General features: G+C 48.0%; 1 long non-coding RNA gene across 7 annotated transcripts; it reads right to left on the reverse strand.

Annotated features, from left to right (window-relative positions):
* Window positions 1-7,654: 7,654 nt before the first annotated feature.
* On the reverse strand, window positions 7,655-53,699 carry LOC105469110 (uncharacterized). 7 transcript variants are annotated; one of them, XR_011616003.1, is made up of 12 exons: window positions 53,600-53,699; window positions 47,329-47,452; window positions 47,101-47,192; window positions 40,752-40,994; window positions 38,233-38,304; window positions 37,183-37,411; window positions 34,700-34,850; window positions 34,090-34,220; window positions 33,598-33,729; window positions 32,861-32,955; window positions 23,842-23,948; window positions 7,655-7,809 (listed from the first exon to the last, which is right to left on the reverse strand). It is a non-coding gene; the product is annotated as an uncharacterized lncRNA (long non-coding RNA). The 7 variants fall into 7 exon arrangements; XR_011616004.1 differs by having other exon boundaries at window positions 37,183-37,416; XR_011616006.1 differs by adding an exon at window positions 47,561-47,954 and having other exon boundaries at window positions 37,183-39,349.
* Between the last annotated feature and the right edge of the window lie 18,390 nt (window positions 53,700-72,089).

Here is a 72,089-nt window from a genome sequence, read left to right on the forward strand (position 1 = left end):
GCCCCTTCCTCATCTAGTGGAGGAGAACTCACACAGCAGCACAGCAGACCTTTTCCAACAGGGAACCCCTGGAATGCTGCAGGTGTACGGCAAGGAGGCCACCACCTGTTGCAGGTAAAGGGCATAAACTGTGACATGCCCTGAGAGCCCTGGGATTCAGAGGTCAGTTGGATCCGATGGTCCGAAGGTCGCCCAGGATGGCTGGCCCAAAGCAGCGCCTTAACACCATACCTGGCACATGGCGGGCATTGAGGAAGCGCTTTTGTCTGCTTAAATTGCTAGCCCTTCTTTGGGCTCTTTTGGGAAGACCCCTCATGTACTACGTGAGCTTCAAACACAGTGGCCTGAATGGCCCCTCCTGGTTACAGAGTGATCACGTGACATCATACACGTGCCCATGTGATTGAACTCTCACGGTGCTGCATTCCCCAGATCAGAGTGATGGGTTCAGAGATGGGCATGGAGCTCAAGCCAGCCAAGTAGTCTTGCCTGGGGCAAATCTACTGACTCTGTTGGAAAAAGGATGCTTTGGCAGGTTCACAGATGGCAACAAATGTACCACTAGGTGCCTGCATAGATAGGAGGGGAGGCTCTGAGTATGAGGGGGCAGGAGGTATACGAGAACCCATATTTTCCACTCAATTGTGCTGTGAACCTAAAACTCTCTAAGAAATAAAGTCTATTAAAAGCAAAAAGGTTAAGGTCTTTAAAGCAAGGGAAATAAAAAACAGAAAGATGCCAATATAGAAAAGAAAGAAAGACAGGCTGTGCATGGTGGCTCACACCTGTAATCCCAGAATTTTTGGAGGCCAAAGGGGTGGATAACTTGAGGTCAGGAGTTCAAGACCAGCCTGGCCAACATGGTTAAACCTCATCCCTATTAAAAATTCAAAAATTAGCTGGGCATGGTGGCACATGCCTGTAGTCTCAGCTACTCAGGAGTCTGAGGCAAGAGAACCACATGAAACCCAGGAGGTGAAGGTTGCAGTGAGTGGAGATCACACCACTGCACTCCAGCCTGAGTGACAGAGTGAGACTCTGCCTCAAAAAAAAAAAAAAAAAAAAAAGAAAGGAAGAAATAATATAATTTAATGTTAAAATATTTCTGTGTGTGAGGCAGAGGGGCTGGGAATTGTGCTTTGCAAACTAAGAGCTATTTCTATGAAATTGTGTATTTTAGGGGGGCATTTAGATACAGGAATTATTTAAATAGCTTAGCTTCTATTGAACTTCTTTTGTGTATGGGGTATGAGATGGTATGAAAGGCCATTTGTAACTACCTTTTAAAAAGTTATAAATGCAAACTAAGAGCTATTTCTATGAAATTATATATTTTGGGGGGGCACTTAGATACAGGAATTACTTAGATAGCTTAGCTTCTATTGAACTTCTTTTGTGTATGGGGTACGAGATGGTATGAAAGGCCATTTGTAACTATCTTTTAAAAAGTCATTTTTATTGAGTCTGAATATTATAATAATATTTTGCACTGCAGTTGCTAGTGCTGGGAGAATGAGAGCCTGCAGAGCCAGTGGTTATCCTGCCTGTGCTGTGCAGGACCCTGTCATGAGAATGAATCCAAATTGAAGTTCTAGGAGAAGAGAAACAGAAAGTCCTGATGACATTGTTTGGACCCCTGGAAACACTCATGCATAAAGTCAGCACAACTCTTGGACATTTCAGATACATGGGCCAATGAATTCCCTCATTCAAGTTGTGTTTCTGTTACTTGCAACAAAAAAGTCCCAATGAAATAAATAAATGGATAAATGAGCATATAACCCAAGACTTGAAAGACAAGAAAACAAACTTCAACTCCTGTTCCTGAGATTCAAAGTTAAAGAGGTTTATGTGGATAAAGCAAGGTAGACCAGCATGGCCATGCACAAAGCTTAATGGCTGAGAAAAACAATGAGAACTCTTTGCTTTATAAAACTACCACGTGAAAGGAAGAGTCCAGGCTGGTAACCCAGCTCAATGCAATGGCTTAAATGTTTGTGCAGAAGAGTAGATTTTACTAGAAGGTAAGGCTAATGTCAGAAGCTCCCCAGATCAAATCATCCTATCACTTGGTTGCACATTGAAAGTTGTTGGTCAAGCATGGAAATCTGAACTATAGGGGGCTGTGACCTCGATGCCCTTGGATAGCACTGCTGTACTCTGAGTTGGGATTGAGACCATGAAGAACCTGCCATTAATTAGTCAGTGTCATTCACTGAGCTCTGCAGGCCCAGTCTCCAACAGCGACATCAGGTGGTAGTGGGAAGTAATGGCAGTGATTGACCGATGAGACTCTAGTTGTTAAGTCTCTGATGGAATAGGGCTGTACCCCCTAGTGCAGAGTAAGTCCCTGAGATTCTTAGACAAATCCAGTGTGAGGGAGGCCACAGGAGGAGATCCTGGACATTATGAGTATTCTAGCAGACAACTGGAAAAAAATAAGAGCTGTAATATGTTTTCCTCCCAAACTGGAAGATCAAGTCATATGTTTTCCAAAAGATGTTTGAGGCTAGAAGGTCAAGAGCTTAGAAGTCTGACTCCAGCCTGTCATTATTCCAGTGTGTGACCTTGGGTGTGTCATGTTCACTTTTATTTCTTTATTAACATCCCCTCCTCCCACACTGGAGAAAGCGAATGAGAAGAGCCAGGACTCCCCTTCCAGCACACCCACAGATGACGTGGACAAAGCTCTCTGAAGGTCACACCTGCATCAGGTGGCAGTGGCTCCAGGCAAGTATCTCTCATACTACACAACAGCCTCCATGCCCTGTGGCTATAGGAAGCTTCCAGGACAGCAGAGCTAGAAGAAAGCATCCTCCTGGGGTGAGGAACGATGCACAATGTGGGATTTATATCAGGAGTGACCCTAGCATTGAGTTTAGGACAACCTCCTGCCAAGCAACTCTCACCACCCCAATCCCAGTCCCCCAGAGGCCAAAACACGGACCTGACACCCACTTCAGGGCCCTCTGCTCCTCTCCTGTGACACCTACCTCTCCCTGTGGAAAATGCAAGTAGGGGCCAGGTACAGTGGCTCACGCCTGTAATCCCAGCACTTTGGGAGGCCGAGGCAGGCAGATCACGAGGTCGAGATAGAGACCATCCTGGTCAACATAGTGAAACCCTGTCTCTACCAAAAATACAAAAATTAGCTGGGTGCGGTGGTGCATACCTGTAGTCCCAGCTACTCAGGAGGCGGAGGCAAGAGAATCGCCTCAGGTGGACGTTGTAGTGAGCCGAGATTGTGCCACTGCACTCCAGCCTGGGTGACAGAGCGAGATTCCGCCTCAAAAAAAAAGGAAAAAAAGAAAAGAAAAGGCAAGTAGGGCAGAAACACCTGTGGGCCCCAGGATGCTGGACCACAGCGTGCAGGCAGGAGAATCCTCTGTCAGAGTCAGAGAGTCTGGGCTAGAGGGAATCTCAGCAATGTTCTCTAAGTACTTCAGGTCACAGACAAGGAAACTGAGGCCCAGCAGGGGGAGTGAGTCTAGAAAGCCTCCCAAGGGGATCATCGGCTGGGCTGGCCAAGGCTGGGGCCCAGCTCACCTGTCTCCTAACCCCACACTCCCTTCCAGCATCCCCGTCTTCCCAGTGCCATATCATCTCACACAGGGGCTCTAGGTCTCTTAGCACAGCATGGCAAGCTCATGGCCACAGACGAGGATAGTGTGGGGCAGACAGTGGGCCTCTAAGCCCATCCCACCCCTGCCCTTCTGCCCGGGGCAGGGAGCTTCTGAGCCCACAGTAATCCCCTGAGCTTCCAAAGGCTGTGGAAGCTGCAGAAGCTCTGTCCGGAAGAGTGCAGACTTAAGGGGGATTTGGGTTGAGCAGGAAGAAAGGGAGTGGAGGGGGCTGAGGCCCAGAGATGTGCTCTGAGGGGATTGGCTGTGGATGCCAGGAGCACCATGTGTCAAAGCTAGATCCGAGCTCAGACATAAGCCCCCTTCCCCTCCTTAGAGGGGAAATACACAGGCTGCTTTCAATGAAGGCTTTAAACAGAACGTGTCCAGGCGTTTCAATGTTCTCTTCCCAGAATAGGCCCCTCAATTCCATCTTCTCTGAGCTGGCAACTAAGGAAGGACATCTCTAACTTTGCCTGAAAATTAGAAGTCTGCCCCTTGCAATTTGCTCTGTGAGAGACAGTGCAGTGCGGTGGATGGGCTGGAGACACCAGCTTCGATTTGGGGGTGAGGCTGCCTCGGACTGCAGCTCTGCCACTTACTGACTGGGTGAGCTCGGGAAACTACTTTATGTCTGTCTGTCTCTGAGCTCCAATTTCTTCACCTATAAAGTAGCAGGGTAGCATTGCCTACTATATTTGTTTTTCATTGCTGCTGTAACATGTTGTCGCAAATTTAATGGCTTGAAACAACACAAATTTATGATCTTACAATTCCATAGGTTAGAAGTCTGCCATGGGTCCCACGGGGCTAAAAGCAAGGCTTCAGCAGGGCTGCATTCCTTCCGGAGGCTTTGGGGAAAATTCTTTCCCCTGCTTTTTCCAGCTTCTAGAGGCTGCTCACATTCCTTGGCGCGTGGTCCCTTACGTCCGTCTGCCAAGCCAGGAGCATAGCATCTCTCTGACCATCCTGTCATCATATCTCCTTCTCTGAACCCCCTCTTCCACTTTAAAGGCACATCCAAGTTATAATAATAATAATAAACTCCCCAACCCCAAATCCTTAACTTAATTACATCTTCAAAGTCCCTTTTGCCATGTAGGGCTCCAGGGATTAGGATGTGCCTATCTTTTGGGGGAAGGGAGTATAATTCTGCCTACCACGTCTACCTTTTAGTGTTGCTGAGCAGGTTTAAGTCAAGGATTTAGCACAATGCCTGGTACGCAGAAACCACTCGATAAAGGGCAACTGTATTCATGGACATGGCCTCATTTTGTGATGTCTTCAAAGGGCAGCTCCACCTGCCTGTGACACACTGTGCCCCATCCCCTGCACACACATCACACCCAGGCCAGCAGGCATGTAGCACCCAGGGCATGTATGACAGGCCCGCTGCCCGCTGTCTCTCTGCACACAGCCTGCCTCTGGCACAGGTTCCAGATGCGGCTGTGCATTTTGCTTATGCGTAAGCATTTGCATCCTCTTGCAGTGCCACAGATGTTTGCACAGATGTTCATATACTGACAGACACATGTGCACATACATGATCTGCCACTCAGGATCAGCAAAGTACACACAGACACGCGCACACACACACACGTCCCATATATGCAGGTCCATATCTCCCCAGACCCCACTGACAGAGGCCCCTGTTCGGAGAGGACACTGCCACTTTTTCTGGCCCTGAGCAGACTGAGCTGCCTCCCTGTCCCCTGCAGCCTGCACTCAGCAGCCCCTTCCATGTCTTGTCCTGGGTGTCACCACCTCCCACTCCCGCTCCCAGAGCCCCAGCTCCATTGATTGGCCTTGCAGCTCAGCAGCCGGAGATGTGCCCCAGCTGGAGGAAAACACTTGTAATTTATGGAGTGTCTGATTTTTAATCAGTTTTTTGTTCCTGCGCTGTAATTGTCCTAATTAGATATACATATTTTGATGAAGGTTTTTCCAAAATAAAAATTGTAATCGAATCTTGCTTGACATTCTTTACACCCACTCGCTCGGATCCAAACTTCCACAGCAGCAGGCTCTGGAAATCGTGCATGCAGCTCGGGCATCTCCACATGCCTCCCCCGGACCACTGCAGGAGCTGTCCTGTGGCCCTCACAGGCTGGAAGGCAGGCGCCCACTAGGCAGGCCAATTTCCTTTGCCCTGGGCCTCCAAGCACCCCCATCAGAATGGGGCAGCCTTTTCCTGTGGATCTGGCCCCTCCAGGGCTTCTGGGCCAAGGCTTACCCCTGGGGGAGGGCTTAGGACTGTCTAGCACTGAGGTGCCCTCTCTCTGCCCATCCTTCTGCTCCCTGGGGCCCCTCCACCAACCATGGAGAATTGATGCCATCCCACAGGCCTCAAGGGCAAAGGCTGGCTTCCGTCATCCCCCACTCTTATAAATAATAACAATTCCTGCCCCTTATGGAGTATCTACCATGTGCCAGGCACAGCGTTTTATATACATTAGCCCTAATCTGCATGACAACCCTCCGAGGGGATTTTTCAGAGGAAGAAATCCAGACTTGGAGAGGGTAATTCATTTGCTCAAGGTCACATGGCAATAAATGAAAGGATTGCAGTCTTCTTTGCCGAAACACTGAGAGGCAATGGCTGCCTTCCTGGGAAGATCCAAAAGGAGCTAGTTCTCCAGCTCCTCCTCTTAGGCAGGGGATCCACAGGGCTGATCTTACCCCTGCACCCCAGCATCAATCTGCAGCTGACCCTGAATAGCTAATGATGCAAAATTCCTCCTTCTGAGCCTACAGTACAGACCACACATGAGAAGTCTGGTGTCTGTCTACATGAGTCTCTCTGGGACCTGGAAACCAAGGTTCAGGTATCAGAGCGTAACCAAGAAGTCAGCCTTGAGACTGGCTGGGAGGCTGCGGACAAGAGCTGGTTCCTAGGATCTTAGGTTCCAAGAAGGGCCCTCTCAGCAAACCTATCAGGAGATCCAAGCTAAGAACTTTCTGTGCTGGTTCTTAAACTGTTGACTGTTACTCCAAACCCTCCCAGTCATACTCCGCAAACCATGGTTGTGCTTTGCCTGATGCGCCCAGTTAGCTCCTGCCAGTAGGCAGCACTCGGGAGACACGAAGGCAAGAAGAGGGAGAAGGACTTGTTCCTTTCCCTTTGCTTCCTGTCCCTCTCAGGGTTGCCATGGCGATGAGTCTTCAATCTGGTGGTGGAGCTGTTTCCATTGTCAGTAGTTGGTCCTGGTTTGCAATGTGCTTGTCCCACACTTCAGAAGGTGCCTTATTGTGCCCTCTCAGAGATCCCAGCAGCAACTGGCACCTGCCCGGTCCCTGAAGAGCTCTGAGTTCCAGCTCCTAGTGGCCTCTCCACTAAGCTTCTAAATTTGAGTAATCCCAACCTCTTCCCTTGTTCCCTCAGCCCTAGGGATCGTGGCTGCTTCTTGCAGTTGCTACCTTTATGATTGCTTCGTAAGTATCACAGAACTTTTGCAGTTCTCCAATACTCCAAGTCCTTCTATTAAATTATCTTGTTTAAAATAACTGGTGTGGCTTCTGATGTTTTACTGTACTACACCCTGCATGGTGTCCAACTGTAAACTGGAAAAGGTGTGTTGAGAGGTGCCACAGCCACACCTGTGTTGGGGAGTGTGGCCCACTGGCCCACAGAGCTGGGCAAAAAATCCAGCAGAGAACTATGCCACCTCTAGTACTCAATTGGCACACTAGGCTGAACTAATAAAGGAATAAGTGAATGAATGGGCAAAAGAATTAATAAATACAATAAAAATGATCAACCATAGAGCAGTCTGTACCAGACCCAGACATGGCACCCCCCCTTCTTACAGAGCCCAGCACAGACTAAAATCACCAAGACAATCTGATTTGGTAATGGTTAAGATGAGAAGTTCAACTGTTCTCTGGGGTAATTTGACACAGAAAGGGGGAGTAGGAGCAACACTGAATGCCAGTTGAGCCTACTGAGTGTAGTAATTAGGGTAATTAATGCTAGCAACTGGCCCCAAAATCTTGGTGGTTTCATAAAACTGCTCAGTGGTTTATTTCTCACTCACATCAAGTTGAATGTAGATGTTGCTGATCAATTGGTTCTTCTAGGAGACTCTCCTCCAAGTGGTGACTCAGGGATCCAGGATCCTCCCTGAATCTTGAGGCTCTGCTGTCCCTAGGATATCCTGGAAGTCCTCTGTTAGGGATTCTCTATATTGAGCTGAAAGATGAGAAAAGAAAGAAAACATGGAGAATCTCCCACCCAATGCTCAACCACCTTGGCCTGGAAGTAATATGCATCATTTCCATCCAAATTCCATTGGTGAGAACTAATCATATGGACCTACCTAGATGCAAGAGGGGCTGGAAAATATAATCCATGACTGAGCAGCTATTTTCCAGAAATGGTGATACACCATGGATGTGGAACACATTTTTGTTGGTCAGCTAACTATTTCTCTTACCCTCAGGTACAGTATTAACTTGAGGCTATGACATCAAAAATATGTTAGACCTTGTCTTAGTCTATTTTGTGTGGCTATAACAGAATACCACAGACTGGGTAATTTATAAACAATATAAATTTATTTGACTTATGGTTCTGGAGGTTGGAAAGTCCAAGAGCACAGTGCTATCATCTGATGAGGGCTTTCTTGCCATGTCATCCCATGGCAGAAGGGGAAGGGCAAGAGAGTATGTGCGAATAAGAGCAAGAGAGAAAGGAACCTAACCTAGCCATTTTATCAGGAACCAAACCTAACCTAGCCATTTTATCGGGAACCCACTCCCACAATAATACCATTAACCCATTCAGAAGAGCAGAGCCCTCATGACCTAGTCACCTCGTAAAGGTCCTACCTCTCAACACTATTGTATTGGGGATTGTACTTCCAATACATGAATTTTGGGGGATGTGTTCAAATTACAACATTCCACTCCTGGCCCCCAAATGTATATCTTCACCCTGCAAAATACAGTCATCCCATTCTAATAGTCTCCAAAGTCTTAATTCATACTAGCATCAACTCAAACATCCAAAATCCAAAGTCTCACCTAAATTAGATGTGGGTGAGATGGAAGGCATGATTCATCCTAAAGCAAATTTCCTCCAGCTATGAGGTGTGAAATCAATACAAGTTATCTACTTCCAAAATACAATGGTGGGACAGGCGTAGGATACACACTCTCATTCCAAAAGGGAGAAATAGGCAAGATGAAATGAGTAATAGGCTCCAAGTAAGTCCAAAACCCAATGGGGAAAACAACATTAAGTCTTAAGTCTTCTGAATAACCTTTCTTGACTCCATGCCTTGCCTTCTGGAAACACTAGGACAAAGATTGGGCCCCACAACCATGGTTTTACTGGGCTCAGTTCACTCAGCAGCCCTCACGGGTTGGAGTCTCAGACCAGTAGCATTTTTTTTTTTTTTTTTGAGATGGAGTCTCATTCTGTTGCCCAGGCTCGAGTGCAGTGGCACAATCTCAGCTTACTGCAACCTCTGCCTCCAGGGTTCAAGTGATTCTCCTGCCTCAACCTCCCGAGCAGCTGGAACCACAGGTGCATACCACCACACCCAGATAATTTTTGCATTTTTAGTAGAGAGGGGTTTCGCCATATTGGTCAGGCTGGTCTTGAACTCCTGACCTCGTGATCTGTCCACCTCAGCTTCCCAAAGTGCTGGGACCACAGGCATGAGCCACCGCGCCTGGCCGCCAGCAGCTCTCTTAGTCCGATGCTGCAAGCTCAAGCTAGTAGCTCTATAGTTCTAGGGTCCTGGGAGTGGCCCCACTCTCATGGCTCCAATAGGCATTGCCCTAGGGGGGACTCTGTCATAGCTCTGACTTCACATTTCCACTTGGCATTGCCCTAGTAGGGGCTTTCTATAGTGGCTCTGCCTCTGGTGACAAGTCTGTGGCTGAAGCCCTGGACTGTCCACAACATCCTTTAAAATCTAGGTAGAGAAGGTCATGCCCTCATAGCTCTTGTATTCTGTGCATGTGCAAAATTAGCACCGTGTGAATGTTGTCAAGATTCACAGCCTGTATATTCAGGAGTAGTGAGTCAGGCCACATCTGGGCCTACTTAAGCCATGGCTGGGGTGGCTGAGGAGCTCTGCACCTGAATGTGGGGAACAGAAGCCCAGTGTGGCTCTGGGCCGCAAGCCCATGAAGGGTACCCCAGGCCCATCCCTCAAAATCATTCTGCCCTGCTAGAGTTCTCAGTCTGTGATGTGAGGAGTAGCCTCAAAGATCTCTGAAATGCCTTTGGAGTCTATTTTAGTCTGTTTTCTGCTACTGTAACAGAACACCACAGACTATGTAAATTATAAACAAAAGAAGTTTATTTGGTTCTGGAGGCTGGGAAGTCCAAAACCATGGCGCTGGCATCAGGGAATGATTATCCTGTGGTATATGGGTGGAACACAGAAGTTTGCACACAAGACAGAAAGAAATGGGCAAAACTTATCCCTTTATCAGGAACCCACTCTGACAATAACTAAACCACTGCTTCAATAATAGCATTAATCTATTCATGAGGAAAAAGCCCTCTTAATTACCTAAATACCTCTTAAAGTTCCTGCCACCCAATACTGTTATATTGACAATTAAATTTCAATGTGACTTTTGGAGGAGACATTCAAACCACAGTAGGTTCACTCTCCCATTGTCTTGGTGATTCCTTCTGTCAGTACTGATCTTCTTAGCAAATGGTCACTTAGCCACATCCTTAGTTTGCTCTCCTAAACATGTTTTTTCATTCTTCACATGATCAGGCTGAAAATTTTTAAGATCTTTTCATTCTTCTTTTCTTTTCTGCTAATTATAAATTCCATCTTCAAATCATTTATCTCCTCTTACTGTGTGTGGTTAAAAGTAGACAGCTTCTTCACTATTTCGCTTAAAAATTTTTTCTGCCACATATCCCAGTTCACCATTCTTAATTTTTGCCTTCCATAAGGCCTTCAGGCATGGACATAATTCAGCCAAGTTCTTTGCAACTTTATAACAAGGATAGCTTTTACTTCAGTTCCCAATACCTTCTTTCTCATTTCCATCTCAGACTTCATCAGAATGGCCTCTACCATCCATATTTCTACCAACATTCTGATCACAACCACTTAAGTAATTTCTAAGAAGTTTCAGACTTTACCCACATTTCTTCTCTTCTTCCGAGCCCTCTGCAGAATCACTGTTACTGCTCTATTCATGGCAATCTAGACCTTTTCTAACCAGCTTCTCTAGATGCTTCCAGCCTCTACTCATTACCCAGTTCCAAAGCTGCTTATATATTTTCAAGTATTTGTTATAAAAAATAGCACCACTTCTCACTACCAATTTTCTGTCTCAGTCCATTTTGTGTTGCTCTAACAGAAAACAACAGACTGAGAAATTTATAAACAATAGCAGTTTATTTGACTCATGATTCTGGAGGCCAAAAAGTTCAAGAGCATGAGGCTGGCATCTTGTGAGGACCTTCTTGCTGTATCATTCCATGGTAGTTGGTGGGAAAGCAAGAGAGTGCACATGAGCATAAGCAACAGAGAAACGGAGACAAACATATCCTTTTTATCAGGAGCCCACTCTTGTGATAATGCCATTAATTCATTCATGAGAGCAGAGTCTTCATGACCTAATTACCTCTTAAAGGTCCTGTTTCTCAACAATGTCACACCGGGGATTATGTTTCCAACACATGAATTTTGAGACACACACTCAAACCATAGCAGACCTAGGCCTTTCATGGGAGGGAACACAAACTAGAGAATGTAGGCAGACATAAAGCTGTGTCCATTAAAGAGGTGAAATATATTATTTGCATTCTATTTACTGGGTAACCAGCAACATACTGGACACTGAGTTTAAGAAGTATAAAAATTGTGTATCTTGTAATTCCAGGCTTTGAGCTGTTTTCAGTCTGACTGATGAGACAAGGTTTGTGCCAGTGAAAGTAGAGATTAATTCAAGACAGATGTGATCACCAGTCTCTGCAGGCATAAATCAAGTTTCGTAACTTACTGAACTAGTATTTGAACCAACATTTCTTCCTATTTTCATCCCAGTAGCATCATCCTAATCTGGTGACCTTAAGGTCTTTAAAACATCTGGTTATTACTGGAAGAATGTTGCCTCCATCTAAAAGTTGCAACAAAGCTTTCTTTCCCCGAGAAAAATCTAGCCAGCCCTTTGTGTAGGTTGACTATAGTGGGCATGTGCCCAGCATCATTTTCCTGATGGTTCATTCTCCCTCACCCAATGCTGAACCTTCTCCAATCTAAGGAAGTGGTAAGTCCATGAGCCGATAAAAATATGCCATCTACATGACACAGTGATCAGTTAAAGGAAGACTCAAGTTGGTCCAATAAAAATCCTTCCCTAGAATTAACTTAAAGATACTAAAAGACAAAATTTATTTTCCAATTGAGGTTGATAAGCTTGGAAAATATGAATTTGGGCTACTTGTGGCCATGTTTCTCACCACAGCAGAGATCATTTTCCAGAGTGAAGCCAAACAAAAGATGGCAGGCAGAGGAGCAAGAGATTTGGAGACTCAGTCTCATCCCTGAAGGCAAGTTCCTACTGCTGTCCCAGAATCCATCAGAGCTCCTGGACCAATACATTCCCCATTTGCTTAAGCTGATTAAGTTGATTTCCATCACTTGCAAATAAGTGAGTCCTGACTAATATGTTGGCTTCACAGTGCCATGCCCAGCACATCTTATCTACACATCTCTATTTTCCTGCAGAAAAACAACCATTGGACAGAATGGGCTATGAAGCTCTTCTTAAAAGCACACATTCCTGGGCTTAACCCCAGACTTACTGATCCAGAATCTCTGGGGATGGGACCCAGGTATTTGTGTAATGCTATCAGTGATTTTGTTGCACATGCAGTGCCAAGTTTGCAGCGTGGGATCACCACATCCCATTGGCTGATTCCTGGAGTCAAACTCCCCTGGAAAATTTTGCTCTAGCCAGGTATCACACTTTAAGATGAATACTAAAGGGTGTTACGGTTTTAATGTGTCCCCCAAAGTTTATGTGTTTGAAACTTAGTCCCTAATGCAACAGGGTTGGGAGGTGGGACATTTAAGAGTAGATTAGGTCATAAGGGCTCTGTCCTCACAAATGGATTAATGTTATTATCCCAGAAAAAGTTTAGTTATTGTGAGAGTGGACTTGTTATAAAAGTGAATTCAACTCCCGCTTGCCCTCTTGCTTCCTCACACTCTCTTGCCTTTTCACCTTCTGCCATGGGATGATGCAGCATAGAGGCTCTCACTAGATGCAGGCCCCATGACCTTGGACTCCCCAGCCTCCAGAACTGTAAGAAATAAATTTCTTTTCTTTCTAAATTACCCATCTGTGGTATTCTGTGATAGCAACACAAAATGGACTCAGACAGAGAGCATGACCAGGAGAAAACCAGGTCAGTGAGGGCACTCACGCTGTTCTTCCTCTGATGTGTTTTTTCAGAAATCAGGGTGTTTAACCAGGGAAACAGCAAATCCACGAGGGATGTTCTGTCTTCAACAGTGTGAAAACTGTCATGTGGAAGAATAACAGATTGACTTTGTGGTGTTCCAGAGGACAGGCCTTCAACCAAGGGCATCCTGGTGCCAGATTTCAGCTAAATAAAGGGAAGAACTTTCCAGCAATTAGAGCTGCCCCATGGTAGAAGGGCTGCCACAGAAAGTAGTGAGCTGCCCGGCTCGGCCGTGTGCAGACATCAGCGGCTCACCATCTGTCAGTTGCTCTGGCTGGGGCTGTTCCACTGGACAGAAGGCTGGACGAGCTGCCATTTTCTTGCCAGGATTCTACAATTCTAGAACGTGGTCTGGGGACAAAAGAGGCCAGGCTTACCAGAGGGGCCAAGTGGCCAGAAGGGGAGAGACGTACACAAGTTTGCTGGAAGGGCTCATGTGAGAAACCAAACTCAAGATAGGCCTTGCAGGGCACACAGGTAGCATTAATTATAGCACAGGCCAGCACTGAAGTCAGGAAATTTTCCACTTTTCGTAACTTGGTTTTATTTTACTATTATTATCATGAGTGTGAATTACTGTGATAAAGAGGGGGGAAATCCCAGATATTTCCATTTTGGAAAAATAAAATAAAATCAATAAACTGAAGCCTAATAATGAATATTCATGTCATTGAATATAAACAAGGAGAGTGAAGGAAGGGATATTGTGAATGAAGTAGCTTCCATGTCAAGAAAAGTAGAGCACTGGGGCCGGGCGCAATGGCTGTAACCCCAGCATTTTGGGAGGCCGAGGAGGGAGGATTGCTTGAGGCTGAGAATTCAAGACCAGCCTAGACAACACAGTAAGACCCCATCTCCACAAAAACAAATGAAAACAGAACACCATGGTGCAGGATGCCTGCTCCCTCGGTCCTCAAGGTCAGAGTACCCAGCAGAACCCAGCAGAACCTGAGTTGTGTCTTCACTCAGGGTTTCTCAACCTTTTTCATGCCCAGGCATTTGGAAACTTCTCCAAGTACACTACTATATTTCTGCAGCAGGGAGAAGATTGGAGACCAAGTAGGGAAACGGGGAGGGACAGAGACACTTGAAAGTGGACATCAGACTCTCATTTTGCAGGGGAAGGAGAGAAGAGCCCATGCACATAATGCCGCCCCCGCAGCAGAGTGATAAGGTTGCACAGTGGGACTGGGCACAACCCTGCGGAGGCTGATAAATCACTCAGAACTCTGGAATTTGCAAGTGACAGAAACTGAACTCAACTAGCTTAAGCAAAAGGGGGATTTATTGGCTCTTGTAGCTAAGAGGATTCTGGGACAGCTCACATAATTAAAGAAAAGACTGTGGGGACCAGGACTTTGGGACCAATTCTCTGTCTACAACTCCATCCATGACTCCATCCATCTGTCTCCTCTCCCACACACCCCTACCCAGTTTTCATCTGCGCTTGTCTCTGGTCGCAGACAGGCTCTCTTCCGCACTGATGAAGACGGCCACCAGACACCTCACATTCACACCTTCCCACTCCCGCATCCCTCGAGAAAAGCTCCTGCTGGCAGGATCCATGGCCCAATCTCAAAGGAAGGACTCTGATTGGCCCTGCTCTCATGCCCCGCACCCCCCTCGGACTGATCACTTTTGTACGGGGGATGGGCCCTGTGATTGGTCAGGTGTGGGTTCCATGCCTGTCCCTAGGGGCTCGGGAAGAGTGAGGGGCCTTAATAGCAACCTCTACTGGGGTCTGGGGTCAGCCCTGGGATGCATCAGGGGAGTGGGAAAGTGGTGAAGGAGGATCTTGGAGCAAAGAGGAAGGGCCACTCACCTCCCCCTGGGAAAGTCCTCGTGGGCTGATGGTCACTGTAGGACTCCCTCCCTCCCTCCCACCTGCTGACCCATGAGTCGGGCGGCTCTGCCTTCAGTGTGTGGAGGGATCCAGGCAGGACTGGCTGAGGGCAGCTCGCCCTGGCCCTCAGAGGATGATGCTTGGTGAGGTTCAGCCTCTGTACACACACACACACACTTGCATACTCACACGCATCCACACAGATGCACACTCACATACCCTCATACCCACCAGACACACCCTGACACACACAGAAATGCATACACATTCACACACACACTGACACACTCATACCATCACAAATGCACACTCACAGACACACTTGTATTTAGACACATTTGCACACACAGACACACATTGACATACTCACACTGACACTCATACACACACAGATGCACACACACACTCTCATGCTCACCATACTGACACACTCATAGACATGCTTACACATTCACACAGATACACATACACTGACACACGGACACATAGTCAGATGCACACTCACACTGACAAACACACACTCCCACAATTTACGCACACATTCATGCAGATGCACAATCACACATGTGACACTCACCTTCACAATTCACCCACACATACACTCAGACACATTCACTCATGCTCACATGCACTCACACACTGTCACAGTCACACACTCATAGACCACTCATACACACACTTTCACACATTCACACACTTTCACACATTCACACACTCTCACATTCACACATACATGCACACACATTCTCACACACATTCACACACACTAACACACACATTCAGACACACCCTGTCACATATGCTCACACTCACCCACACACTCAGACTCACACAATCACACTCACATATACTCTAATATATGCTCACACAGTCTCACATATCCACACACTTGATACACACACTCTCACATTTGCACACACACACGCACTCTCCCATATGGTCCCATTCACACATGCACTTGCACACACACTCACGCTCACACACATTTGCACACACATACATACTCACATTCTCACACTTTCTCACACACACTTACACACTCTCACACTCACACACACACTCCTCCATCCCGTAGTCCCTTTGAAAGTCAAGATGGTACCTCCCACTGCCTCCACACAGGCCTTACTGAGAGCACGTGGGGGGTTTGCTCCCCTGGCTCCACAGAGGACACGGGGCCACCTGGCTGCATCTCCCCCCTGGCTGGGAAGGTCTCACACTGTCCCCTCTACTCCCCTCCAGGCAGGATCACCTTAGCCTGAGCATCCCAGTGGGAAAGAGTCTGTCTTGTTTCTAAGGCCTCCAGAGGAAATGCTCATTCCCAGGGAAGGCAAGAAGAGAGAGAAGACGGTGCCTCTAAACTGCCTGGCAGCCAAGAGCACGTCCTCAGTGAAGGCGTCCAAGAGCACGACCTCAATGAAGGCATCCTTGTCCCACCGCCCTGCCTGAGAATTCCCAGACTGCGGTTGGAACTGTGCACCCCCAGACCATCTCTGCACCTTCTCTGAGTCCATTTCCCCACCTGCTTGGTGGAGGTCAACATGCCTGCCCCGAGGGCCACCCAGAGGACACCAGGAGAGATCAAGTGGCACCCAGCACAGAACTGCCCACTCAGGGACGGGTCGACAAGGTCGGCTCCCTTTCCCTCCTGCAGAGGTCACAGCTGGGAGACGGTGGACTCCCACGTGAAATCAGAGGAGAGTGATCCCTGGGCAGGGTCTGCCTTGTCAGCTGCATAATCTGTCCTGGCTGAGGCAGAGAACCTCAGATCTTCACCATCCTCAAAGCTCACTTCCCAAAGAGTCCAAACAGGAAAGCCACTCTAACTCCCCTGCGTGGTTTGGAAATCCAGACATCAAAGCCTCTCACTGCCTGTGGGCATTTTCTACCCGCTCCCTATGCTCTCTTCATCCACACTTCCCTCCCCCTACAGGCCCCTGGCCCTCCTCAGTGGACCCCTATGTCCTTCCTCTCCTCCGCTCAATCAACAAGACCTTTCCAACAGTGGTCTCTGCCATGAAGCCCCTGCAAGCCACAGCCTCTAAACCCTGGTTCCTAACCAGCTCCTCCGCATACCCCTGCCTGTCCCTTGCCTCCTAGCTGGATTTTGATTTAGGATCTAGCTCCAGGAGACCCAGGTCCTGGAGGGCACAGGTCTTGCGTAGTGGACACACTGCTACAGCCAGGCCTGGCTCAGTGGCAGGGCACATCCAGGGCCCCTTTGGATGGCACTAAAGAGGCCACGTGAACAGTTCCCTCATTCCCCCGGGAATTTGTCTGCTCTTGGTCTCCCTCCAAAACATCACTTCTCCTTTCAGAGGCCACCCCTTTTCTGTTAGTTGATATTTATGGGTAATAAGCCAAGCACATCGAAGCGGAGGTGAAATGCCTCTTGAAATAAATACTCTCCCCAGCAAACAGGTCAATCCATCCAGGCAGGATGGGCTTTGCTGGCAGCCAGGGAAGGGCAGGCAGGAGCCCTGGGAGCAGGAGGGAGAAAGGGCTTCCGGGGACTCTGAAGGATGAGATGGGATGGGTTGGGGGAGAGGTGGGCGCGTCACCGCATTTGACGCTGTCATCAAAAGTGGAAATGGAAGGCGCAGCTTCTCAGCCCCTCAGACTCCCATCACAGCAGAGATGAAGCAGGTCATTTTAAAGGCTGGCTCTGGAGTGGCAAAGACAGACCGTGCAGTGCAGAAGCCTCTCTAAGTGGGGAGGGTGAGGAGTCAAGGTCACTGAAAGTCAGCAAAGCCTCCGTCCATGAGTGCTGGGGCTCGGAAGGTCCTAGGACATGAGGGGAGCCTGGGCCAGGCTGCAGAGGTCCAGGACATGGATGGGGCTGTGCATGTGAGCTGGGGCTCATCGGAGGTCATTAAGCCCCCTGCCTCACCTCTTAGCAGGACCACCTCACTAAACCCATCCTCAGTTTACGGTAGCCTCTCCTGGTGTCAGTTTCTTCTCAGGGAAAGGGTCATTCAGTGGGGCAGGGCAGGGCACCACTGAGCTCCACACCTAAGGGATGGAAAAATAACTCCAGCTTCTAAATCTGTCCCCTCCCATGAGGACTGTAGCCTATTTCTACTTCCAGAGGTGACCTCTCCTCTGTTACAGATCCATAAGACCTGGTCCATGCAGAGAGCTTCACCCCAACACACATTCCCAGGCACAGCAGATAAAGATATTCCAGAAAGCACACACATACACACATGCACAGGCCTGTATGCACACTTACACATGTGCATATATACACATGCATGCACATATATACTACACACACATGCATGCACACATGCACACACTGTCAAACTGCTCATACAGATCCAAACTCCACTTGCACAGCCACACAAAGAAACAAAACAATCCCACACTTAGTTTCTACTCTTAACTGCCAGAAAAGCCGGGGGTGCCTTTCACATGCTAGGGACAAAACCAGGAAGACAGGCGAGGCTCTTCTTCACCCACCTAAATTCCTTCTGACCATTTCTCAAAGACCCACAGCCCAGCCTTCTCATGATACTGTCCTTCACTCTTGCAGGGGACACTCATGGAGCCTGAGACTGCCAACCTCGTACCCAAGGCCCACGAATAGAATATGGAAGGAAGGCTCTTAGACAAAGAGGTCAGGGTCAGCTTCTCCGTTTGATCTCCCCAGCTGCAAAGGGGCAGTTCAGAGCTCGCTGGGCCTGCCTGGCAGGGGAGAGGAGTGGAAGAGGGGAGAGAAGGGGTGAGAAGTGAAGCAGGCAGCCGGCGGTGGCCAGCATCCTCTGCAGCATGAACATCAGGTCATGAAATGCAATTAGGGCTGCTTGTGCCTAACCTCCCTTCCTCTGCAGCTCCCCGTGACTTGGCAGATTATTTGTAGGACGCTCCAAGCTCCATTAGTTTAGCATCGTTTGACCTTGAGGGTCTGCTACAGAGCATACATCCAACTGGCTGCCTTCCATCTGCACTGGGGCAAGTGGGGACCAGGCTTCGTCACTTTGCTGAAGACCAAGCTCTTGGCCGAACCAGTCTGAGTGTCTCCATCACCATCCCAGGATACAAGTGCCTCTTGTGTGTCGAGCTGGTGAGACCTCCTCTGCCCCCAAGCTCTATGGCACCAAGACGGCCTGCAAGCCACTGCTCTCCTCCCCTACAGAGTGGACTCCTCCATACGGGAAAGGGCTAAGCAGCTTCCAGCCTTTTGGGGAGTGGGTGTTTGATGAGAAGTATTGCATTTGTGGATGAACGAATAAATGCACAGCCCTGGAGAAGAAGCCCCTTCATGCTCATCTCCTTTATTTTCTTCTTTCCTTCTCCTCCTGAAAGTCATATCCTCTCCTGCCTGCGGGCTCAGGTGCTGTGTTCTACCAGCTTGCCACACTCCCCTCTGCTGAGCAGGCTCCCGCGGCTCTGGAGGACACACTCCAGTGTTTGTTCTTTGCTTTCTTCTCATGTCGTTCCCTTTTCCTCAGGTCCACTCTGGGGAGGTGCTGAGATCAGGATTGGTGGAGGGGCCCTGCTGGTCCTTCCTCCCCACACGCTCCTCACCTCACCCGCAGCTGGACAGAACAGAGCCTCAGGCTGGCCTTGCAGTGTTCCGCTGTCATCCGTGAGAGCCCCCAGGGCTGCTTCTTGCCCAGGATGCGAGGCTTTGCACGGGGACCTCTACCCCACCAACCCCCCTGCTTGCTTTCTGCACACCTATACCATCCTGGCTGAGTCTAAGAACTGGTTGCAATGAAATGCATGACAGAAGAGGAAAGAGCCTTCCCCAAATTGTCAGACTGAGCCCTAGCCCCAGGTACAGAGAAGGGGGTAAGAGAATTTCACTCCTGGGTCTTCTCAGTCAAAACCTTCTAGCACTGGAGGCAAGAGGAGGGGAAGACAAAGAGGAAGGGATCCTCTTCTTTTCTCCCAAAACCTCGTGCTGACTTGGGCTTCCGCAGCCCTGCCTCCCAGGACAGCATCTCACCTTTCAGACCTCTCTCCCTGCTACCACCTTCCTGCCCACTTAGAAACCTGCTCTAGGTTAACCCTGGAAAGCAGCGGATAAGTAATTCGTACTAGAGTGTGTATTACTAGAGTATGAATCACTCAACAAGAACTTGATACTCTCACCCCAGTGTGTCTTCCTGTGAGAGGGGCTGATGTTTTCGACCTGGGAAAGCAAGTGGCTTCCATCTCCCATGCCCAGTCTAGCTGGCCCCGGCTGCCTAGAGCACCCCAGGAAGACTAGGAAAGAGTCTTCTGAAGCCACCTCTGGGCTCAATGAGAAAGAGTGCTCTGATCAATTGGTGATGTCTGCCATGGACACAGGATGAGGAGAGTCCTAGTAGGTTCGCTCGGTATTTGACATTCCAGATTTAATTCCAAAGGACTTACGTAGTGAAATTTCAGAACTGTATGACATGAGCCCTGCTCTAATTAGGACAATGAGGTAAGCAAAGGCTGGCTTGGCCAATCCCAGCTGTTTCTCCCACTCCCCACCCGCCACAGTTGGCTAAACTGAAATCAGAGAGAAGGATGCACTGCTGCAGCCACTGGGCTCCCAAAACCCGTGCAAGGCACGCTGGAAAGATGGGGAACCATGGGTCAAGCAAGGCCGAACTCTCTCTGGGCCAGAAAAGTGGGTATGGATGAGTGGCCATGGAAGAACAACTCTTCCCTTCTCTGTTCAAGGTCAGGGGTGGGCGAGAAATGTTTCTGATTTGATTCCTCCAACTAGAACAGTGGTTCTCAGGTGTCGCTGCACATGGAATCACTTAGGAAGCTTTTTAAAAACACAGATGCCTGGACTTCAGTCCCAGAAATGCTGGCTTAATTGGTCTTGGGTGCAGCCTGGGCTTAGAGAAATGTTAAAATCTCCCCATGTGATTCTAATCTTTCATCCAAGGTCGAGGCCACTGGGCTGAAAGGATTTTTGAGAAATCATTTAGGCCAGTGTTTCTGAAACTGTAATATTCATTCAAATCATCTGGGATTGTGTTAAAATGAAAATTTTGATTAGACCGGGGTGAGGGCCCACGAGTCTTCATCTATACCAAGCTCCCCAGTGATGCTGATACTCCTGGTTCTAGGATCACACTTTCAGTAGGAAGGATTTAGGCCACTGGTTCTCAGAGTACAGTCCCCTGACCTGGCAACCTCAATATCACCTAGGAGCTCCTTAGAAATGCACCTTCTTGCATTCTATCCCAACCGACTGAATTGGGAACTTGGGGGCACACTCAAGTGTGGGAACCAATGGTCACTGAGAGGGGCCAGTCTCCTGCTTCCAGGACACACCTGTTCCCCAGGTCTGCAGGATTCCTTCAGAAGAGCCCTCTTGGATACAGCTCCCTTCCTGGTCCAGCCAGATGCGTGTTTTGGGGGGTGGTGAGAACAAGTGTGAAGGAATTAATGAGTCCATATGTCAATTTTTGGCAAGGAATAAATTCACACAGTAAATGCACAAATGTCTAGTTTTCCAACCCCGAGGGAGAAGGGAAAAAAAACACCTGAAAAACACCAGCAATGGAGAGATGAAATTCAATTCCAAACTAAAAATACACATAATTTATCATTATCTAGAAGGAGATTGGGTGAAGGCCATTAGCGGGTATTTTCTGGTTGGTGCTGTTCTCAATAGCATGAGCGGCGAGCCAGAAGGGTTACTGCCCTACATTTCCCTTTGTTGCAGTTAGCAGCAGCAACTCCACTGCACAGAAGGCCCCACGCTGCTTCCTCCCACCGGAAATGATTTCCCATTATCTAGTGGCTGCTGGGTAAAGGGCATCAGGGCTCCAAAGGTACCAGCCTCCTGAGGGGCAAAGCCACCTCTATTTCTCAGAAAAAGAACTTAAACCCAGCAGGGCTACTGCAGATAGACTACCCTGGGGGCAGGGGCCCAGGGCTGGTAGTGGGATGGAGTATTTTCCACAGCGGCGTGGCAGCTTGGGCTTGGTAGAGAGGAGGCAGGAGCCTCCAGGATGACTGTGGCTGTCCCCACCTGTTCACTTCCTGGGATGCAAGGAGGATTTGCAGAAGAATGTGGGTGCATTGCCCGGAAACCCATGTGGCCAGGCAGATCTGAATCGGAACTAACCTCAGACTACAGGGGAAGACCCCAGGAGAGGAGGTGGCCAGTTTTATGTACACCAACATCCTTGAGCACCTGCAGCGTGCCGGGCACTGGGGACACAGTAAGGAATGGGACAGAGTTCCTGCCCTCGCGTTGCACACAACCCAACAGCCACCTGGTCAAGCTGCCACAGACGTGTTCACTCATCAGTAAGGACCAGGATGCATCCTAGCTGTTGAGTGGTAAGGACACCTGTCTCCCGGAGCTGCCATGATCAAAAATGACCTTCATCTCAGTCTCCAGGATGCTGGCTGCATTTCTCTTCCTGTTCTTTCCTGCCAGTGTGGCTGCTCCCAGATCCCCATGAGGTTTCTGTCTTCATATTGCCTTGTCTGTCCATAAACCCCATTACATGAAATAGCCTGTGCAAGCCTCTGGGCCCGACAACCTAAAGAACCTCTTATCAGCTGTAGGTCAATCCCTTAAAATGCTGTTATGAAGACAAAATGAAAACCAGTGAACAAAAACGGAAGGGTTGAAGGCAGCAAGTAAATTCAGCAAATGGACCCTTTGGAGGACTGGCCATGGCGTGAATTGGATTTCAGGAAAATGACCTTTGGGAAATTGGGCTACCTCATCTCAGGCTCCATTGAGCCCCAGGTCGCTCTTGGCCTGGGGCAGGCTGCAGGGGATGCCTTGGGCAAAGTCTTTTCTGGGAAGCCAGGCAGGTGCTCTCTTCCTCACTCAGCCCCACACCCTGTGGCTTCCCAGAAAAGTCCTCATTCCAGCTGTAGATTATACCCAGCCTTGACTCACTGAAGAAGTTCAGAAAAGACTTTGGAGCCTTGAAGAATGGAAAGGGGAAGGAAGAGACGCCTGAAAGGGCAGACTGTGAATACTGTCCCCCAGCAGCTATTTAAGATAAGTGGTGGCACCTCCTTCCCGCAGCAGCAGCCCCTGGAGAAAGCTCCAGCTGTCCCAAGCCCTTCCTTTCCTGCCTGATCACGCAGAGCTGTCAGGGAGCTGGTTGGAGACGAGGGACACAAGCCAGGGTGTGCTCCCAGCCCACTAGCAAGGCATCCCTCTCTGTGCAATAACAACTCTTGTCCTATGAATTATGTTGTTTTTTAAAAATAGCTTTTGACAAATGGGGTACGTACACACCATGGAATACTATGCAGTCATAAAAAGGAATGAGATCATGTCCTTTGCAGGGACATGGTGGAAGCTGGAAGCGGTTATTCTCAGCAAACGAACGCAGGAACAGAAAACCAAATACTGCATATTCTCACTTACAAATGGGAGCTGAACAATGAGAACACATGGACACAGGACAGGGGGTTCTGTTGGGAGTTGGGATGGGAAAAGGGAGAGCATTAGGAAAAATAGTTTTTTAAAAAGTAGCTAATGCATGCTGGGCTTAATATCTAGGTGGTGGGTTGATAGGTGCAGCGAACCATCATGGCACACGTTTACCTATGTAACAAACCTGCACATCCTGCACAGGTACCCCACAACTAAAAATTAAAATTTAAAAATGAATAAATAAATGGCTTTTGACAACTGGTACTGCTCTTCACAATTAGTCCTGAGAGTCCCCAAACTCCAGCCAGCAGTGTCCCTAATTATTGGTGAATTATTGAACACCAGTAATTCACTCTGCTTTCCTAAGCTCAGTCTTTGAGGGCAGGAGATGGCAAAGGTCTAGGAAATGACTTAAGAATCCGGAAGAATACTCAATCTGACCCCCTGCCAAGCCCCCACCCAAGTCTATTGTGATCAAGGTCCTGCTCTCACCTCCTCCCTGGGGCTGCTTAGCCGAGGGTCGCCGCGGCCGCCTGCTGCTGAGTAGAACAGAACCTTCCAGCCCTTTGACCCCACTCACCTGCTCTAAAAGCGAGTGGACTCAGTGTTCTCTCTCCCTCCCTGCTTCTTGCGAGGTCACGTGCTCCCATTTCCACCCCTCTGGCTGCTCCCTCCTCGTTGTCTTTTCTTTAAAAGGAAAACAAAAAAAAAGGCAACCTTAATGAGGTATAACTTAAACATCGTAACATTCACCACTTTAAGTGAACAATTCAACAAATTTTAATGAATGTGTCATCAAAATCGCTCCAATTTGATGGTCCTCTTCCTCTGCCTCTGGATAAGTGCTGGTCTTCATGCCGCGCCGTCTGTGCCCGCGACGATACAGGTGCCCAGACCTTGCCGCTCAGTTCCAGGGACCTCAAATGTGGTATGTCACAAATTCCACTCATCAAACTGACTCCTCCTCTGCACTCTCTACCGTAGTGGATGGTACCGTCACCTACCCAGTGCCCAAGCAGACACCACCGAGCCACGGCCCACCATCCTTAACAGGCCTAGAGCCCATGCTCTGCTCTCGGGCCACGCTTGCCAAGGCCACCACCATCACTCTCAGCTGGGGTCCCGTAGCGCCGTCACCTGGTCTTCCTTCCTGCACTCCTAGCCACCCATCCCCATCTCCAGGTGGCCAGCAAAGGCATCTAAGACACATATGCCATCAGGCAGTGTCCTGCTTAACATCTTTTTTTTTTTTCTTTTGAGACAGGGTCTCACTCTGTTGCCGAGGCCAGAGTGCAGTGGTGCAATCACAGCTCACTGCAGCCTCGACCTTCTGGGCTCCAGCGATCTTCCTGCCTCAGCCTCCCAGGTAGCTAGGACCACAGGCATGCACCACCACCACACCTGGCTAATTTTTGTATTTTTTGTAGAGACAGGGTTAGCCACGTTGCCCAGGCTGGTCTCGAACTCCTGGGCTCAAGTGATCCTCCCACCTCAGCCTCCCTAGTAGCTGAGACTACAGCTGTGTGCCACCAGGCCCAGCTAATTTTTTTTATTCTGTAGAGAAAGGGTTTTCCCATGTTGCCTAGTCTGGTCTCAAACTCCTGGTCTCAAGTTACCCGCCTGTCTCAGCTTCCCAAAGGGCCGAGATTACAGGTGTGAGCCACTGCGCCCAGCCTTCGCATCATTCAGCAGCTCCACTGCCTGGGGTAAGGTCCAGTCCCCATGCTGAGGCTCCATGAGGCTCTGCTGCCAGGTGTTTGGCTGAGGTCCCCTTGTCACCTTTGGAAATGCAACAGTTGTGGGCGGCCCCAGTCTCTGTCCCAAGAACATCAGCCCAGACCCTTGGTCAGAAAAGACTCGGAACGGATTTCGAGGAGCCGCCAGTTCTCCTCTCTGCCTCACAGTATCCCACTGGGTCTGCCAAGTCGAATTCCGAATTGGATGAAGCGACCACTGGTTTGCACATCGACTAGTCCAAGCTTCAGAGGCAAACAGTACAGGTTTCAGGTCACCGCGCTGTGGCTCCCTTACCTCATCCACGCGCCGGGACAAATCGACAGCCTAGCCTCCGCCTCTCACCGGTTGCATTAAGACAGAGAGAGAGCAGCTGGCTTTGCATCTCCAATGGGTTAAAAAAGAGAAGGCAATTCCATCTATTTACAAAATAGGATTACAGGGTTGCAGAATCCTGCTGGGGCCTGGGGGGAAACTTTGAAAACACATTCATTTTGTTTCATCCTTATCAGAGCCACCTGGTCTCCCTTCCCCCACACCAGCCATGTTGATTACTCAGAGACCAAGGCATGAGCAGGAGCTCCTGGTACCCCAGCCTGCAAAAGTGTCGCTGTGGCTCCTTGGGGCTCCTCAGCCATTTGGACTCCTGGCTGGGAGGCTCACGTCCTCGTCAAAAAAGTGCCCCTCCGGAGAAACAGAGGCACCAGCAGCTTTCCCACCAGAGCAGGCCTGCGGAGACCTTGGCCCCTCCCCGAGACCTCCACAGAGCCCTGAACCTACAACGGAGGAGGAATTGATCTTCCTCGGAGACTCCGTTTGTCTATAGGAAAAAAGAAACAAGCCAAAGAAAAGCAAGGGCAAGGGAATCAAGTTATTGTGAAGGGTGTTCAGGCTCCTGAAATAACAAGCACGTTGGTTAAATTGCAGTTTCACTGTGGAACGACTCATCTTGATGCAAAGCCTTTCTTCCCTGCACCAGAGGGGGAAAAAACCACAGTAAACAGGAGGTGGGGGAAATCAATTCCTCATGCGCGTTGCTCATTGAATGAGGGAATCTCAACCCGACTCTGTCCTTTCCTGTCTTCTATTAACTTTGTCAATTTCCCACCTCCTGAGTTGCTGGCTTTGCATGATGAGGTGGGTCAAGGTTTGGGGAGGTGAGCCGGAGGAAGTTGATGGCCCCTTGGGCTGGGCCATGGCCTTTTAACTCTATTATGTTTCTGATGGGGGGCTTTGTCTTCAGATTGGCTGCAAGAAATCACAGAAAATGAGGGACCTTAGAGAGCATCTATTTCAACCACCTTATTTTACAGATTAGGAAAATAAATCTCGGAGAGTTTAAGGTCTCACCCAAGGTTGTTTAGCCATGAGTGGCAGAGGCAGCCCATAAAGGAGCTAAATGAATGGAGAGTCCAGTGGGCAGGTACTGCCCAGGAGCAGAGGGAAGCGCTTCTGCAGTTCCTTGGATTTTGTTGCCTGAGGTCGAATGAAGAACTCTTAAAGGGATAATGGCTCAGTAACTCAGGCGCTAAAGTAATGGAAGCGAGAGGGAAGATCACCTCCTGACTAAATCTCTGGGGGACAGGGGGCGGTGGGAAGGGGAGAGAATTGATGGGGGCCTCCTCCTGTGTCCCTGAACAAACACAGAGCACTTGCTAGAAAAGTGCTTAGGAACTAATCACACCTACGAGTGGGAGGGGTGCCCTTCAGATGGTAAATCTCCCCATTACCAAGGATGCTTCCTTTATTGTGGATGCACAGGCTCCTCAGAGCACCCAAGGCGCTTGGCATCTCCCTTGCTCCTGGTGAGACCGGAAGGCAGGCTGGTCTCCAGCTCTGCAGAGTGGAGCTGGGAGGAGTTGCAGCTGCCCCAGCCCTGAGAAGTCACCAGTACTTAGGGTTGCTAGGTTTAGCAGACGAAAATTCAGGATCGGCCAGGTGCGGTGGCTCACACCTGTAATGCCAGCACTTTGGGAGGCCAAGGCAGGTAGATCACCTGACTTCAGGAGTTCGAGACCAGCCTGGCCAACATGGTGAAACCCTGCCTCTACTAAAAATACAAAAATTAGCTGGGCGTGGTGGTAGGTGTTTGTAATCCCAGCTACTCCGGAGGCTGAGGCAGGAGAATCACTTGAACCCGGGAGGCAGAAGTTGCTGTGAGCCAGGATTGCGCCACTGCACTCCAGCCTGGGTGACAGAGCAAGACTCCGTCTCAAAAAACAAAAAAATAAAATAAGAAAAGAAAGGACAGGACGGCCACGTAAATCTGAAAACCAGCTCTAACTGCGTACCTTTTGTAACGTTTTGGTGAGAGAAAGCTAAATAAGAACATTTAGGGTATTCCGACAGGGTCAATATGGGTCAAAGGACAACATCTGTTAGCTCAGAAGAAATCTGTCAGCACAGAGCATATCATGTGCTGGCCGGGCACGGCGGCTCATGCCTGTAATCCCAACACTTTGGGAGGCCAAGGTGGGAGAATCACTTGAGCCCAGTTCAAAATCAGCCTGGACAACGTAGGGATATCCCTGTCTCTACAAAAATAAAAAAATGAGCCATGCCTGATGGCACTACCTGTGGTCCCAGCTACTCGAGAGGCTGAGGTGAGAGGATTGCTTGTTGAAATCAAGGGTGCAGTGAGCTGTGATCACGCCACCGCATTCCAGCCTGGGAGACAGAGCAAGACCCTGTCTCAAAAAACAAACACACACACAAAAAAACAGTGCATACACAGGGCCCCTGGCCACCCTCCCCACTCCAAACCCCAAGCAAGTGTGTGGGAAGTGCCCCGCCCCACACACAGTAATCTGTCTGCTCCTCCTGGAGTGAACTCCATATAAATACCAGCCTGGCAGTCTGTGTGTGCTTCCCCACTGGGGTAGGGGCCCAGAAAAGAAGGGCTCTCAAAAGTGGGCTGATAACCTTCTAGACTTGTTAGTCTTTTCATCCTAGGGGGCCTTCCTGGTGGAAGCAGGCTTCAAAGAAAGGAGATTTACATACACCACAGAGCTCCAGCATCTCCTACATTTAAAAGTCTCGGACACTCTTAAAGGACCAGATAAGTTGCACTGGAATAAAAGTGTCAAACGGGAAGGCGGGGCGGGTAGGGGGCGGGTGGAGCCATGGGGCTTGGACACTGTGGCTGGCAGGTCACTTCACCTTTCTGAAACTGGCTTTTTTATTTTATAGTTACGGGATCTCGTTATGTTGCCCAGGCTGGTCTCAAGTGCCTGGGCTCAAGCGACCCCCCTGCTTTAGCCTCCCAAAGCTTGGGGATTCCAGTGGCCGGCTTGAAACTCTCTTTCTTATTTGTGGGATGAAGACTGCCCAGCCCACAGGTTGGTTTGAGGATCATGTGGGGTGATGGAAATAAAAATGCTTTTAAATAGCAAGCTGCTGTGGGGCGCAGTGGCTCACGCCTGTAATCCCAGCACTTTGGGAGGCCGAGGCAGGTGGATCACAAGGTCGGTAGATTGAGACCATCCTGGCTAACACAGCGAAACCCCATCTCTACTGAACAAAAGTAGAAAAAAATTAGCCAGGCGAGGTGGCGGGCGCCTGTAGTCCCAGCTACTTGGAGGCTAAGGCAGGAGAATGGTGTGAACCCGGGAGGCGGAGCTTGCAGTGAGCCGAGATCACGCCACTGAACTCCAACCTGGGCAACAGAGGGAGACTCTGTCTCAAAAAAAAAAAAAAAAAAAAAAAATAGCAAGCTGCTACGGACTGGAATATAAGCTCCTAATAAAATTGAACATGACCTGACACCGAGCACCACGCTAAACACTTCACGTGCTTTGTCTCGGAGCCGCTCAGTTAATCTCATCATCACATGCCTATGGGGCAAATCCATGACTTCTTCACTTCGCATTTGTGGAGCTCAGAGGTCTCATACTGCCTGGCCCCACAGTCGGTAAATGAAAGACAGACCCTGGCCGGCCGCGGTGGCTCAGGCCTGTAATCCCAGCACTCTAGGAGCCGAGGCGGGCAGATCACGAGGTCAGGAACCATCCTGGCTAACACAGTGAAACCCATCTCTACTAAAAATACAAAAAAATTAGCCAGGCATGGTGGCGGGTGCCTCGGGAGGCTGAGGCAGGAGAATGGCGTGAACCCGGGATGCGGAGCTTGCAGTGAGCCAAGACTGCACCACTGCACCCCAGCTTGGGCAACAGAGTGAGACTCCGTCTCAAAAAAAAAAAAAAAAAAGACAGACCCTGATTCCAAATCTGGTGTTCATTCATTCCTTTTTCAACAACAATTCAGCAAGCGTTTGCTGCTGTCAGCAAAGTTCAGGGTATCAGAGAGAACGCAGAGGATGGGAGACACCCACTCTTGCTCTCATAGAACTCACAGTCTATTGGAACCATAACCACAAGAGAAAGGATCCTTTTCCAAGCCTTTACAAGGCACCAGGGACTGTGCCAGGTGCTTTCCATGATGTAGGAACTAATGTTATTCCCATTTTATCAATGAAGAAAACCGAAATTGAAAGAGACGAAATGATAAGCCCAGGGTCACACGGCTACGGTGGAGCTTGGATTTGAACCCAGGTCCTGGACCCCAGAGGACTTGTTCTCCCTCACTGCTGTGCTAGATAAACAAAAAACTTTTATTATGATGATTTAAAGCTTAACCTTTACTCTCAGGATAGGGTCCCCATATCTTACCATGTCAGGTTTTCAGAGTCTAAGTTTGTGAAATTAGAAAGAAGAGGAGAATCGCTGGGTACAAAGGTGAAACAATGCTTTGTAGGAAGGATCTAACATTTTCTTTCAGGATGAGGGCAGGAGTGCGTATCTGAGGCTTTGGCTCAAAGACAAAGAGGTTCACTTCATGATCTACAACATTTCCACGTTGTACCACTGCATCCCGGCTCCCCGATCCCCTTGGAAGAACTTGTTCTCTCAGAGCGAACTCGCATGCTTATCTGTCAGAGGGACCTGCCATGCTCAGGGCTCAGCACCCCCAAGTTAAGGAGACAAGAGCAGCCATCTCCTGGCCCCCAAGCACCCAGACTCACACCCGCCTCTGCTGCGACTTCACTGAGGAAGGAAAAATGGTTTGCACCGCCTGTACATTAAGAAGCATATAATTAGGCATAATAAAAAGACGCCGGCGCTTGTGTATATAAACATAGTTTTGACTGAGTGCCTTCTCCCAAACAGCCCTTCCGGCTCTCAACAGCAGCCTTGGAACATCTTAAACATATGGTGGCCATCCAGGCCGGGAGCCAGTTGTTTGGGGAAGGGGGTTACATGGAAAGCTGGTGAGCCAGGAGTCAGGACATTTACAATCAGGGAATAATCTGTGACCTGCTACCCCAAGTTGAGCTGTCCTTCTCTCTGTCCCTCCTCTGCCCCAGGCTCAATTTGCCCCCAAAGACAATACTAGGGAATTCTGCCACGTGTCTCCAGGGAGGGGGAAGGAGAGCTGCTGAATGGCAGGAATATTTCCTGGTTTTGATTTGGGGGTCCTCCCATTTCTATCTGCACTGATTTCGGCACCTGTCACCTGCAAGGTGCTGAGTAGGCTAAGGAGGGAATCCCCCAGTGGATAAGCCACTTCCGAAGGTGTAGCAGTTCAACAGGTGATCAAATGCACCCCTAATTTCAGTCAAGCTCCCAGCCTTGGGTTCTCCAGCCTCAAGCTTTGCCTGGCCTGCCCATCAGGGTGTGCTCTTGCTGCCAGCTGCTCCTGACCAGGGCGGTGAGTCTTCAGGCTGGTGCTAACCCGGAATTTGTGCAGTGGCCCCCAGGCTCCTGGAGACCCCATGCTGCACCATGAAAGGGCCTGCTCGCCACAGTAGCGGGCTCTGTTCCTAGCCTTCCCCACCATCACCGCCACCTCCCCACACAATCCACCACTTCTCTGCAAAACTGGACAGCAGAGCAAAGCTGGCTCCAAACTGGGAAGCTGGGGAGCCAGTAGAGCTGATCTCCTGCACGTCCTCCTTGGGCCGTCACTAGCGGGCCTCTCTCAGGCAGGCGTGTCGCCCAGCTACGCTGTCACTCTATTTGGGGTGGGGGGCAGTGAGGAGGAAATGAATGCTGGAGGGGACAGTGCTTGGCCTCCTCAACCTGCATCATATGTAGTGTCCTCTCCACACGCCAGACAAACTGGAGATGCTGGTCCCAGTTAGGTTCCGCTGAAAGCAGAGCCTGAAGCGAAGACTTGGATGCAAGTGGTTTATTTGGGAGATGGCCCCAGGAAGCAGGAGTGAGGGGCAGGGAGAGTGAGACTCGGAAGGGAGAAAAGCAAGGAGGGGTGCGTTCTTGGGCTTGTCACTACTGCGGACAATGGGACTCAACCCCACTGGAGCCCCTCTGCAAAGCCAGGCATGGGGTGCCCTGTCATGGTTCCTCTGGAAGACCGCAGACTAAGGCATTTTCCCTCTGCCCATCGGCTGAGGTTTGATTCTCCTGCTTTTCCACTTGCACCTGCAGTGACACTCCTTCCTGCTTTGGGGACAGCCCCAGGCAGAGACTCAGGGTACACTTGAGGTTGGGGGGTGGTTTCAGCATACACGGACTGCCCCCCACAGCTATGGACAAATCAGAAGGGGCGAGGCATGCAGACTCAGAGCACGGATGGGTAAGCGAATGAAGGAGTGAAAGAGTAACTTTAAGAGTTTCAGGGAGTGGACCTTGGAGTGCAAAAGCGGCCTCTTCTCTGCCTGAGGATCACCTCTGTGTGAACCTCAGCTTTGTCTCTGAGAAGGGGACAATGCAAAGCCACAGGCGGAACATCATAGCCAGGACAGCAGGGATGTGCTAAGAGGGCACGAGGCTCTGGGAGCAGGAGAAACGGCTCAGGCAGGAGCTGCAACTCTCTGGCACCATGCTAAGGAGTTAGGACTGTATTTTCTTCCCATCACAGGCACGTGGGGACATCCTCCTATGAGCAAAGCCAGGAGATTTACAGTCTGTGGCTTGGGTGAGGCAGGCTGCAGGTCAGGGGCAACCCCTGCCAAGGAGCGGTAACGCCCACATCCCCTCCACTCCCTCCGCCCACACCTGCCCCTTGCTGTGTAGACACGCCCTCATGCTGGCCGTGACAATGAGACTGAGAAGTGAGTCCCTGGGAGTCAGCAAAGGTTTCTCAGGAAAATATGAAAATGATTTGATTTTAGAAAGATCAGACAGCTAACAAGAGAGTGTCTGGGAGAAGGGAAGGGAGTCAGTGTTTCTCAGCTAAGATGGCACCAAACTCCCAGGCACTTGAAAGGTGTTGGGCATTTTTCCTTCTTGCTATGACCGGGGAGGGCACTCCTGAATCAAGTGGTCATGAGAAAGGCATCCTGCGATGCGCACGACAGTCCCCCAGCAGCAAAGAGCAGCCCACTCAGTCCAGGGGCATCTCCCCTGGCCCCACAGTTGGTAAACGAAAGACAGACTCTGATTCCAAACCCGATGTTCGTTCATTCCTTTTTCAACAACGATTCAGCAAGTGTCTGTTGCCATCAGTAGAGTTCAGGGTATCAGAGAGGAAGCAGGGGATGGGAGACACCCACTCTTGCTGTCATAGAATTCACAGCCTATTGCAACCATAACCACAGGAGAAAGGATCATTTTCCAAGCATTTACAAGGCACCAGGCCCCTGGCTCCTGGAAAAGTCACCAGTCTTCCAGGAGTCCCTGTTACTCTCCTCATGACCCAAATGTCACAGCTCCCCCATTGAACACCCCTGAAAGAACACTTAGAAACAGCCCAGGGGAATGATACAGGGAGGGTTGCTGGACTTCCCATTCAGCCAGGAAGAGGAGTGGGAGGCAGGTTAACTGACAAAGGAAGGCAAAGCTTCTAAGCTGTGTGCCCAGCCGGCTGAGTGTTTAGGGATACGATAGAGGACAGCAGCTGAGAGGTACCTGAAATGGGGTTAGAGGGAGACAGTCTTGATGTGCAGTTGTCACAGGAAACCGTGAAGGAGCTGGTGTGAGCACTGCTGAGCCGGGCCAGGTCTCTGTAGAGGCAGAAATGAGAGATGAACAAACAGAACCGACCACTCCTTTTGGGGCCCCTCTGCAACGTGGTCACTGCAGCTCGGGCGGCACTGGACAGGTGGGCACCACAGAGCAAGGGGGCTGGCAGAGAAGGGTGGGACTCCCTTGCAATTCTGACATCTCCCTTCAGCAATCCATCCAGAGAGACGTTTTTATGTAAGCAGTAGCCAGAGAGGGATTGGAGATGCTAATTCCATTTCATTAGATCCCAGCAGCTTTCGATTACAGCAGGCCAGAGGGAGGAAACAGAGCTGATGTGTTTTTAAAAGCCGCAGTTTTGCGCTGTTTTTAATTTAATGCTGCTGGTAAAAAGATGCCGCCTTGGAGTCGCTAACGATTCGCATGAATTATTTTGGTTGATTTACACACCCCTTCGACTTTAAATAACAAGGGAGGAAGGAGAGCTGGGTCCCCCCTGGAGCTGCGAGCCTGCAGCTGGAAGAGGATGCTGCCTACTTGAGGGTTTCTTTTTTCTTTTTTTTTCGATTGTTTCCTCCATGTGGGGCTGGGCCCTGAGCATTTATAAACAGGACACAAACTTGGGACACCAGACACCGTCGCCCTTGGACCACTCCCCTCCAAGCCATGTCTTGCCTACCAACCTTTGCCAGAAAAAGCCAGTGGTTAGTGTATTAGAGTCAGTAAAATGTGTCAGGCTTAGGACGAAGCTCTTAGATGCACAAACTCTGATGCTCACATTCATGCTGAGAATTAGTGTGACTTTCCCTGTGTCCCTGAGGAAGAAAACAAAGCTCTGAGAGGTGAAGGAGCTTGCTCAAGGTTGCCTCGCTAGGAAGTGGCAGAAACAGCATCCAGACTCATGCACAGCAGGGCCCTTCGGGTTTGGTTCAGTATTGCACCTGCAGGCCTGCAGGAAATGAAAAAGCAAGGGACCCAGATTTGTCTGAATCCGGAGTCAGAACCCTTCCCATTTTTCCAGAGGTCCAGTGCTCTCCAAAGGGACTGGGCTGACCAGAAAGGCCAAGACCAAAGGCTGAAGGGAGTGGAACCCTCCCTTCCAGACTCCCAGCATCCAATAGGCATCTGAGCAGCAGTTTCACCCAGGGCCCCCAAGCAGGGACTTGATCACGTGCCTGTCTACCAGGAAAACAGTTTGAGGGTTGGAACAAGTGTCCAAAAGGAGCCTTCATTTATCTTGATTCCCAGCTCATCTCCATCAGGGGAAACCTCTCTTGTCTGCCGGTGCTCCTCTCCTTCTTCTTCCCTTCAAAATAAAATTAGAGGCAGCTGGTAAGAGCATTAAGTCCTCTCCAAATTTCCCCTTCTCATCCGTCATGTCCAGGCCCGAGCTTTGAGGCTGCACTGGGGAGTGAGGGTCTGTCTGCTGGGAGCAGCAAAAGGCAGACAGGGGGCTGGCGGGGAGGGAGGAACCCAGCTCAGGCAACTAGGGAGAGGCCTGGCCTCGCCATCACCAGGCGGTCAGAGCAGCTGCATCTGTGATTCAGGCCAGCGGGAGGCTTTGAGGCCAGCTGAGCCAAGGCAATCAGGAAAACCACCAGAATCAGGAGGAGAGAAATAGAGGCCCCCGGAAGCCTTGTGGCTTTCCCATCAGGGAGGAGCAATCAGTGTATATGCAAAGCGCTGCAGATTGACATCACAGGCGTTTCATCCGGGGTCTCAAGCCGGGAGAAACAGGTTACAAAGGTGGAAGTCCCAGGTTCAAATCCCAGCTCTGCTACTTACTAGTTCTGCGGTCGCAGGCAAGTTATTGGGCTCCCTTCAACCTCCATTTGCTGATGAAAAACGAACCCAGCAGGAAGCAGATGGCACCCGCCAATAGGCTCAGCAGAAGGCCTTAGCCAAGGGACCAGGAGCAGTGACATAACCTGCAGATCTGGAGCAAAGTGAAATGTGGGCCCCATGGTTAAAAAGTGTTAAGAATTTCCAGATGATGCCAGCAGAGCATCAGACCAGGCATGGGCCCTTCTAAGCGCTAGGCCCAAGATGATGTCATGGGTCACAGGTCCACAAAGCTGGCCCTGGAAGGGGCTTTTTACCAAGATGTGGGCGGGGTTTAGGAAAACCACTCCTTGTGTGACAAGTGAGTGACCTGGAGAAAGCGTATCTGTCCCTTCGCTGTAGAAGGCCTCAGAATGGGAACAGAGCTTTGACAGGGGTCGGAGGACTGGGGAAATTCCCACTCTCTCTCTGTGACCTGAATCGAGAGGCTAGTGATGCGGTCCACGGAGCTCTGCCTTGCAGCGCGGAGCAGTGGGGACGGGCCGAGGATGGCTGTGGCGATGAGCAGCTCTCTGCCTCGCTGGGAGGCCCTCATGAATGTTTGTGCATGAAGGCGTCTAGCACAAGAAGGCCCTTATGAGAGCTCTTCGGCTTCTTCCTGGGGCACTGATGACATCCCCCACTCTGTTCTTGTTCCTCTGCTCTATCTTGCTTCCTCTCTTGAGGGTGGACCCACTGGGAGATGTCTTTACACTCCCTGTGGCATCTCCCAGCTGAGAACACAGCCAGTGCCTAGGTAATGGAAGTCACTGAATGAATCTGGTTGTGAGTGGGAGCCACCGGCTCAAGCTCTTTCACAGTGAATCTGGTGCTGCCCTGGAATCTGCATTCCCTGGTGAACAAGGACAAGGAGGGAGACACCGAGCAGGCCAGTGCCCACCAAGCTCTGGGTCTCATCTGTCAGGTGGAAACCGAGCCCCGCAGGACACAGCAGCCACACCCCGAGAGGTAAAGAAAGGGACTAGGATCGAAGTGGGAGAACTAAAGGCAGAGCTGAAGGGGCTCCAGGTGGAGGGTGAGGCTAGTAAAAATTGGGGTGTTCCGGAAGCCAGATGTGGTCTGACTCCCTCCTGTAACCCCTCAGGGGGAGCCCCTGTGAGGGGCACAAACACTCAGCTCTGGAAAGCATGCGGTCACATCGCCAACATGTTAGAAGAGTGCCATCTGCCTGGGAACAGCCTCCTCTGTGCAGAAAGCTTGCCATGCCTCCTGGTGATGCCAGCTGCAGGCTATGTGCTGGGGCAGCTGGCACCACCCTTGGACCTGCTCTCCCCTTCCAAGCAAGACAGAGACCCTGCTAAGGTGAAAGTATGAAACCAAGCACAGGGCTCCCAGATCAGAGGTGTGGCTCAGTAATGCTCTAAAATTGGGTCCAACTTTGGAAGACCCAGCGTCCTCTCTGCTGGTCAGGCAAGGTGTGAGCCCGCCAGGGGCTCAGCTCCCCAGATGCCCTCATGCAGTGCTGAGCCCTGAGCTGGGGGGCACTTTACTTCTCCACATATCCAAGCTCTGCCTCTCCATAATCATGGTTTGGGTCCTTAAGAAGCAGTTCCTGAGTGGATTTGAGCACAAATCGTTTATTTGGGAGGTACTGGCTATGGGGGGAGCCCCAGCAGGAGAGCAGGCAAATGACCCAGAGAAGGGAAGGCGGCCAGGGAAGGGCTATTCTAAGCCCACTGCCAAAGCAGGTACTAGGGCTGCATCCTGTGGGGAAACTGAGAAACAACACAAAACACAGGATCTGGAACCATCCACTCCCAAACCTACGTAAGGGGTAAGCTGAGATGTTTATATGTCAACTCATGATGATCTTCAGCTGAGGGCTGCTTCTGGGGGATGTTCATTCTAGGCTTTTCTGGGGTCTCCCAGTGCAGGGGTTGGGGGTCCCGAGGCTCTGAGAGACCAAAGCTGGCAGTTGAAAGTTAGCCCAACCGTGTAAAAAGGGATACAGTCATAACACTTATGGTGTCCGCTTCACCCTCTGAGCTCCAACACGTGTTCATAGCACCCCAAAAGCATTTATTAAGCACTCCCAGTTTGTACCAAGTTTAGAAGAAGATACAAAGAAGACTCGGTTATCTCTGAACCTAATGGTCAGATAGGCACAAGGCAAAGCCATTGCCGTGCAACCTCACAGCAAAGGCAAGCCAACATCAGAGCACAGAGGAGGGAGTGGGGAAGTGGAGAAAGCTTCCATGAAAAGAGAAACCTTTGCTCCTGATGGCTTTTAATATCACCTATACGTTAATAACTGTCAAATTTACATATCAGCCTGAACTGCTTCCCTGAATTTCAGACTTGTAGACCTGACTGCCTACTTCCTTCTGCTTGTATGTTTCATACGGATCTATATTTGTTATCTATTGCTAGCTAACAAATGATCCCAAAACATAGCAGCTTAAAACAACTGGCATTTATGATCTCACATGGTTTCTGAGGGTCAAGTTTCCAGGAGAGGCTCAGCAGGGTGGTTCTGGTCTGGAGTCTCTCATGAGGCTGCAGTTGAGATGTTGACCAGGGCTGCAGTCATCTGAAGGCTGGACTGGGGCTGGAGGATCTGCTTCCAAGATGATGCATTCACATGGCTGCTGGCTGGAGACTTCAGGTTCTTCCCACACACCCTCTCCATAGGGCTACTCATCATATGACAGCTGGCTTTCCTCAGAGCAAATAACCCAAGAAAGAAAGGGAGACAGAGAATGAGACAGGCAGGGGGTACAGTCTTTTACAACCTAATCTAAACACTGGCATAACATCACTTCTGTCACATTTTATTGTTCACACTGACCAACCCTGGTACAGTGTGGGAGGGGATACCAAGAGGTGTGAATACCAAGAGGTAGGGCCTGGCCAGTCACAGTGGCTCACGCCTGTAATCCCAACACTTTGGGAAGCAGAGGTGGACAGATCACTTGAGCCCAAGAGTTTGAGACCAGCCTGGGCAACATGGTGAGACTGCATCTCTACAAAAAACATTTCTAAAAATTTATCTGGATATGATGGTGCATGCCTATAGTCCCAGCTACTCAGGAGGCTGAGGAGGATCACTTAAGCCCAACAGGTTAAGGTTACAGTGAGCCATGATCACACCACTGCACTGCAGCGTGAGTGATGGAGTGAGACTCTGTCTCAAAAAAAAACAAAGGGTTATGGTCATTGGGGTCATCTTGAAGACTGGTGACCACAGGATCTTAAACTTAACACGCCCAAGATGGAACTCCCGAAGTTTCTTCTTCGTGCACAAAGCTGGCTTCACTGTCTTCCTCATCTCAGTGAGAAATGGCAAATCCGTCTTTTCAGTTGCTCAAGCCAAACCCTTGGAGACATCCTTAACTCTTTTCCTTCCATCCACATACATCCAATCCTTCAGTGAATCCTAGTAGCTCTCCCCTTAAAATATGTTGGAATTCTGACCGTTTTCCACCACCCCCATTGCTACCATCCTGATTTAAGGCACCTGGTTTATCGTCTCTCACCTGGATTATTGCAATGGCCTCCCAAGCGGTCTGCCTGCTTCCATGTTGGAGCCCCACGCAGTCATAGCGATCCTGTTAAAATGCATTACTCCTCTGCTTGAAACCTTGCCATGAGGGCAAAAAGTCCTCACAGGGCCCTTCAGCATCTGACCGCACCACCACCGTCCTAATCTCACATCCTATGACTGCCCATCCTAATCTCACATCCTATGACATCCTAATCTCACCCTCCATCTGGCCACCCTGGATATTCCTGGCACACTCCAAGCACACCCCTGCCTCTGGGCCTTTGCACTTGCTGTTCCCTCTGTCTAGAAAGCGGTTCCCCCAGGCATCCACTTGGCTGGCTCCTCATTGCCTTCAGGTCTTTATGCAGTGCCTCCTGCTTGGAAGGCCTTCCCCTGACCACCTATTTATAAACTTTCTATTTCCTTCCCTGCCTTTGTTTTTCTTCTTAGCATTTTTCGCCACCTCCAAATCATCTATTTTATTTATCTTTCTTACTTGTCTGTCTCCCCCACAGAACGTAAGCTCCGTGAGGATCCCTGTCTGTTTTTTCACTACTCTATTCATAGCATCTAGAATTGTGGCTGACTCATTCAGGATGCTAAAAAACATTTGTTGAATCACCAGAAGGAGGGAACATGAAGAAAGGTATTTCAGTTATCTACCACTTCAGACCTATCCACCTTAACTGGGATGCTTAAAACAACAATCACGTATTTGGCTCCTGAATCTGCAATTTGGGCAGAACCTGGGAAGACAGCTCATCTCTGCTCACATGACATAGACTGGGGCAGCTCAAAGTCAGAGGTGACCCAACCGTGGGGGCTGGAGTCATCTCAAAGCCATCATTGCTCTCTGGTGATTGTTACTAGCTGTCCCCTGTGACGTCAGCTGGGGTCATCAGCCAGAACCCTACTCTGGCCTCTTCATGTGCTGTTGGCTTCCTCACAATATGGCGAGTTCTAAGAGCACTGCCCCGAGAGGTAAGTAGGGCAAGCTTCCCATTTCTGAAGGCCTTGTCCCAGAAACAAATGCAGTGTCACTTCCACCATTTTCTACCGATGAAGGGGTCACAGAGCCTGGATTCCGGGGGAAGAGACATAGACTCCACCTTCCAATGGAGAAGCAACAAATAATTATAGGGCCATGTTTTCAAGACCACCACATAAAGTAAGAGAAACAAAACCTTTCCCAGGCCCCTCCCTTGTGCCGAGCTCAGCATAGGATGTTTGCAATCATCAACACACAGGGAAGGACTTGCCCGCGTGCTGTATCATAGAAAGCGGCAAGCATCTGGTGTGCTTCTGTCCTGGCCCATGAACCCAGCGCTCACTAGGAACTCTAACTTCTTTCCTCCAAATCACACTGCCTTTCAGAGATCATCTAGCTTTCTCGTTGTAATATTCCAGGAGGATAACACACTATTCCCCAGAGAAGGTATTCAGTATCAGGCCAGAGTGTGCTGAGACATTCCCAGAGGGATAAGTTACAGACTAACCCAAATGACTTTTTTTGAAGGCAGTGCTGTATCTCCAGCCCAAAGAAAAAGCTAGATCAGGCTTTCTTTTTATTTTTTTTTTTCCTCTTTTTTTTTTAGACAGAGTCTCACTCTGTCACCCAGGCTGGAGTGCAGTGGCATGATCTCAGCTCACTGCAACCTCCACCTCCTGGGTTCAAGCAATCCTCCAACCTCAGCCTCCCAAGTAGCTGGGATTACAGGCACCCACCACCATGTCCGGCTAACTTTTGTATTTTTAGTAGAGACGGGGTTTCACCATATTGGTCAGGCTGGTCTCAAACTCCTGACCTCAGGTGATCCACCCACCTCGGCCTCCCAAAGTGCTGGGATTACAGGCATGAGCCACCGTGCCCGGCAGGTCAGGATTTCTTCACTGGGGTTCTGTCGACATTCTGGGTCAAACCATTCTGTGTTTAGGGGCTGTCCTGTGTGCATTATAGGATGCTTAGTGGCACCCCCAGCCTCCACTCTCTAGATGCCGGTAGCAAGCCCTTCAATCTTTCTGCAGCTATGACAGCTAAAATGTCTCCAGACATCAGTAACCTTCACCTTGGGGGCAAAATAACCCCCAGATGAAAACTACTGGGTTAGAATGATGCTTAAAGTATTATTTGCAGGCCGGGCGCGGTGGCTCAAGCCTGTAATCCCAGCACTTTGGGAGGCCGAGACGGGCGGATCACGAGGTCAGGAGATCGAGACCATCCTGGCTAACACGGTGAAACACCGTCTCTACTAAAAAATACAAAAAAAAAAACTAGCTGGGCGAGGTGGCGGGCGCCTGTGGTCCCAGCTACTCGGGAGGCTGAGGCCGGAGAATGGCGTAAACCCGGGAGGCGGAGCTTGCAGTGAGCTGAGATCCGGCCACTGCACTCCAGCCTGGGTGACAGAGCGAGACTCCGTCTCAAAAAAAAAAAAAAAAAAAAAAAAAAAAAAAGTATTATTTGCAGTATTTTCTCAGTTCTGGATCTGTTTGAAGTTTTCTCCCCCGGCTCACTTGTAGCTCCTGATCCCTTTCATCTTCTAGACACCGTGAACCATGTACTTGACCATGTGGCCCACTTCACTGTGATGATTGGAAAACTTCGAATCAAAGTTGTTTCCGGGTATATTCCACAGGGACATGCCTCTTTAGTCTTATGTCGGCTCCATTTTACATCATTTCTTCTTTGACCAAACTCTTCATTTATGCCAGTCTTCTTATATGTTATGCATTCTTTTTATCTGTCCTAAATCTTTTCTAGAAGAAAGGAGAGTACAAAGAGCTAAATAAATAACTGCAGTCAGGGTAAATATTCATGGAGATGACGTCACAGAGAGGCAGACACCTGCCTGGAGGGAAATAGGACAAACGGAGCATGAGGGCTTGGCGAGAAGGCAAAACCAGGCAGATGGGAGCCAGTTGATGTGTCTGGGCAGTGTGAGTCACCAGAGGGGTGATTAGAGAGGGGAAGATTAGAGAGAAGATGGACAGAGGCTGGGGTGTCAAAACCCTTCCCCCAGGAAAGGATCTTGTTTTGTTGTATTTTCTGTTCACAGGAAAGTCAGGGGAAGGGGTTGTTTGTTCACTCGTTATTTTTGTTTTAGAGACAAGAGTCTTGCTCTGTCTCCCAGGTTGGAGTTCAATGGCACAATCATGGCTTACTGTAGCCTCAACATCCCAGACTCAAGCAATCCTCCCACCTCAGCCTCCCGAGCACAGCTGGGACTACAGGCATTTGCCACCACATCTGGCTTTTTTTTTTTTTTTTTTTGTAGAGACTGGGTCTCACCATCCTCCTGCCTCAACCTCCCAAAGTGCTGGGATTACAAAGGTGTTTGCCACCATGCCGGGCCAGGAAGCTCTTTTAATCAATAGCGCTTGCCGACAATCAGACCCCACCTGCCACGTGAATAAGTCACCGTGGAAATGAATCTTCCAGCCCCAGTCCAGCTTCCTAAAGTGATGCTGCGTGGAGCAGAAATGGGCTGTCCCCACCACACCTACCCAAACTGCAGATTCTTGAGCAAAATATATGCTTATTGTTTTTAGACACATTTTAAATTGGCTTGTTGCACAGCAATAGATAACTGGAACATCTTTAAATAACTGTCAATCAACCCCTCCCAGACTGTTTCCTTATCGGAATTGTGAGCCTCCAAGGGTCCATGGAGTGCCTGGCATGGGGAAGGGCCTCCTCTGCCATCAGGTATTGGATATGACTGCAAAGGCAGGCAGGTACTAAGCCAAAACACAGCCGTGCCTCCAGCGCAGCTGACGGACAACACAGATGTGAAACTGAAAGACAGTGGAATAAGCGTGCATTCACTCAGAAATGAGGGCTGGAGCTCCTACCGTGTGCCCAGGGAAGGAGTAGAAGGAAGTACAGAACTGTGGGAAGCAGACAGCAGGGAAATCCCACACTGCTCAGTCCTGGCCCCTTTCCTCCCTCTCTTCTCTCTCTCTGGGGTTCTCATCTCTGCCAGCCACATCTTAATTTTTGTGTATGTCCCAAGATAGTCTTTCCTATGAGTCCCCCACATGTATATCCAACATCACCTCCTGGGTGCATCGAAGACCCTCACCCTCAACAAGTCCAGATCCAACCTTGTACCTACCCCCACCTCCCAACATCAAGTTGATCTTCTTCTGCTCTCCCCAGGTCAGACAGTAGCTTTGTCCAGGGCCACAAGTTATCAGCTGACCACCCTGCCTCCTCCTCCTCGCCCTCCTCCCCATATCCTAAATGTCACTGAGTCCTTATGGTTTTGCTTCCTAAATACCATTCAAACTGGTCCACTGCTCTCCGTCTCACAGCCGTCCCCCACCACCATCTCCTGCATAGCCATCGCAATGGCTTCCTTAATAGCCTCCCCCACGCCCATTGCCTCTCCCCTCTCACCTGCCCACACAGCAAGAGCAAGCTTTGTAAAATACCAAATCATTTCTGCTTAAAACTTTCCACTGATTTCCTGGTGCACTTAGGTTAAAGGCCCATGTCCTGTCACTATCTACAGCGGGTTCTGCAAGGCCCGGCCCCTGTGGAACCTACCCACTCCACCTCCTCTGTAAGCCCCTCCCACTCCCTGCACTGCTGTCTATGTTTCAGCCGCCTGGAGCACAGAGCTCACCAAACTCTCCATGCTCTGTCCTGCCACAGGGCCTTTGCACATGCTGTTCCCTCAGCCTAATATGTACTTGACTTACCCCCTTCCAACATACACCTTTCTTTTTTTTTGAGACAGGGTCTTGTTCTGTTGCCCAGGCTGGAGTGCAGTGGCACAATCTGGGTTCACTGCAACCTCAACTTCCTGGGCTCAAACAATCCTGCCTCCCAAGTAACTAGGACCACATGCTCACACCACCACATCCAGCTAACCAACACATACCTTTTCTTTTTTTTTTTTTTTTTTTTTGAGATGGAGTCTTGTTCTGTTGCCCAGGCTGGAGTTCAATGGCATAGTCTTGGCTCATGCAACCTCCGCGTCCCAGGTTCAAGCAATTCTCGTGTCAGCCTCCCAAGTAGCTGGGATTACAGGCGTCTCCCATAACGCCTGGCTAATTTTTGCATTTTTAGTAGCAATGGGGTTTCACCATGTTGACCAGGCTGGTTTCGAACTCCTGACCTCAAGTGATCCACCCGCCTTGGCCTCCAACACTTTGAAGAGGCTTTTCCCGCTCTCTCTGACCAGACCAACCCCACTGGTACCAAATGATACCTCTTTCCTGGCATTAATCTCCATTTAATTTTACATTCCTTTGTGTGATTCTTTGATGAATGTCTTCCTTTTATGCTAAATTTAAGCTCTTGAAGATTATGACTGTTTTTTGGTACTGTTATAACCCAAAAAGCTAGTTCAGTGCCCTGGCCAATAGTAAGCACTCAATAAATATTTGTAGGCTGAGGACCATGGCTCACTCCTATAATCCCAACACTTTGGGAGGCTGAGGCAGGAGGATCACTTGAGTCCAGGGGTTAGAGGCCAGCCTGGGGAACATAGCAAGACCCTGTCTCTACCAGAAAAATTTTTTAATTAACGGGGTGTGGTGGTGCATGCCTGTAGTCCCAGCTACTCAGGAGGCTAAGGCAGGAGGATTGCTTGAGCACAGGAGTTTGAGGCCGCAGTGAGCTATGATTGTGCCACTGTACTCCAGCCTGAGCAACAAGGTGAGACACTGTCTCAAAATAAATAAATAAATAAATATTTTTAAAATAAATATTTAAAAAATAAAATTAAAAATTAAATGTTTTAGAAAGGGCAAAAATAATTGTAGGGGAGATGCTGAGAGGCGAGATGGTTAGTACTCGCTAGAAAACCTGGGCAGCACTTTATGAGGTGGGTGGGACTTGAGGTGACCTTAAAGGAGATTTTTGTGATGATGGAGGCATTTGGAAGGACATTCTAGGTGGGTGGACCAGAATAAACCAAGAGGTGAATAGTGTGTGTGTGTGTGTGTGTGTGTGTGTGTGTGTGTGTGTGTGTGTGTGTGTGTGTGTGTGTGTGTTGGATAACAGGAGGATATGGGCCAGGCTAGCAGAGAGGCAGGTTGGGAAAAGGTGGGACACCAGGTAAGCCAGCAGGAGTAGATGACCAAGGGTCTTGAAGGCGGGTGGAGGAGTCGGCATGTAAAAAGCATGGGAGATTTCAGAGCAGAGTGGTAATCCCAGGCAGGCACTCAGCAGGGCAGCGAGTAGCAAAGCCTCACAGCAGAGCAGGAGGGACCCAGGAGTGTGGACGGCTGGAGGCAGAGAGGAGGCTGGTCAGCATCCAGGCATGCACCACCAAGGACCTGGAGGGAGGGCAGAGAGGACAGAGAGGGCAAGGTGGATAAGGAGGCATTCAGGAGAACGCCATCCCCCAGCTGGGTGGCTGCTGTCTGCAAAGGACCATACAGGAAGGTCCCCCTCCACACTGGAGTGTCAAGAACTGGTCTGTCAGACAGAAGGCAAAAGACACCAGTGCCATTTCCCCGGCTCCGACACTGCCTGGCTCCATGCTCTGCTCTGTGCCCCCTTCCAGCTGAGTGGATCAATATCAGCCATCAGGGCTGAGCCAAGAGACAGAGGACAAGGTTAGCTGTCTGTAGGGAACACATGGAACACCCAGAGCAGGCCTGCCTGGGTGACTTATTGCTTATTAATAATATAAATATGTAAATGTTACGAGGGCCATATTGATCCCAACATATGAGCCATCCATCATGAGAGTGCAGAACGGGGTGTTATAAATATCAAATAATAAGTCTGCAGCCCAAGACTTATCAATATAGGTGGGCTAAGGCTGGGACAGTCCCCAAGGCAATTTTATAATGAGAGCAACTCCAGCAACCTCCGGCCACCACCCCCGCCACAGTGTGTGTGGTCTGTGAAGGGGAGGGGGAGACAGAGGACCCCTCAAATGGAAAGGAAATATTCATATGCAGGGATTCTAGAGAGAGCGCCTCCCCTTTTCTCCTTTACCATGGCAGGAAAAGCTATCATCAGAGCTTCCAATATCTCCAACCTGGCGTAGAGAGGGTTCTCATCCCCATGTGTCCTGAGGCAAAATAGCCTAAGGTTTAGCATGTGGGTGTGAAGTCAGGGAGACCTGGGCATGGAATCCTGCCCTGCCCACTGTTCACCAGCTTCGTAAACTTCACAAGTTTAACTGCTTGGAGCATTGGTTTACTCATCTGTAAAATGGGAATGTTGACAGCAATCGGCAAGGTTGTAAATATTAAATGGGACAATGTCTATAACCACCAGTGTCCGTGGTAGGTATGACAACTATGGCAGAGTGGCCAGGGGCTCCTGTGCCGTGAGACCAGGGACTGTATTAGCCCGTTCTCACACTGCTATGAAGAAATACCCAAGACTGGGTGATTTCTAAAGAAAAGAGGTTTAATTGATTCACAGTTCTGCATGACTGGGGAGGTCTCAGGAAACTTATAATCATGACAGAAGGCACCTCTTCACAGGGTGGCCGGAGAGAGAACAAGTGCCAGCACGGGAAACGCCAGACACTTATAAAACCATCAGGTCTCGTGAGGACTCACTCACTCTCACCAGAACAACATGCGGGAAACTGCCAGCATGATTCAATTACCTGTGCCTCGTCCCACCCTTGACACATAAGGATTATTACAGTTCAAGGTGAGATTTGGGTGGGGACACAGAGCCAAACCATGACACTGAACAGCTCCAATCCAGAGTATCCCATCACTACCTCCAGAAGATGTGCCCAGTAAAGTGACATCACACTTGAGGAAGGAGCAGTCTAACCCCAGTCATACCCCAGCCAAGCCCCAGTTTGGTTTTCCTTGTGAATTTCAGGTTGAATGCCCACAAAGCTCGTGAAGGCACAGGGAATGGGGCTCGGAAATCAGCCGGTCCTTACACAGTCTCGGCCTTCAGGAATTTCAGGCTACAGTGGGGGAAGGGACACCTAAAGCCTGAGGCTGAGCAAGTGCTGTTGGAGGGGTGCTCAGTGCCCCAGGGGCCTAAAGAGCAAGGTCACGTCCAGCTGAGGGGAGTTGAGAGGGGCTTCCTGGAGATGAGCCTAGAGTGGGCAGCAAGAGGAGAGAGTGGATCCAAGCTCACCCACCAGCCTGGGCCCTGTGCAGAGCAGGAGCTGGGTGGGATGTTCCCATTCTTAGCAAACCTGGAGGGAGCTCAGGCCTGTGGCTATGAGCCTCATGCCCAAGCCTGGGGGCTACTTCATTCAGCATGAATTTTTTTGCATTAATGTTGGATTTTGATTATTTTTTATATTGCGTTAAAATATTGTTTATCTTGATGACTGCATTTTTGGTGCCCCCTTAAATTTTGAGGTATCCAGCGTGATGCCTCACCCTGCTCCCAGCTCTGCCAGTGACTGCATTTTCTGGGCTTATTCCCCTTGCTCACCAGCTCTCGGCTTCCAGTTATCCAACCCACTTTCAGCTGGCTCCAACTCGGCCTTCCGAGTCTTCTAGACTCTGACTCCGTCTCCCCATTCCCCACCCCAGCCCCCGTGGTCTCACAACCCACCGCAGTGGTGATCAACCTTTGCACCTGGTGGCGGAGGCAGTGCAGGGAGGAGAGCTCCCGCCATCAGTGCCTCCTCCCTAGGGAGCACCCGCATCACCCCAGGCTACATGCTTTCTGGCACTATCTGGTTGTCTGCCCCCACCCCAGCTCCTGAGAGGTGGACACCGTCAGCCTCCTTTGTCAGGTGGGGAACCTGAGACCCAGGGAGACTGTGGGACTCGCCAAATTCACACAGCTGGTTGAGCAGTGGTGGATCTGGGATGTGGTTCTAGCAAAGTGCTCTTTTCACCAGAACCCAACATTTCCCAAATTGTGATCCTTGGAACCCATGTTGCATGGGCTGTATATTTGTGAGACCTGAAAGGATCGGCTTGACGGTCAGAGAAGCTTGGCCTGCAGATGTGCGTGGAGGGCCATCATGAGGAAGTCGTCAAAGACTCTAGGCAGTTCTGCAGTTTAAAAAAAAAAAAAAAAAGAAATTGATTTTAACTCAGCATTTTCCAAACTCATTGATCTCAAAACTCTTCTTTCGTGGAACATCTCCCTGGGCCAGTTGTGCATCTTATACAGTCAAAAAACACTGACCTGTTTTTAGCGTGAGAGTTTTCCAGCAGGTCCAAATGGGTCCTGCCAGGACCCATACTTGAACCTTGACCTTGTAGGGGAGGGAAGCTTTCTTTTCTCACTCCTAGATTCATGGCTGAGACACCTGTAACAAAAGACAGCTTAATAAGAGAAGAGCATACAAACGTATTTAATGTAAGTGTTATGTGGCACAGGAGCCTTCGGAAATGAAGACCCAAAGAAACAGACGAACCTGTGTATTCCTGTGTTTAGGTTTGCTGAAGAGTGGACAGTTGCACAGAAGTGGATGGGACAGAGAGGGTCCAATGTTAACGGTCATAAACTAGGGGGGCTTAGCAAGGCCCGTTTGTTCAGATTCTTCTCTGTGTCCCTGGGTCTTCAGGTCTAAGGATACTCCTTTTCTCTGGATACAGGAATCGTGCCTCTCACATTAGGGTCTTATGACCTGCTTCAGAGGAAGGGCAGAGGATTCCTTTATGGCCTGTTTCAGGGGAGAAGGGCAGGAGAATGCCAGACAGACCTTCCCTCTTCTTCTGTTCCTCAAGTGCCAGGTGCCATATTTCAGGGTGGTGGCTCCTAAACCCCACCAACCTCTACGCTGTACTCCATTTTCCGACTTAGCTTGCCTTGGTGGAAGAGGAAGGAGAGGAGAGAGGGGCTTTAGGAGAAGCCCAGAATGGACTTTCAGATTTTACATTAACTATTTCTATATTGTTTGATTGTCTCACACTGCACATGAATTACTTTGTGAGGAGGGAGGGAAAGAGGGGAGAAAGAAGAGAGGGGAAGGTGGGGAGTGCTGTGCTGACCCCTATCAACTCCAATGGGAATGGCACCAAGTTCAAGGGGCTGAAGAAGAGATCCGGAGCCAGCAAATGAGACACGGGGTTTTACTGGGGCTTATACAGAGAGGAGAGAGTGCAGTTGGCAGCAGGCTGGGGAGAAGAATCGCAACCGTTTGCAAAAGGCATGCAGTTTCTATGGCACTTTCACTTAGCACCCTCTCGGCTCAGATGTTCCTCATAGATAAGGAATGAATCTCTGGGTTGGACACTCGGGATTCCTTAGCTCGGAACTCCAAACCTCATTCAGGTGTGTCTGCCATACAAGGTCGTGCTCGGGGCGTGCTTAAGATATTGCTATCAGGTGCATTGACCAAACGGGGAAGGAGAGAAGAAAAAAGAAAACAGGAGAGGAAAGAAAGGAGGGAGGGAAGAGAGGAGAAAGGGAAAGGAACAGAAGAAGAGAAGGAGGAGGAAGGGAGAGAAGAGAGAAGTGGGGAGAGTGAACGTGATCCTGGGGTTTGCAGCTCCGACAGCCCATCCTCAAGTGAGAGGAAATCTCAGGAATGAGAGGAGGCTCAGCAGGCAAAGGCATCCCCCTCCCAGGTGCCCCCTTCATCTTCCTCACTCAGTTCCCAACTCCACCCTCTCCCAACCAAACACCACCAATCACACATGAATTAAAAGCCATTTCCAGGTAAGCCCAGTGGCTCACGCCTGTAATCCCAGCACTTTGGGAGGCTAAGGCTAGTGAATCACTTGAGGCCAGGAGTTCAATACCAGCCTGGCCAACGTGGCAAAACCCCATCTCTACAAAAAATTAGCTGGGCATGGTGGTGCGCGCCAGTAGTCCCAGCTACTCAGGGGGCTAACGCATGAGAATCGTTTGAACCTGTGAGGCCGAGGTTGCAGTGAGCTGAGATCGCGCCATTGCACTCCAGCCCGGGTGACAGAGCGAGACTCTGCCTCAGAAGAAAGAAAAAAAAAAAAAAGCAATTTCCATGACAGAGGCTTTGCATCTGCCCCGGGCCTCAGCCACACAGGCTTTCACAGTTTGCAATCTTTTTGTTCAACTCCCCTCTCTCCCCAGCCATTCTAGGTAGGGTGGAGGGGGCAGCTCAGGGTCTTCTCCCTGCCCCCCAGGCCTGGGCACCATTAGTATTCAGCATCTTCTCGGTAATGGTCCCTCTTCATGCTGGTTTGATTTTATTATTATGCCAACACACTTGCTTAATTCTCTGCTGTCTTTCTTCTGCACTGTTGATTTACACTGTTAGTGTTTTAATTATACAATTCAGCACTCCTTAAAACATGAAAAACTGCTCAACTTTTCAAGCAATTAAAAGGCAGCAGAGTATATCAGCAGATCCGAGACAAGATAAGTAAATCAAGCAATTAAAAAACTCGTTTGGTGAAAATGTAGCAACCCACCCAAAACGAGCGAGGCCGGTGGGCCCTCCGGACCAGAACTTCGGAGAGCAGCGCCTCCTCCATCTCACCTTCCTACCCGGGAACGTGGCGCCTTCTGCCTTACTCTCCTTCTTACTCTCCCTGGGTTGAACGTGAGGCCTCGCTGACCTCAGCCCAGCCTGGCTAAGAGGGCCTGCGTGGGATGACCTCAGGACTCGGCCGACCACAGAGTCAGGTTTTAACCTGGTCGCCGAGCAGCTCACAAACTTGGCCGCATTCCTCCTTTCTCTCGGCCTGTTTCCCATCAGCAAATGGGACTGTACCATGACGTTTTTTGTGTGGGGGTGAGTAAAATATACATAACAAAACTTACCATCGTAAGGGAGAAAAAAGTATCTTTTCCTCACCATCCTAGGTTCACAGCCAAAGCCCCAATAACAAGACAGATTAACAAGAGGAAAGCGTAGAAAGCATACACATTGATTTAATGTTTTACATGACACAGAAGACTTCATAAGGAAATGAAGATCCAAAAAAACAAATAAACCTATGTATTTTTTATGCTAGGTTTGATAAAGAAGTGAATAGTTGTGGAGAAGGATGATCAGATGAAAAAGCACGATCTAGGCCAGGCACGGTGGCTCACACCTGTAATCCTAGCACTTTGGGAGGCCGATATGGGCAGATTTCCTGAGTTCAGGAGCTCAAGACCAGCCTGGCCAAGATGGCGAAACCCCGTTTCTACTAAAAATACAAAAATTAGCTGGGTGTGGTGGCATGCGCCTGCAATCCCAGCTACTCGGGAGGCTGAGGCACGAGAATTGCTTGAACCTGGGAGGCGGAGGTTGCAGTGAGCTGAAATTGCACCACTGTACTCCAGCCTGGGCGACAGCAAGACTCTGTCTGCAAAAATATATATGATCTAAGGGTCATACACTGGGGGCACCTAGCAAAGCCTGCTTGTTCAAATTCTTCTCTGCATCCCTGGGTCTTTAGAGATAAGGCCGTTCCTTTCCTCTGGGTACAAGGGAGGGTACATCTCACATGAGGGTCTTATGACCCACTTCAGGGTAAGGTCTCAGAGAAGGTGAGAGAGACCTTCCCGTTTCTGCTGTTTCCTCAAATGCCAAGGTGCATATCTGGGTGTAGCATGCCTGAACGCCATTATCATCTTTCCCATTTTTAAGTGTACAGTGCAGTGGTGTTACATTCATATGGGTCATTCACATTTGTATGGTACAGTCATACCGTTGCCTAATTGTCATCACCATCCATCTCCAGAACTCTTTTCATCTTGCAGAACTGAAACTCTACACCCATTGAACACTCCCCATTCCCCTTCTCCTGTATCCCTGGTTTCTAAGCTGGTTTCCATGGAGCCCCAGGGTTTCATCTCAGGCCCCTAGAGGGCTGCTAAGAGCAGAAGCAGGTAGCAGGGAGATGAGTAAGCAAAGCTCCATTTTAATCTGTTTAAGCTATTAGGCTTCCAGATTTGATTGCATTTGAGTATAAGGCTCTGAAGATTATTTTTTGAAGTCAGAAAATGACTTTATGAGACCATCTGAAAGACCTAGATTGGGAAGGACTGACTGAGAGGCTTGAGTTTTTTCTAAAGGAAAGTTCTGCCCACGAGCAAGAAGGATGGGTCCTGCTTCTCTGGGTCTAGGGCAGGGCAAAATACACTCCCCCCAAATGAGCTGGGCTCACCCCAGGAATCCAGGCTCCTCCCAGGCCTTAACCAGTTCCCTCCCTCACGAACTCTTGGCATCGTGACTTCAGGCTCCAGGGGACCCAGAGAACCAGGGACTCTCCGTTGCACTGAAAGTGAGGGTGAGGAGGGTGGGGACAGGGTGGGAGCAGGGACAGGAGGTGTGCAGCCCACTTGTCCATCACACAGAGAGCTGGAAAGACCAGTGGTGATACCCAGCGCACACTCGCTGGCCAGGCTGTCTGGGAGGAGGGTATTGACCCAGGCAAGAAGGGAGGCAAGGTGGCAGGTGCTCTGGAGTGGGCACTGAAGAAGATGGAGGGGCCGAGAGACAGCTTCAACCCGCAGCATATGGCTCAGGGCACAACCTCCCTGAGTGAACACACTTCCCCATCCTTCATCAGCCGCTGTCAGGAGGATTATAAATGCGGAGAGTCGGTATCCAGAATCTTAACCATGTTGGTCACAGCAGGAAGAGGCAAGGCCAGTGCCCCTGAGCTCTTGGCCCTGGGACCCGGGTTCAGGTTTCCTACAAGAGAACAAGCACACCCTGGAGTGTGCCTGGATCCAGCCCTCCCAGAAACTCTCCCCGTTCAGGGGAAGAGGTACAGGATACCTTATCAAGGAAGCAGAGGGCTTCTCTGACATTTCCTTTTCAACCTGGTACCTTCCCTTTAATGACACCCAAGGGACTAGGCAATCAGAATCTAGAAACGGTATCCTTTCAAGAAGTGGCTATTTGCTGGTGGTGTATCTCTCCACCGGGTCTTGTTCAGCAGACAGAGCCTCCCAGCCACCAACGACAGCGGAAAGTAGTCATGGGTCACTATCCAAATGAGGTGGGGGATGGGGGCACAGACAGGTCCTGTCTTTATGATCTCGTCCATCCCCCCAGCTCCAACCCTGTCCACACACTGAGCCAGATCTTCCTGGGTCACCTGCTGGGCCACAGCTCACCCTGGTTCCAGTCACATGTCTGCCCTTGGACACTCAGGCCAGCCCCTCCCCTGGGTTCTGTTCACAAACCCTCCCAACCTGTCCTGCAGTCTCTTCAAGGTTACTCTCCCTGAGCAATTTCTGTTCCAAACAGTTTCAACCGGCTGTTTTTGTAATTCCAGAACCTCCATTAATCATTCTTAAGCTCTTTGAATACAATATTTTCTCTAAGAACTGAAATTTCTTCACAACTCTGTACTTTCCTGCCATCTCCAATTAACCACACTCATCAGTCATTAACATAAAGCATTAGCATATCTATAACTTCTGTATACCTTGATTAATCTGGTTTGGATTTTTCTCCCAATTGCACCTAATAGGCTGAGGAATGACCAGGATGTAAGGGAGTGTGCACCTCACCCAGCCTCAGCATTAAAATGTTAGAGCAGAAATGAAGTCCCAATGTTGTTAAATCCAACTCTTTCTTTTTGCACATAAGGAAACTGGGCATTGGAGAGGTGAAGTAGTATCCCTCCTCCTCCCACCAGCCACCCCAGGTAGCGTCGCCCCTAGCGTGCCTCCTGCAAACTAGTTCCCAGAAATGCTCTGCAAAAAGCAAAGGGAAGGGGTGGTATATAGAGACCAGGGGACCTGCAGTCAAGTAAATTCAAGAAGGTCTGAGTACTAAGTCATTCCCTTGCACATTCATGTTAAAGGCTTTTGAGAAGTCTTACAGTAAAGAAGCCTGTTATCTTTATTTAACCCAAAATTTGTTTAAGCATTAGCTCTTTTTTTCCTCTATGCCACCTATATTATTTATATATTGCTATATTTAAAAATTACCCCCGGCTGGGCAGGGTGGCTCACACCTGTAATCCTAGCACTTTTGGAGGTCAAAGCAGGTGGACTACTTGAGGTCAGGAGTTCAAAACCAGCCTGGCCAACATGGTAAAACCCCGTCTCTACTAAAAATACCAAAAAAAAAAAAAAAAAAAATTAGCCAGGTGTGGTGGTGTGCACCTGTAATCCCAGCTACTCAGGAGGCTGAGGCAGGAGAATAGCTAGGACCCAGGAGGCAGAGGTTGCAGTGAGCCGAGATCACACCACTGCACTCCAGCCTGGGTAACAGAGCAAGACTCCATCTCAAAAAAAATAATAAAAAATAAATAAAATAAATAAATAAATAAAATTATCCCCAAAGCTAAGTAGCTTAAAAGAATAGACATTGCTATCTCACATAGTTTCTGAGGATCAGGAATCTATAAGTGATTTAGCTGGGTGGTTCTGGCTTGGGGTATCTCATAAGGCTGCAGTCAAAATGTTGGCAGGGGCTGCAGTAAGCCAAAGGCTTGACTAGGACCGGAGGGTCTGCTTCCAAAGCCAAAGGCTTGACTAGGGCTGGAGGGTCTGCTTCCAAGAGGACTCAGTCACTCACATGGAACTGATTGTTCGCAGAAAGCCTCAGTGCCTTGCCATGTGGGCTCTCCATAGGACTATATAAGTAAACTCATGGCATCACAGCTGGCATCTCCCAGATGGAGCCAGAAGAGAGAGAGAAGCTTTAGTGGCTTTTATGACATCATTGGAAGTCACACACCATCATTTCCACAATGTCCTATTGGTTACACAGGTCAGTCGTACTTGGTGTGGGAGAGACGACAAGAGGGTGTGAATACCAGGAGGTGAGAATCATTGGCCGCCCTCTTGGAGGCCAACTACCACACCAGCTATTAACTCTACACATCTAGAGAACCACTAACCCAGAACCTACTCTATGGGGATTAAAATACAACCAAAAAAGGTATGAATGTCCCAGATCCTTGACCTGATGTGACAAAGATCAAATGCTACTGGTGTCCTCGCCTGGCCCCACTTTCTAAGGACCAGCAATTGCCTTCATTGCTCGACTTTCTCTGGTTCCACCCTTCCATGAGGCTCTGTTCTTCCTCCCTGCTGGTCCAGGCAGACACCAGGGCCTGGTGCCTCTACTGAGCAATGGTCTCTGGGCTCCAAGGCAAGGCCCAGATGCCAACCTTCTCTCCACCTCAAGTCAGCTCCCAGCCTCAGATAAGGCAAGACTGGCTCCCCTTTTTGATATGGGAAGCCCCTACTGAATTGAGTTCCTGATTCCAGTGTGAAAGCAGCTATAATAAGAACAAGAATTGCTGACACTTATTAAGTGCTTATGGTATGCCAGGCACTGTTATGGCCACTAATATGTACTATATTATTTAATCCTCACAATATATACCCATTTGATAGATAATAAAATCGAGGCTCTGGCCAGCCAACGAATATGGCCAACAGCACATAGGTGAAAGTGGCATGACTGAGATTAAACTGGGACTGTCTGATTCCAGATCCGAGGTTGCTGACTATTCAGCTATGTTACCTCCAGCTACCAGGTTACCCATAAAGCAGAGATGACTCAAATATTTGAGGCTGTGTCATGGGAGACTTCTTACTCAGGTAACCTTCTCCTCCCACTGCTCCAGGAGTTTCAGTGACCCCACACACACCCGCCCAGCTCCTCTAGGAGAATGCTTTTGAATCATAAGATTTTAGAAGACCAAAATGCCATATTCAAATAATATTTACAGACAGTCCTCCAACAACAACAACAGAAAGGTTGTTTCCTCATGTGCCCCTTTAAAAAGAATTTTGAGAGATATATTTATTGAAAGATAGCTAATTGTTTAAAGTAAAAATATTAGCATTGTAAGTTGGGGCGTATTATATGCATAGTTGTAAAATACATAATAACACTAGCACAAAGGAGTAAATAGAATTTTCCTGTACTAAGATTTTTATATTTCATGTTTAGTGTTACAATATTAATTCTAAGTATACTGTGATAGGTTAAGGATGCGTAGAACAACCACCAAAAATAGACAAAGAAATGTAGATAAAAAGCCAATTGAGTTCTTAAAATTAAATTTTTTTTTAAATCAAGAAGGCAGGAAAAGAACAAAACACAGGTGAGACAAGACAACCAGAGAACAAAATAGTAGGTGTGGCTGATAGACTTTAAGATGGTCCCCAAAAATCCCCACCTTGTAGAATTTACACCCTAGTGTAGGCAAGATTTATGATTTGCTTCTAACCAATAGAATACAGAAAGATGACAGGATGCCCCTTCCATGACATCCATTGTATTACCAGATTCTCTCCTTTGTTGACTTTGCTGATACAAACTTCTATGTTGTGAGCATTCCTCAAAGGGCATGGAACTGAGGGTAGTCTCCGGCTAACAACCAACAAGAAACTGAGGCTCTCATTACTAACAGCCTGAGATTAACCAAATCCTACCAGCAACCTCATGACCTTGGAAATAAACTCTTCTCCAGTCAAGCCTTCAGATCAGACTCTAGCCCTTAAGAAGACTGTGATTGTGGCCTTGTGAGACATCCTGAAGCAGCTAAGCTATGCCTAGATTCCTGACTCACAAAGACTGTGAGATAATAAATATGTGCTATTTAAGCAAGTAAATTTATGGTACTCTGTTATAAAGCAATAGATAACTATTACAACAGAACAGTAGACCTACATCAGATCATACCAATAATTACATTAAGTATAAATGGACTAAAAACTCAAAATAAGAGGGAAGAGTATCAGACTGGGTTACTTACTATTTAAAATAAAAGGGGTGTATTTTAAATTACACACTTAGGTTAAAAGTGAAAGTATGAAAAAAGATATATCATGCAAACAATAAACATCAGAACGGTGATGTCTCTATAATACTATGAGATAAAGCAAACTTCAAGATGAAGAATATTACCAGAGACAGAATGGAACATTCCATAATGATAAAAGGATAAGTCCATCAAAAAGACATAGCAGTCCCAAAATGTATGTATCTACTAACAGAATTTCAAAATATATGGAAGGAAACTAACAAAACTATATAAAGAAATTGACAAATTTGCAATCATAATTGGAAATTTTAACACTTCTCTCTTAATACTTGATAGGACAACTAGAAAAAAATCAAAGGACATAGAAGATGTAAATAGCACTGTCAATCAACTTGGCTAAATCGATGTTGATAGAACATTCTATCCAACAATTGCAGAGCATACAATCTTTTCAAATTATCACAGAATATTCACCAAGATAGACCATATTCTGCAACATTAGTCTTGATAAACTTGAAACATTCAAATATTACAGCATACTTCTCCATTGAAAGAAAATAAGAAAACATGTTGAATTGAATGATAATGAAAATATATGAAAATCTATGAGAAAAACTCTCTTTCCACTCATGGAGATGTAACTGCTACAAGAATTGCCCTCTTATTGTAATCAACCAGAAAACTGGAGAAAATATAAAAAACAGCTGTTTTCAGATACTGGACTACGGACAGAACATAACAGTGATCCCTTAAATAAAAGAACAAACAAGGTAAGGCCCAGCTTACAGCTAAGAGGATTTCCAAGCCTCAGCAAAGCGAGGAGGAACTCCAACAGAGCAAAGGGTCTGGCTAAGGTAAGAAAAGAAATGTTGGAGTTTGTGGAATCTGAGGGGCCGAAATTGGGGGCATAACACTGGGCAGAAAGGAGACACAAAAAGAGAGAGCATGCAGAAGATGTCCAAAAGACAAATCTTTTTGCAAATCTTCAGCTAAGCATTGATCTGCATGTGTGGAGAGTAAAATTCCATGAGGCAGGGGAAGGAACCACTTGAAAGCAGTGAATTCAACCATTCCTAAAGCTCACACAGGTCTGGGAATGTTTAGCAAGCTTGTTTTCCCACGAACCAGAGTGGCAGGACTTGATAACACACAGAATCTCATAGAGTCCTCAGAAGGGTATTGATTTAGTAGTGGGGATAAATTAGCTCTAGACTAAGTGATGTTCTGAAAAAGCCTGAACAAAGACTAAGAGCAAGCCTCAAAGGGATCAAACTGATCCCCAAGTTAATTTAATTGTATGCCAGAATGAAATCCAAAACATTTTAAAGAAATAAATAAAATCCAGCACAAATTCACAATGTTCAACATTTAATCAAAAATAGCAAGTCATGAAAAGATGTAGAAAAATGTAACCCATGACGAAGAGAAAACAGAGCAAGAAATTACAGAAATAATGGCATTAAGACATTTAAAAATGATGACAAATACTTTAATAGGCTTGAGTGGCAGTCCCCAACCTTTTTGGCACTAGAAACTGGTTTTGTGGAAGACAGTTTTTCCATGGACAGTGTGGGGGATGATTTCAGGATGATTCCAGTGCATTACATTTATTGTACACTTTATTTCTATTATATTACATTATAATATTTAAGGAAATAATTATACAACTCATCATGACGTAGAATCAGTGGGATCCCTGAGCTTGTTTTCCTGCAACTAGATGGTCCCATCTGGGGGTGATGGGAGACAGTGACAGATCATCAGGCATTAGATTGTCATAGGGAGTATGCAACCTAGATCCTTCACATGCACAGTTCACAATAGGGTTCATGCTCCTATGAGAACCTAATGCTGCCACTGAGGAGGTGGAGTTCAGGTGGTAACGTGAGCAATGGTAAGCAGCTGTAAATACAGATAAAGTTTCACTAGCTGGCCAACTGCTTACCTCCTGCTGTGCAGCCCCATTCCTAACAGTCCACAGCCCAGTACCAGTCTGTGCCTCAGGGGTTGGGGACCCCTGGGCTAGAGACTATAAAATAAAACAAGAACATGATGAATAGAGAAATACAATATTTGTAAAATCCCCAAAATATCTTTTAGACACACAAAAAAATGCAATCTCCAAAAGAAAAAGTAAAAATGTATTTGAGGGGACTAACAGCAGATTAGATACTGCAGAAGATCACTGATCTTGAAAGTGGAGCAATAGATCCTATCTAAAATTGAGCACAGAGAGAAAAAGAATAGAAAAAAAGAGAACAACCAGAAAATAAGTGACCTGCAGGACAGTATTAATGTTCTAACCTATGTGTAATTGAAACTCCAAAAAATATATATATTTGCAGATGTAATAATTGGCCAGGTGTCGTGGCTCACGCCTGTAATCCCAACACTTTGGGAGGTTGAGGTGAGTGGGTCACTTGAGGTCAGGAGTTCAAGACCAGCCTGGCCAACATGGTGAAACTCTGTCTCTACTGAAAATGTAAAAAATTATCCGAGCCCTGTGGTGCATGCCTGTAATCCCAGCTACTCAGGAGGCTGAGGTGGGAGAATTGCTTGAACCCAGGAGGCCTCTGTGAGCTAAGATCACACCACTGCACTCTAGCCTGGGTGACAGAGAGAAACTCCATCTCAAAAAAGAGAGAGAGAGAGAGAGAGAACAAGAGAGAGAGAATAATCAAATTATTTACAAATTGGATGAAAATGATAAACCCACAGATCCAGAAGCTCACTAAACCCCAAACAGAATAAACATTAAAACACACACACACACACACCAAGGCACATAATCAAATTGCTTAAAAGTTGTGCTAACAAGCCGGAGGGGAAAAGACACATTTTGAAGAGGATTAAAGATAAGAATGACAGTAGACTCTTCAACAATTGTGCAAACCAGAAGACAGTGGAATGACATCTTTAAAGTAGGGAAAGAAAATAACTGTCAAACTAGTAATCTTCAGTTAGTGAAAATATCTTTCAAAAGTAAAAGTAAAACAAAGACTTTTTCAGACATACAAAAGTTGAGAGAATTCCTCACCAGCAGTTCTGAACTTTAAGAAATGTAATAGGAAGATATTCAGGGAGAAGGAAAAGGATATCAGATGGAAATCTGAATCTACACAAAGGAAGAATGTCAGAAATGGTTAATATGTGTGTATTTATAATATCCATTTTTCAATCTCTTCAAAAGATAACTTGCTGCTTAAATCCACATAATAGTTCCACTTCTGGCCAAGATGGAGTGACAGAAAATTGATTTACTCTAAAATGCTAAATGGTATGACTGCTTTGGAATATTAAGAGGCCAGCCGGGCATGGTGGCTAACGCATGTAATGCCAGCACTTTGGGAGACCAAGATGGGCAGATCGCCTGAGGTCAGGAGTTCGAGAGTAGCCTGACCAGCACAGTGAAACCCTGTCTCTACTAAAAACACAAAATTAGCCAGGCGTGATGGTGCCTGCCCAGCCTGGGCAACAAGAACAAAACTCTGTCTCAAAAAAAAAAAGAGAGAGGTCAAACACATACTTACCATATGACCCAGTGATTCTAATATCTTTTCTACTGGATATAAAAGCATATGTCCACACAAAGACTTATACATGAATATCTGTAAGAGCTTTATTTATAATAGCCTCAAATTAGAAACAACCAAAATACCCATCAACAAGAGAATGGATAAAAGGATAAACCATTTGTGGTGCAAAATGGGATTCTACACAGCAATAAAACGAACAAACTACTGATACATACAATAACATGGGTAACTTCAAAAGCCTTATTTGTAGTGAAAGAAGCCAGACACAGAAGACTACAAGCTGCATAATTTATTTATATGAAATTCTAGAAAAGGCAAAACTATAGTGACAGAAAACAAACCAGTGGTTGGCATAGCAGTTGGAGTGGATTGACTAAAACAGCCACAAGGGAATTTTTTGGGGCGATGAGAATATTTTACACTTTGGATGTTGTGGTGGACCCATGAGTAACAACATTAGTCAAAACCCAGTGAATCATAGACTGAAAATGGTTGAATTTTGTTGTATACAATTTATACTTCAATAAAGTCATTTTTCAAAAACTGTGGGATGTCACTAAAACAGTGATTGTTGAGAGATTTGTACCTTTAAATGCCTTTATTAGAAAAGAAGAAAGCTTTAAAAATCAAATATCTAGGTTTCTACTTTCAGAAGCTAGAAAAAGAAGAGAAAATTGAAACCAAGTAAGCAAAAGAAAGTAAATAAGAGAGACTGGGCATGGTGGCTCATGCCTATAATCTCAGCACTTTGAGAAGCTGAGGTGGATGGATCACCTGAGATCAAGAGTTTGCCTGACCAACATGGTGAAACCCAGTCTGTACGAAAAATGCAAAATTAGTTGGGTGTGGTGGTGCATGCCTGTAATCCCAGCTACTTGGGAGACTGAGGCACAAGAATCACTTTGCATGAGAATCAAAGGTTGCAGTGAGCCATTGCATTCCAGCCTGGGCAACACAGCAAGACTCCATCTCAAAAAAAAAAAAAAAAAAAGATAAGAACAGTGATAAATGAAACAGAAAACAGACAAACCATAAAGAAATTTAACAAAGCCCAAAATATCCTTCCTTTAAAAGACAGATATAATTAATAAATTCCTTTTAATAAAAGAAAGTAAGAGAAAGTTTAATTTACCAGTGAGTGAAAGAAGGGATAAATCCTACAAAAACTCAGAGGATAATAAAACAATATTATAAACAACATTATGCCAAAATATTTATCAACTTATGTGAAAAGAACAAGTTCTTTGGAAAACACAAATTACCAAAGCAGACTCAAGAAAAAACAGAAAATGAGGATAGCTATATACTTATCTAAGTAATTAAAATCCTAATTAAAAAAAAAAATCTTCCAGCAAAGAAAATGCTAGGCCCAGATAGCTTCACTGGTAATGGTATTAAACACTTAAAAACGAAATAATACATAAAACTTACATAAAGCTTTTTCAGAAAACAGAGGGTAAGGGAGTATTCCCAATTCATTTTATGGTACTCTGTACCAAAAACCTGGAAAATAATATTACAGACTAATACCCCTTATGAGCATAGGTTTAAAAAAGAAACTCTTAACAAAATTAGCAAATCAAATCCAGCAATATATAAAATTTATAGCACATTTCATGTATATGAATGTATAAACCCAACCAAGTAGACTTTATCCCAGGAATGCAAGGTTGACTCAACGGTGCAATTTCCAAGGAATGTAATTCAGTATATTAATGAATTAAAGGAGAATAAGCACAAGATCTCAAAAGATTCAGAAAAAGCAAACTAAGAATTGAAGGATAAATTATTCAAGCAAGTAAAGGGCATGTACAACAAAGCTATAGTTAATATCATACTTAATGGCGAAAGACTGAATGCTTTTCTCCTAAGACTGGGAAAAATGCAAAGATTTCTGCTCTTATCACTTCTACTTAAAATTGAACTGGAGTTCTAACCAGAGCAATAAGATAAGGAAAAGAAATTAAAAGTATACTTATTGGGAGAGAAGTGAACTCTCTTTTTCACACATGACATGATTGGTTACATTAAAAAAAAAAAAAAACTAATCTACTAAAGAAAAAGATCTACTAGAACTAAAACATTAATTTAACAAAACTGAAGGACAAAGGCCAAAATTAATTTTTTATATATGTTGTCAGCAAACAATTACGAAATAAAATAGCAATAAATCCTATTAACAATGACATCCAAAAATGTAAAATACTTAGTAATAAATCTAGCAAAACATTTTCAAGGCATCTACGTTAATAATTACAAACGCAACTGAAAAAAATCTAAAAAGACCTAAATAAATGAAGCAATATATCATGTTCATAGATTGGAAGGCTCTGTATTTTAAGATGTAATTCCTCCTCAAATTGATCCATAGATTCAACATCCCTATCACAATCCCAGCAGGCATTTTGTAGGAAATAATGTGATTCTAAAATTTATCAGTTGGCTTTTAATGAGTCTTAACTCAGACTAAAATGTAAAGTCTCTATATCAGCACAGTGCATGCTCTTTTGGCCCTTCTTCCCCTCCCATTTTTTTTATTTTAATCAAGTTATGGTTTAAATGAGGAATAATCAATATATCTAATTATTTCCTCTTTGCATAAAGTAAACTTGTGAACTAGAGCTCAGGAGCCCTTCACTAGGACGGTGGAAAGCCTCATTAACTGCACCAATGAGGAAGATGACTGCATGGACTGATAGGAAACCTCACAGCAGCCATTGGGCAAGCCCTGGGCAGAGCTGCTTTTAAGGCACATTATTCCCTTGTTGGTGCTGAGAATAAACAGGGAATGGTGCTACATACAGTTTTTTCAAAATAAAAGGAAATCTATATGAAATACAAAGGACTTAGAATAGCCAAAACAATTTTGAAAAAAGGGAGGAAGTTGGAAGACTCATACTACCTGATATTAAAGCTTGCTATAAAGCTACAAGACAGTATGTTATTGGTGTAAGGATAGACAAATAAATCAATGCAGTAGAATAGTGAGTCCAGAAATAGACTCACACATGTCAATTGATTTTTTTAGAGGCACCAAGGCAATTTAAGGAAAAAATATCTTCAACAGTGCTGGAATGACTGGGTATTCATATAGAAAAAAATAAAATGTGAATTCCAACCTTATACCACAAATAAAATTAGTTTGAGAAGAATCGTAGACCTACATAAAATATAAAAATATTAATATGGTTTGTCTGTGTCCTCACCCAAATCTCATCTTGAATTATAGTTCCCAAAACCCTCATGTGTTGTGGGAGGGACCCAGTGGAAGGTAATTGAATCATGGAGGCAGTTACCTCCATGCTGTTTTCATGATAATGAGTAAATTCTCACAAGATCTGATGGTTTATAAGGGGTTTTCCCCACTTCACTCTGCACTTCTCCTTGCTGCTGCCATGTGAAGAAGGACATGTTTGCTTCCCCTTTTGTCATGATTGTAAGTTTCCTGAGGCCTCCCTGGCCCTGAATAACTGTGAGTCAATTAAACCTCCTTCTTTTATAAATTATCCAGTCTCAGGTGTGTCCTTATAGCAGTGTGAGAACCGACTGATACAACCATAAAGCTAAAATCAGAAGGACTAACAAGTGTTGACAAGAATGTGGACCAAATGGAACTCCATCCGTTGTTGGTGGAGAGTGAAGTAGTACAACCACTTTGGAAAACTATTAAACTTTTACCTATCCTATAGCCCAGCAATTGCACTTCCAGATATTGTCTTAGTCCATTCAAGTGGCTCTAACAAAATACCATAAACTGGGTAGCTTATAAACAGAAATTTATTTCTCACATTTCTGGAAACTGGGATTCCCAGATCAAGGCACTGGCAGATTGTATCACTGGCTTCTTGGCCACAGACAGCACCTTGTTGCTGTCTCCTCACATGGGTCTCTCTCGGGCCTCTTTTGTAAGGGGATAGGTATCATGAGGGTACCCTAATGATCTAGTTATCCCCCAAAGGCTCTATCTCCAAATACTAGGAGGTACTCCTAACACTAGGCCCTAACTCCTAATACCTTAGGAATTAGGATTGCAACACGTGAATTTGGAGGGGATGCAAACGTTTAAACCACAGCTGTATTTACTCAAGAGAAAGGAAAATCAATGTCCATAAGAAATACCTGCACAAGAAAATTCACAGCAACATCATTTACAAAAGCCACAAACTAAAAAGATCCAAATATCTATCAATAGAAGAAGAGATAGTATATTAGTATATATTAATATATAGAGAAAATATATATGCTAACATGTACTAATTATACATATATGTGTATTATACGTACGTATGTATGTATGTATGTACTTTTTGAGATGGAGTCTTGCTCTGTCACCCAGACTGGAGTGCAATAGCACGACTCAGCTCACTGCAACCTCCACCTCCCAGGTTCGAATGATTCTTCTGCCACAGCCTCCCGAGTAGATGGGACTACAGGCACCTGCCATCATGGCCAGCTAATTTTTGTATTTTTGTAGAGATGGGGTTTCACCATGTTGACCAGGCTGGTCTCAAACTCCTGACCTCAGGTCGTCTGCCCACTTTGGCCTCCCAAAGTGCTGGGATTACAGGTGTGAGCCACTGTGCTCCAGCCTGTACTTTATTAATTATATGTGTATTGATACAATAGAATACTACTTAGGAATTAAAAGTATCAAACTACTGATAGGTACAAACTTGCATGAGTCTCACAGACACTGTTGAGCAAAAGAAGAAAGACACAAAATAGTACTTGCTGCACTCTTCCATTTATATGAGGTTCAAGAACAGGCAAGCCTCATCAACAGTAATAGAAATCAGAGCTGTGATTGCCTCTGGAAAGAGTGGGACTGACGGGGAAAAGGCATAGGGAATTTTTATACTTTGATTGGAGACGGGTTCGGTTGCGTGGGTATTTCCATTGTCAGAATTCATCAAATTGTACACTTACGATCTGTGCATTTCCATTTTTTGTTAATTTTACCTTTAAAAATGCTACAAAAGCACAAGTTTAGAAAGAACCAGGCTGGGTGCCGTAGCTTAAGACTGTAATCCCAGCACTTTGGGAGGCCAAGGCAGGCAGATCGCTTGAGCCCAGGAGTTGGAGACCAGAATGGGCCACATGGCGAAACCCCATCTCTACAAAAAAGTACAAAAATTAGCCAGGCATGACGGTAACATGTGCCTGTAGTTCCAGCTACTCAGGAGGCTGAGGTGGGAGAATCACCTAAGCCCAGGAAGCAGAGGCTGCAGTGAGCCAAGACTGCACCATTGCACTCCAACCCCGGGCGACAGAGTGAGACCCTGTCACCAAAAAAAAAAAAAAAAACAAAAAACAAAAAACAGAACACCCACAATGGGAAACCTAATGGTTTTGCCTGGCTTGCCTGCCCTACCTAGACAGGACCCTTATATCTGGCAGAGCTCACTCCTTTACTCACCTTGCTCTTGCCTCCCCAGCTTTTCTTTTAGTTCCACAAGCACATCAAGCTCATACCCCTGAGAGCCTTTGTGTTCCCCAGCACCCACCCCCTACACCACCATTTCCAGAGTTCTTTCCTAGATCCTTGCAGGATTGTGTTCTTAAGAGAGGCTCCATGGATCAAGGTTCCCTGCAGAAAAGGGATGGCAGGCAAAACAGTGAACATGGAGGTGAGTTCAGAAAGAGACCATTTCCAAAGCTGAGGCCAGAGTGTAGGGAGCCCACTAGACAGAATGCAGTGCCTGGTGCTCGCGCCCCTGGGCCTGAAAGGGGCGGGGGAGGAGAAGGGGAAGTCCTTTCCAGAAAGGGTTGATCTGTCAGGATGAGAGCCAGGAAATAAAACCCAGCTTCACTCTCCTTCCTCCTACCTGTCCCTGCCGGTGCTCCGCATGGGCAAACTGAATCGGAACTCAGGGCAAGGGAGCCCTCTGCTATAGGCCAGCCCCTGGACACAGGGTGGAGAAGGATAGAGAAGAAATTTAGGGGCCAAACATAATATTCAATGTAGACACTGCCCCTGGCTTCCCATCTACATAGCCATCCGTCCCGTTCCCTTCTTAATTTCTTCATGGTACTTACCGCTGCCTGAACTCATCTGACTTTCTTATTTGGTGGCTTGCTGGTTACCAAACGCCCCTCCTCTAGAATATAAACCCCAAGAATCTGGAGACTGTCCTATCTATTAATGTATCCCTAGTGCCTAGAACAGTGCCTTGTACTTAAAACAGATGCACAGCGTGCCATAAATCCTTTGAGAAAATGAACAGATGGGTACATTACTGCCTCCCCAGCAGGCTGCCAGACACAAACTAGCACATTCTCTCCAGCCTTTTTTTTTTTTTTTTTTTGTAATTAACACACTTTTTTTACAGCAGTTTTAAGTTTGTTTAAAAAAAAAAAAAAAAATATTGGAAAGTACAAATTTTCCCAATCCCCTTTCTCCCTGCCCCCACCATTTCCCCTGCTATTTATACCTTGTATTAGCGTGGAACACTTGTTACAATTGATGGACCGATATTGATACACTATGATTAACTAATGGCCATATTTTACATGAGGGTTTGCTCTGTGTTACACTGGTTTGACAAATGTAGAATGACATGTGTCCATCATTGCCATCACATACAGAATAGTTCCACTCCCCTAAAAAAAAACTCTGTCCTCCACCTATCCACCCCTCTGCCCTCCCCATGAGCCCCTGGCAACCACTGATCTTGTAACTATCTTCATTGCTTTATCTTGTCCAGAACGGCATATAGTGAGAACCACACAGTCTCTCCATCATTTTGACCCCTGTGGCACTACAGATCTTCCACAAACATTTACCAAATACACAAATGAGTGGATGAAAGGACTCAGAGATGCCCACATTCTGTGGGGTTTGGAGCATCCCATGGAGCAGTGAGCCCTGGCCCCTTCCCCTATTTGGGGTCGAAACCTTCATTCCATTCCCTTATTTGCCCTCCCCTTCCCCAGCCTCACTCGACGTCTTCATCCCCTTTAAATTATACAAAGATTTCCGTGTATGAAAGCTAATTTAGGCACCATAACAGAGACTATATTTAACGTAAATGGAAGAAGCGGAGGCAGAAGGATTTATGGAAATAATAACCTGCCTGTAATAACATGGGGTGGGTCACCTGCTTAAGAAACAGTGGATTAAGGAGAAAGAAATTTACCTCCCAAAAGAACGAATGTCACTGGAAAACTGCCACAGTGCCAAGTCTTGGATGATCTTATTAAATCCCATAGATCTTATTATGTTTCCTACCAGGAGAGGCTACTTCTTTCCCTGGTACATAAGAAGGGCCAAAGTGAAGCCTAAAGTAGAAAAGGGGAAGGGGAGGGAAAAGGGCAATTCCCAGAAAGGCCTGGAGTCAGCGCCTACTGGGCCGAGGGCCCTGTGTGCACAGAGCCCAGCACGGGCCACATGCTCTGGGCATGGCGTAGAGCCCTGGGGTTGGGCAGGGGATTCTTGATGCAGGAGGATGGGGGGTAGAGAAGGATCTAGGAAGCAGGAAGCTGCCCATGCATGACAGATGGCTCTGACATCACAGATCCCACCTTGTGCAGGCGTGGGTAACAGGGAGGTCCCTAGCCATGTTTCAGACAGCTGGGGTGCAACAGATGCCACCCCCGAGATGGTGGTTGGAAGTAACAGGAGGCTTTGGTTACATGGGCAAGCTCCTCATTTAGAGAAATCTGGGTTCAAATCCCAGCCCCATTCCTCACTGTCTGTGTGATCTTGAGTAAATCGTAAAACTGGCATCAGCTATCCCAGCACTGAGTCGATTCTCGCTCTGTCCATTTCCTTTGGGAAATTAGCCCTGGGACCAGGATGGCCCTGCCCAGGAGGAGAGAAGCCTCCTGGTTGCTGGCCAGATTCAGACTTGGATGCCTTTCAGTAAGAGTAGGAGCCGTATAACTGCCCCCCAACCTCATCAAGAACCCTTGTTCGCAGGAGAAACATCAGCGCCCCCAGGCCTTGCCGTCATCCCCAGCATGGAGCAGTAGTGGGGACACAACCCTGCGGCCTGTGAGTTTAACCTCTGCAGCCAGTGCCCCAGCCTGAGCCTCTCCCCGCTCCTGCCCTCCCCACCTCCTTTCTGCATGAAGGTTTGTTAGGAAGTGGCTAAGCTGTAGAGGGCCATTAAGGCCACAGACAGAGATTGCACACTAAAGGATTACGGCTGCTTCCGTAGTGCACTGCAGCTATTTGAATGCGTTTGCATGAACTCATAAGTCTCAATGCACTTATTGTGGGATGTCCTCATATTGGTGAGGGGGAGCTGGGGGAAATGGAGGGGAGGGAGACCATGCCAGGGAATGAAGGCAAAGCCACCTGGGCCAGGAAGAGTGGGTGGCTTCCAAAAATCCCAAGAAGCCATTCTGGAACTCCTTAGAGGACTGTCTCCATATGAGGTCTCAAATCAAGATGGACAGGACATAGACTCATCTCCCTGCAGGAAACCTGTTCCTGAGTTCCTCTCGCAATGACGAGGGCTTGGGCGCTGAGAAACAGGAAGTGTCATTTGCCTGGTGCAAGTCAAAGATGGGCCACCCACAGGGCTTGCATAGGGAACCATGGCTCACCTCCTCCAAGGCTCTGCTGCAATCCCACCTCCACAGCAAGTCGTCCCCTGACCACATTATTAATTCTGCAACCTACTCCCCATCCTGTCCCTTCCCCATCATCTTATTCCTTTTACTCTCTGCTCTACTTTTTTTTTTCAATATCACTGTGGCCTTCTAACGTACCACATGGCTTCCTAAGTTATTATGATCATTGTTAGGTTGAGCTCCACACTAGAACGTAAGCCCCACGAGGGCAGCAATGGTTGTCGGTTGTGTTTGCTGATACATCCCAAATGACTAGATCCGTTTCTGGAACATAGCAGATGCTTGATAAGTGCTTCTTGAGTGAAAGCATAGATCAAGCTCTCAAGAAAAGAAGTAGCCAGGTGCTGTGGCTTCTGCCTGTAATCCCAGCACTCTAGGAGGCCAAGGCAGGAGGATCTCTTGAGCCTAGGAGTTTGAGACCAGCTGGGCAACAAAGTGAGACTCCATCTCCACAAAAAATAAACAAAATTTGCCAGGCATGGTGGTGCTCACTTGTAGTCCGAGCTACTCGGGGCCTGGAATGGGAGGATCGATTGAGCCTGGGAGGTTGAGGCTGCAGTGAGCCATGATTGCACCACTGCACTCCAGCCTGAGTGACAGAGCCAGACCCTATCTCAGAAAACAAAATGAACGAACGAACAAAGAAAGAAAGAGAGAGAGAGAGAGAGAGATGAAGGAAGGAAGGAAGGAAGGAAGGAAGGAAGGAAGGAAGGAAGGAAGGAAGGAAGGAAGGGCAGGAGGAAGGGAGGGGAGAGGGAGGGAGAGGGGGGGAAGGAGGGAGGCGGGGAGGGAAAACATAAAGGAAGGAAGGAAGGAAGGAGAAACAGAAAGAAGGAAGGAAGGAAGGAAGGAAGGAAGGAAGGAAGGAAGGAAGGAAGGAAGGAAGGAAGGAAGGAAGGAGGGAGGGAGGGAGGGAGGGAGGGAGGGAGGGAGGGAGGGAGGGAAGGAGGAAGGAAGGAAGAAGGAAGGAAGGAAGAAGGAAGGAAGTGGACTGTTGTCCCACCTCATTTATTCCCAGTCCGCATGTTGTTCCCCCGCCTTCCTGGGAATCTCTGTCCGTGTGTACAGTAACCCAAACCTAAACCACATCCCCAGCCTCAACAGCATGAGGAAAACCTTCTGAAAGTTGATGGGAACACTTAAGACAAACCCAGCATTTTGCTCAGAGGCCAGCTGTGAGGCTGCCCCACACTCAGAGGCCCACTCAGGGCCCCTGCACTTCTGGGATAAAATGGGCAAAGGGATGGCCCTGCTGGGAGCCAGGCAGCCCAGCCACAGCTCCCTGGCTGCGATCCGCTGACAAGGTCCTCAGCTTCCCCTCCTGTGGGGTCCCTCATCATCCCAGAAATGTTTGCATTTGCAGGTTGCAATTAACATTAGCCTTGGAAGATCTCTGTTTTGTGGGAGCCTCTTAATGAAGCCATTGTTCTTGGCACCCGCCCCCCACCCACCTCATCCCAGCACCCACACACACTCACACTGGGTTCTATTTGGGCTATCGAGCAATGATGGGCCCGGAGCTACTCAGGGATTGAAGTGGCCTCCAGGGTCTGGGCAGCTTCTTCAGACCCAAAAGGTCTTGTACCCCATAATATGGGCCCCATCACCCAGGGGGTGCTTCAGAGACCATTGGTCTGAGAACTAAGGAGAAATTAGGAATCAGAAAGAGAAAATCCACCTTCCCTCCCCCAGGCAAGGCCCCTGCCTGGGAAAGCCAGGCAGAAGCAGGGGCATTGAGGGAGATGGAGGGCTGGCCGGGAGGGAGATGGAGGGCTGGCCGGGAGTCCACACAGGCAGAAACGAGGCGGGAGTGCCTGAGACTGAGAAATACAGCAGCCTCTTAGAGCAGCAGGCGTCCCAACGAAATGACTTCTTTTAATCTAAATTTGATGAGACCAGGCTGCCTTTCGCCAAAGAGAGAGGGAAGTGGGTGTACCCCTTGCTCCCTGGCCTTGAGTCCTCCCTCCCCGCCACCTCCCCACCTCCCCTGCAGAACCTGTCTCGCCTTCTCAGGCCACTTCCTCCTCTTTCATGCCACCAGGAATGCCCAGCTGCAGCACATACATTCCTCGGTGACCAGGGTGTAATTCTTACTGACCCGATGCTTTTCTTATCACTGTCCGGCCAGAGCTCCCAGAGTTCCCCAAGGGAGTGACCAAAAGGACTGGTTTGCCCAAGACTGAGTGGATTCCCAGAATGCGGATCTTTCCATGCTTAAAGCAGGAAAATCCTGGCAAGCCAGGGTGGTGGGTCACCCTATTTCAAAGATAGTTTCAAGGGGCTTATGGGAGACCCTTCCCCGAACAGCTGGATGCCATCCTGAAGGCCAGAACACCTATTGTGGCACGAGGGCTCCACCTGCCCAGGGAGGAAGCTGGGTCTTATGACTTGTCACTACACCCCTGTCTGCTCCACTTCAATGCTAGCAGCACTTTCAAACAATTAATCAGACATAAATCCTGAAGGCTGGGAGGCCAAGGCAGGCAGATCATGAGGTCAGGAGTTCAAGACCAGCCTGGCCAATATGGTGAAACCCCGTCTCTAATAAAAATACAAAAAAAAATTTAGCTCAGCGTGGTGGCATACACCTGTAGTCCCAGATACTTGGGAGGCTGAAGCAGGAGAATTGCTTGAATCCAGGAGGCGGAGGTTGCAGTGAGCTGAGATCATGCCACTGTACACCAGCCTGGGTGACAGAGGGAGACTGTGTCTCAAAAAAAAAAAAAAAAAACAGAAAACAAAAAACTCCTGAAGCCAAGTCATCCTGACTTTTCTTCTTGCTGCCCGCCCCTGACATCCATGCCCTGCCCGTCCCATGCACTCCCCATCTCTCATCTGTGCCCACCTCTGTCCACCCTGCAGCGCCACTATCTTGATCACCTGGGCTGGGTGGAACAGGGCTAACTGATTGGGACAGCCCAGCCCAGTTGCCAATGTACCAGGAATACACTGGGTGTTACAGGTTGAATTATGTCCCCAGAAAAGATATGTTGGGCTCCTAAACCCCAGTACCTATGAATGTGACCTTATTTGGAAACAGGGTCTCTGCAGATGCAATCATGCGAAGATGGGGTCATCAGGTTGGGCTCTAATCTAATGTGACCAGAGTCCTTAGCCAAAGAGGAAAATTTGGACACAGAGAGAAGACAGCCATGTGACAATGGAGGCAGAGATTGGAACGATACATTATACATGCATCCTTATGGAGCCAGGGAGTGCCACAGATGACCAGAAAAGACCAGAAGCTAGGAAGGGTCAAGGGAGCACCCTGCACTGCAGGTTTTGGAGGAAGCACAACCCTGCCGACACCTTGATTTCAGATTAGCCTGCAGAGCTGTGAGACCAGGCATTTCTGTGCTTGAGGCCACCCAGTTGCAGATCTCGGTTCCAGCAGCAACAGGAAACTCATACACCAGGCCAACATAATGGATCAGCCTGAGAAACCACCAGGAAAGTGGAAATCAAAAGAGGGAGTGGAAGCGAAGTGGATCACCCTGGCTCCGGGGCTGCGCAGGGTCCCCGCTGGAGCTGGGGAAAGTGATAGAGCTCCAACCATCAAGCCACATGGCCGGGACTTTCACCGTTCCCATGCTCAACCAGGCCAGAGTGCTGCCTTGCTCCATCCGTAGCCCTGCCTTGTGCAACGTCAAAGTGGCCAGGCCGTGGGCCACCTCGTGACCCCACTGAGCCCAGCTCCAGGGACTCAGGCCAGTGCCAAGTCCTCTCTGCCTCCTCTCACTGCAAATGGAAGAGACAGGTAAGGTCGGGCTGCAGGTATTTCATCCCCTGCTGAGTCCCAGGAGAATACCAACCAGCACTCAGAACTGGCCCGGCACCTGGAAACCATAGCCCCACTTTATTTCTGTGTTCCTCCTGGAGACCCCCTGAAATACGGGTGTCTGAGCCTGCCAGGCTCTCCCCAAGGCAGAGCCTGAGATGAGGACATTTGTAATAGGGGTGTCCTATCTGGGAGGCAACCCCAGGAAGCAGTAATGAAAGAACAAGAGGGTGACATAGGGACAGAAGAAAGTCAACACAGAAGTGCTGTTGAGGCCATTACCGTGAGCAGCAGGAACTCCTTCCTCCAGGATCTCTGAAGAGTGAATGGCAAATAATGCTGCCCAGAGCTGTGCCCTGTAGGACTAGGGGCGGGGGCAATAACCTACTGCCC

Source organism: Macaca nemestrina, chromosome 17 (genome assembly GCF_043159975.1).
Source record: "Macaca nemestrina isolate mMacNem1 chromosome 17, mMacNem.hap1, whole genome shotgun sequence".
In the NCBI taxonomy this organism is placed as follows: Eukaryota; Metazoa; Chordata; class Mammalia; order Primates; family Cercopithecidae; genus Macaca; species Macaca nemestrina.